Source organism: Lathyrus oleraceus, chromosome 5, assembly GCF_024323335.1.
Source record: "Lathyrus oleraceus cultivar Zhongwan6 chromosome 5, CAAS_Psat_ZW6_1.0, whole genome shotgun sequence".
In the NCBI taxonomy this organism is placed as follows: Eukaryota; Viridiplantae; Streptophyta; class Magnoliopsida; order Fabales; family Fabaceae; genus Lathyrus; species Lathyrus oleraceus.
This window is the reverse complement of record NC_066583.1, coordinates 104,630,893-104,702,981: the sequence shown is the minus strand read 5'-3', so window position 1 is coordinate 104,702,981 and position 72,089 is coordinate 104,630,893. Positions and strand designations below refer to the sequence as shown.

Sequence of the window (72,089 nt, the reverse complement as noted above, 5' to 3'; positions counted from 1 at the left end):
AAAAAGAAAAATAAATAAATAAAGGAATGCACCTTCTAAGTTTGGTGATCCTCACCCGGTCACTTAACTCAACGGTTGTAGAACCTTCAAAAAAAAAGTTTTTGACTCGTTGTTAGTTGGTTCAGCGGTTTCTGGTGTTGAACTTGGTAGGGCGAATTACGGTCCGATCCCCCGCAACTACAAGTGAGTAAGCAAAGGGTTATGCCACTTAAGTACCAGAACCCCGTGCAGAAAAGGATCAGAGTCACTAACCGGTCGCCTTGCTATGAGTGTGTGGAGATAACGGGCTTAATGTGATTGCGCCTGAATGAAAAAGGGCAAAAGAAGGATGAATAAGTTAGGCTTTAGTAGAATAATATGATTCGAGTTGATTTGTGTATTCAGGAGGTTTATGTCTGCATAACTGTGGATTAGTGTTCTTACAATATCCTTAGTGTGCAAGATTAGTACCTATTAATGCAAACTTAACCGAAGAAGACTTGTAGCCTGGAATGAGTAGCTACTGATGTGTGTGTGCTTTCTTTGTTTTATTTCAATTTTGCTCGGAGTGCAAAAGTTCAAGTCCGGGAGAATTTGATAAGTGCATATTTATGCACAATTCTCCTACTTTTTACTTAGGCATTTCTTTATTTTATTTTGTTTATTTTTATATTTTATTATGTTTTCATATTTTATTTTATTTTTAGTTTAATTTAATTTTCGCACTTATTTTTCAGCTTTAGCAGTCTGCGCGGAAACGATCATAACTGGAGTTCCGGGAATCCGTTTGAGGCGTTCTAAAAATCGCCGGAAAGCTACGACTTTCGTGTTGGAGTCGAAGTCAGATTCGGAGCTCAAAATTCCAGAATTTCGTTTCAAGTTACAGCATTAGAATTTTATTTTAGTGTTGGGTCATTTGTAGTGGGCTGGGTCGACCCAGTTGAGTTGTAAAACGGGTCTTTGTTTTCCCCTAGGTCTAGCAGCCGTACACAATGAGGAATGGAACGGAAAAATCATTATTCAGGGCACGAATTTGAGAGCTTGCAAGGAATGACTATGGAGAACTAATTTCCCAAGAATCAATTCACTGTAATCGGATGCCACTTTGAGGTTCTTTTATAATTTTCCATTAATCTGTTCCTTTGAATTATATCTATAATCACAATTACTTGCTTAATTTAATTGTTTTTACATGATAGAATTCTTTAATTTGATTGTTGTCTGCTTTTGAATCAATTTCGTGATTAGTGTAGCTTTTGCATTATCGCGTTCGATCATATTGCGTTTGCTTAATTCGCAATAGTTTTAATCCGTTTGCTTTACTCGGAATTCAGGGGCATACTTCGTATAATTGTTATTGCGCTTGTCAGTAGCTTTTGTAATCGAATAGGATCAGACTCGTTTAGGGAATTGGAATCTTATAGGGATCAATGATAAGTCGGAAGATGATATAGTGGGTTGATTCATTTCAGCTTATTCAAATAATCACTTTTTATAATCACTTATTTTCTGAATTTTTGTAATTGAACACCAAATCAACCTCCCCCCATTCGATTACGTTTAATTATTACAAACAAGAATCCTTGAGACGATATCCGAGTTCAATTTGTCGCTAAACTACATTTTTGAAAAACTACTCGTTTTGATCCGCGCGCGACAGCGGATCAAATTGGCGCCGTTGCCGGGGATTCTTGTTTCTTTTAATCGTTTTTAGAGTCATAGGTTTAGTGTCTAAGCATATAGGTCCTAGTTTCCTCGCAGTTTCGTCCAACTTACGTATTGGTCTTTTTTGCGGTTTGGGATAAAAAAAATCTGTTTTTAAACAAATTGTCTCAGATTATTCCGATTTTTTGTCGATTCATTAGGAAAAAATCAGTAATCAAAATCTGAAAAACCGAAATTCCTTATTTTTCTATTTTTTATGATTTATTTTCGGTTTTGATAGTTTTAAAAAAATCTGAAAAAATTCTCAAAATTCTTAATTGACGTCATTAGATTAATTTCGGTGTTAGGTTATTTTTGTAAATTTATTTTAATCGTTTTCCTTCATTGTGTTTGTTTTTTACTATGGCTGACCAAAGAACTTTAAGACAGTTAGTTGTCCCTGATGTGAATTACAATGACATGTGTATTGAATATCCTGAAGCTCACACTCCTTTTGAATTGAAATCTGGTTTAATACACTTGTTTCCAAGGTTTAGTGGTCTTGCAGATGAGGATCCGCATGAGCATCTGAAGGAAGTTGAGGTTGTGTGCTCTGCACCTTCTGGACCTTCACTAGAAGATATTGTCAAACAAATGGCTGCAAATAATCTCCAGTTTCAACAACAAGTAGATTCTACTTTAAAGACTTTGCAAACACAGATTGGGCAGCTTGCCACCTTGGTGAATGTCATGCAGCAAGCTCAAGGATCAAACCAACAACCCTTGGAAGAACATTCTGTTTTTCAAATAGATTTGATTTCTGAAATTGTTGATGATACTTGTAGTGATTTATTTGCATCTGATTTTCCATCATTGTCTGATTTTGATGATGTTTATTCTTGTGATATTTGTACTGAAACTAAAATTTGCTCTGTTTGTGCTGAAATTGAGGCTGCCTTGCAAGTTGATATTCTTACTGCAGATGAGGTTGCAAATAAAGTTGTTCATGTAGATAAAGCTCTTGACATCCCGGCTGCCCCAAACACTCCTTCTATTGAGCAGCCACCTTCCCTCGAGTTGAAGCAACTTCCTGAAAATATGAAATATGCTTATTTAGAGATGAATGAAAAACTACCGGCTATAATTTCTTCTAACCTTGATTTCGATCAAGAAAATAAGCTTTTGCAGGTTTTAAGGAAGCATAAAAAGGCATTTGGTTGGACATTGGCTGACATTCCGGATCCGATCACCTTCACGTGTCCATTTGACACTTTTACTTTTAGAAGATTCTTTGATCCTGGAATAAGAGGCGAAGATACTAATAAAAATTTCAAGTTCAATGGACATTACCCAAAGCTATTCCATGATAGCCCCACTTTGGAAGAAGAAAATATAGAATATATCTCTTTGGGAAAGGCTGCTTATGTGATCACCTATCCTCCTTGACTACTCGGGTGTGTTCTTTCCTCTCTCTTCTTTCTCTTATTTTATGTTTGTTTCTTTCATTGAGGACAATGCATATTTTAAGTGTGGGAAGGGAATACTTTATTTTCTTTGTTTTTGTTCTTTATTTTGTTTTGTTTTTGTTTTCCTTCTAAAAAAAATTGCATTTTTGTTGAAAGTTTTAGGCTATAGAATAGTTTGAGATTAGTTTGCGGAGACTTGGGAAAAATTCACAAGATCGATATTGTTTTAACACCGTAAGTCTCCTGCATATGGAAATTGAGTTGAATTTTTATTATGTTTTAGCCTTATATTCTCATCCTCTGACAGCTTTTGAGTAGTTTATTTCAGCAGTCAGTGTAACACCCCGATAAAAATAAGATAATTATTTAATTTAAGTTAATATTATATTTATTAATTTAATTAAGTAATTGGAATTATTGGATTATTATTATTATTATTGGAATGATAATTATTGGAAAATATATATAAGTTGGAAATAAGAAAAAGAGTCCCATTTGGTAAAGAAAGGGTTTCACGTGAAAAGCAGAGAAGCGGCTGAAAGGAGGAAAAAGGCAAAGAGACAGAGCAAGAGGAAGAAGGTTGGAGAAGAGAAAAGCTTGAAGCTTAAAGATTCGCCGGATTAACTCAGGTAAGGGGGGTTTATCGTCGTTTAATGGGTATTATGGGTTGACATGTAATGGGTAGTGATAAACCGTTGAATTGACCCTAATTGGGATGTTGAATGCTGAAAAATTGTGATGAATAACTGTGTTAAAGCTGTAATTGAATCTGTAATTGGATGGGTAGTGATTTTCCGAAAGTGTAGCTTTTTACGGAATTGGAATCGGAGGTCCGGAAGTCCTCCAACGGCGGAAAATGCGGAGATTTCTGCATTCTGCTTCGTGTTAGCGCAGGAACAGCTTTCTGTCTTGCGTTAACCGGTTAACCCAGGGTGTTAACCGGTTAACACTGTTAGGAATTGTGAAGTATTGCTGTTTTGCTTGCGTTAACCGGTTAACCCAGGGCGTTAACCGGTTAACACTGTTGTGAGTTCTGAGAAATTGCTGTTCTGTCTGCGTTAACCGGTTAACCCAGGGCGTTAACCGGTTAACACTGTTGAGTTTTGCCAGAAAGCGTCTTCTGTGTTGCGTTAACCGGTTAACCCAGGGCGTTAACCGGTTAACACTGTTGGAAAAGTGAAAAATTAATATTTGAATAATGTGTGCATAATTGGTGTTTGGCCTATATTGGCGTATGATGTAATAGGGATTAATTCCCGCTGTTTTGAGCAGTATAGGTATTAGTGGAGTGTGCTAATACTGTGATTAATTATTTGACATGATATGAGGTTTGGATACATGTGCTGATGATGTGTGAAAATATGCATAATATTGTGAATGTATATATTATGCATGTGTTGTTGAATGGACTGTTTTATGGCTTAGAGTGTGAGCATAGGTCCATTGTGGATTGTTGTCAATGATGTTGCATTGCTAGGTGAATTAGCATGCATATTGTAGTCTTTATGGTGGTAGCTAATTCCCATGGTGAGGAATTAGTGAGTAAATCATTGTAGATTATTGTTGATGATTTTGCATTGCTAGGTGATTTAGCATGCATATTGTAGTCTTTATGGTGGTAGCTAATTCCCATAGTGAGGAATTAGTGAGTTGGTGGTAGCTAATTCCCATAGTGAGGAATTAGTGAGTTGGTGGTAGCTAATTCCCGTGGTGAGGAATTAGTGAGTGAGTCACTAGGTCTCAAATGAGTGGGACTAGTGGGCTTGGTAGCCGTATCTGGATTTGATCGGTGAGGTGAACTATATGTTCACGAATAGTCGGTACCGCATGCATGGAGTCTCATTGCATAATGTATGTATTGGGTATAATATGAATGGATGTGTTCCAATATTATACGTGTGTTTTGATGTTTATGTTGAGCATGATTATGATGTTTGAGTGGAGGTTGTCGTTACCGAATGTGTGATATGATTAGGGTGATTAATGTGTTATTTACTTAGCATTACATGATATTTTATAATGCTTATTATATCGATTGAGGAACTCACCCTTACAATTATGTTTTCAGGTAACGAGCAGTGATTGAGTAGAAGCTAGTGCTTGGAGTCTAGTGTAGTCTCCTTAGTGGGTCATGCTCTGATAGATCTAACATCGGGACGGGATGTTTTACCTTGTTGAATAATTTTACATGTAATGTGTTACATGTTTTGCATGATTGATTTGATTTATATCCGCTGCGTATTATGCAAATGCTTTATGTTTTGAATTAATAAAAGAGCGTGACAGTTATTCTGGTGAATGGTGTGAAGTGATTGTGTGACACCCTTAATTGCATAATTACTCTGATTGATATATGTTGTTATTTTAATTAAATATTTGGGGTATTTTAGAAGGGTGTTACAGTCAGCACCATCTCACACACACTCTACGTAGGGAAGCCGATGAATATAAGTGAGTGTTCCGGAAAAAAAAAGAGAAAAAAATAAATAAAGGAATGCACCTTCTAAGTTGGTGATCCTCACCCGGTCACTTAACTCAACGGTTGTAGAACCTTCAAAAAAAAAGTTTTTGACTCGTTGTTAGTTGGTTCAGCGGTTTCTGGTGTTGAACTTGGTAGGGCGAATTACGGTCCGATCCCCCGCAACTACAAGTGAGTAAGCAAAGGGTTATGCCACTTAAGTACCAGAACCCCGTGCAGAAAAGGATCAGAGTCACTAACCGGTCGCCTTGCTATGAGTGTGTGGAGATAACGGGCTTAATGTGATTGCGCCTGAATGAAAAAGGGCAAAAGAAGGATGAATAAGTTAGGCTTTAGTATAATAATATGATTCGAGTTGATTTGTGTATTCAGGAGGTTTATGTCTGCATAACTGTGGATTAGTGTTCTTACAATATCCTTAGTGTGCAAGATTAGTACCTATCAATGCAAACTTAACCGAAGAAGACTTGTAGCCTGGAATGAGTAGCTATTGATGTGTGTCTGCTTTCTTTGTTTTATTTCAATTTTGCTCGGAGTGCAAAAGTTCAAGTCCGGGGGAATTTGATAAGTGCATATTTATGCACAATTCTCCTACTTTTTACTTAGGCATTTCTTTATTTTATTTTGTTTATTTTTATATTTTATTATGTTTTCATATTTTATTTTATTTTTAGTTTAATTTAATTTTCGCACTTATTTTTCAGCTTTAGCAGTCTGCGCGGAAACGATCATAACTGGAGTTCCGGGAATCCGTTTGAGGCGTTCTAAAAATCGCCGGAAAGCTACGACTTTCGTGTTGGAGTCGAAGTCAGATTCGGAGCTCAAAATTCCAGAATTTCGTTTCAAGTTACAGCATTAGAATTTTATTTTAGTGTTGGGTCATTTGTAGTGGGCTGGGTCGACCCAGTTGAGTTGTAAAACGGGTCTTTGTTTTCCCCTAGGTCTAGCAGCCGTACACAATGAGGAATGGAACGGAAAAATCATTATTCAGGGCACGAATTTGAGAGCTTGCAAGGAATGACTATGGAGAACTAATTTCCCAAGAATCAATTCACTGTAATCGGATGCCACTTTGAGGTTCTTTTATAATTTTCCATTAATCTGTTCCTTTGAATTATATCTATAATCACAATTACTTGCTTAATTTAATTGTTTTTACATGATAGAATTCTTTAATTTGATTGTTGTCTGCTTTTGAATCAATTTCGTGATTAGTGTAGCTTTTGCATTATCGCGTTCGATCATATTGCGTTTGCTTAATTCGCAATAGTTTTAATCCGTTTGCTTTACTCGGAATTCAGGGGCATACTTCGTATAATTGTTATTACGCTTGTCAGTAGCTTTTGTAATCGAATAGGATCAGACTCGTTTAGGGAATTGGAATCTTATAGGGATCAATGATAAGTCGGAAGATGATATAGTGGGTTGATTCATTTCAGCTTATTTAAATAATCACTTTTTATAATCACTTATTTTCTGAATTTTTGTAATTGAACACCAAATCAACCTCCCCCCATTCGATTACGTTTAATTATTACAAACAAGAATCCTTGAGACGATATCCGAGTTCAATTTGTCGCTAAACTACATTTTTGAAAAACTACTCGTTTTGATCCGCACGCGACAGCGGATCAAATTGGCGCCGTTGCCGGGGATTCTTGTTTCTTTTAATCGTTTTTAGAGTCATAGGTTTAGTGTCTAAGCATATAGGTCCTAGTTTCCTCGCAGTTTCGTCCAACTTACGTATTGGTCTTTTTTGCGGTTTGGGATAAAAAAAATCTGTTTTTAAACAAATTGTCTCAGATTATTCCGATTTTTTGTCGATTCATTAGGAAAAAATCAGTAATCAAAATCTGAAAAACCGAAATTCCTTATTTTTCTATTTTTTATGATTTATTTTCGGTTTTGATAGTTTTAAAAAAATCTGAAAAAATTCTCAAAATTCTTAATTGACGTCATTAGATTAATTTCGGTGTTAGGTTATTTTTGTAAATTTATTTTAATCGTTTTCCTTCATTGTGTTTGTTTTTTACTATGGCTGACCAAAGAACTTTAAGACAGTTAGTTGTCCCTGATGTGACTTACAATGACATGTGTATTGAATATCCTGAAGCTCACACTCCTTTTGAATTGAAATCTGGTTTAATACACTTGTTTCCAAGGTTTAGTGGTCTTGCAGATGAGGATCCGCATGAGCATCTGAAGGAAGTTGAGGTTGTGTGCTCTGCACCTTCTGGACCTTCACTAGAAGATATTGTCAAACAAATGGCTGCAAATAATCTCCAGTTTCAACAACAAGTAGATTCTACTTTAAAGACTTTGCAAACACAGATTGGGCAGCTTGCCACCTTGGTGAATGTCATGCAGCAAGCTCAAGGATCAAACCAACAACCCTTGGAAGAACATTCTGTTTTTCAAATAGATTTGATTTCTGAAATTGTTGATGATACTTGTAGTGATTTATTTGCATCTGATTTTCCATCATTGTCTGATTTTGATGATGTTTATTCTTGTGATATTTGTACTGAAACTAAAATTTGCTCTGTTTGTGCTGAAATTGAGGCTGCCTTGCAAGTTGATATTCTTACTGCAGATGAGGTTGCAAATAAAGTTGTTCATGTAGATAAAGCTCTTGACATCCCGGCTGCCCCAAACACTCCTTCTATTGAGCAGCCACCTTCCCTCGAGTTGAAGCAACTTCCTGAAAATATGAAATATGCTTATTTAGAGATGAATGAAAAACTACCGGCTATAATTTCTTCTAACCTTGATTTCGATCAAGAAAATAAGCTTTTGCAGGTTTTAAGGAAGCATAAAAAGGCATTTGGTTGGACATTGGCTGACATTCCGGATCCGATCACCTTCACGTGTCCATTTGACACTTTTACTTTTAGAAGATTCTTTGATCCTGGAATAAGAGGCGAAGATACTAATAAAAATTTCAAGTTCAATGGACATTACCCAAAGCTATTCCATGATAGCCCCACTTTGGAAGAAGAAAATATATAATATATCTCTTTGGGAAAGGCTGCTTATGTGATCACCTATCCTCCTTGACTACTCGGGTGTGTTCTTTCCTCTCTCTTCTTTCTCTTATTTTATGTTTGTTTCTTTCATTGAGGACAATGCATATTTTAAGTGTGGGAAGGGAATACTTTATTTTCTTTGTTTTTGTTCTTTATTTTGTTTTGTTTTTGTTTTCCTTCTAAAAAAAATTGCATTTTTGTTGAAAGTTTTAGGCTATAGAATAGTTTGAGATTAGTTTGCGGAGACTTGGGAAAAATTCACAAGATCGATATTGTTTTAACACCGTAAGTCTCCTGCATATGGAAATTGAGTTGAATTTTTATTATGTTTTAGCCTTATATTCTCATCCTCTGACAGCTTTTGAGTAGTTTATTTCAGCAGTCAGTGTAACACCCCGATAAAAATAAGATAATTATTTAATTTAAGTTAATATTATATTTATTAATTTAATTAAGTAATTGGAATTATTGGATTATTATTATTATTATTGGAATGATAATTATTGGAAAATATATATAAGTTGGAAATAAGAAAAAGAGTCCCATTTGGTAAAGAAAGGGTTTCACGTGAAAAGCAGAGAAGCGGCTGAAAGGAGGAAAAAGGCAAAGAGACAGAGCAAGAGGAAGAAGGTTGGAGAAGAGAAAAGCTTGAAGCTTAAAGATTCGCCGGATTAACTCAGGTAAGGGGGGTTTATCGTCGTTTAATGGGTATTATGGGTTGACATGTAATGGGTAGTGATAAACCGTTGAATTGACCCTAATTGGGATGTTGAATGCTGAAAAATTGTGATGAATAACTGTGTTAAAGCTGTAATTGAATCTGTAATTGGATGGGTAGTGATTTTCCGAAAGTGTAGCTTTTTACGGAATTGGAATCGGAGGTCCGGAAGTCCTCCAACGGCGGAAAATGCGGAGAATTCTGCATTCTGCTTCGTGTTAGCGCAGGAACAGCTTTCTGTCTTGCGTTAACCGGTTAACCCAGGGTGTTAACCGGTTAACACTGTTAGGAATTGTGAAGTATTGCTGTTTTGCTTGCGTTAACCGGTTAACCCAGGGCGTTAACCGGTTAACACTGTTGTGAGTTCTGAGAAATTGCTATTCTGTCTGCGTTAACCGGTTAACCCAGGGCGTTAACCGGTTAACACTGTTGAGTTTTGCCAGAAAGCGTCTTCTGTGTTGCGTTAACCGGTTAACCCAGGGTGTTAACCGGTTAACACTGTTGGAAAAGTGAAAAATTAATATTTGAATAATGTGTGCATAATTGGTGTTTGGCCTATATTGGCGTATGATGTAATAGGGATTAATTCCCGCTGTTTTGAGCAGTATAGGTATTAGTGGAGTGTGCTAATACTGTGATTAATTATTTGACATGATATGAGGTTTGGATACATGTGCTGATGATGTGTGAAAATATGCATAATATTGTGAATGTATATATTATGCATGTGTTGTTGAATGGACTGTTTTATGGCTTAGAGTGTGAGCATAGGTCCATTGTGGATTGTTGTCAATGATGTTGCATTGCTAGGTGAATTAGCATGCATATTGTAGTCTTTATGGTGGTAGCTAATTCCCATGGTGAGGAATTAGTGAGTAAATCATTGTAGATTATTGTTGATGATTTTGCATTGCTAGGTGATTTAGCATGCATATTGTAGTCTTTATGGTGGTAGCTAATTCCCATAGTGAGGAATTAGTGAGTTGGTGGTAGCTAATTCCCATAGTGAGGAATTAGTGAGTTGGTGGTAGCTAATTCCCGTGGTGAGGAATTAGTGAGTGAGTCACTAGGTCTCAAATGAGTGGGACTAGTGGGCTTGGTAGCCGTATCTGGATTTGATCGGTGAGGTGAACTATATGTTCACGAATAGTCGGTACCGCATGCATGGAGTCTCATTGCATAATGTATGTATTGGGTATAATATGAATGGATGTGTTCCAATATTATACGTGTGTTTTGATGTTTATGTTGAGCATGATTATGATGTTTGAGTGGAGGTTGTCGTTACCGAATGTGTGATATGATTAGGGTGATTAATGTGTTATTTACTTAGCATTACATGATATTTTATAATGCTTATTATATCGATTGAGGAACTCACCCTTACAATTATGTTTTCAGGTAACGAGCAGTGATTGAGTAGAAGCTAGTGCTTGGAGTCTAGTGTAGTCTCCTTAGTGGGTCATGCTCTGATAGATCTAACATCGGGACGGGATGTTTTACCTTGTTGAATAATTTTACATGTAATGTGTTACATGTTTTGCATGATTGATTTGATTTATATCCGCTGCGTATTATGCAAATGCTTTATGTTTTGAATTAATAAAAGAGCGTGACAGTTATTCTGGTGAATGGTGTGAAGTGATTGTGTGACACCCTTAATTGCATAATTACTCTGATTGATATATGTTGTTATTTTAATTAAATATTTGGGGTATTTTAGAAGGGTGTTACAGTCAGCACCATCTCACACACACTCTACGTAGGGAAGCCGATGAATATAAGTGAGTGTTCCGGAAAAAAAAAGAGAAAAAAATAAATAAAGGAATGCACCTTCTAAGTTTGGTGATCCTCACCCGGTCACTTAACTCAACGGTTGTAGAACCTTCAAAAAAAAAGTTTTTGACTCGTTGTTAGTTGGTTCAGCGGTTTCTGGTGTTGAACTTGGTAGGGCGAATTACGGTCCGATCCCCCGCAACTACAAGTGAGTAAGCAAAGGGTTATGCCACTTAAGTACCAGAACCCCGTGCAGAAAAGGATCAGAGTCACTAACCGGTCGCCTTGCTATGAGTGTGTGGAGATAACGGGCTTAATGTGATTGCGCCTGAATGAAAAAGGGCAAAAGAAGGATGAATAAGTTAGGCTTTAGTATAATAATATGATTCGAGTTGATTTGTGTATTCAGGAGGTTTATGTCTGCATAACTGTGGATTAGTGTTCTTACAATATCCTTAGTGTGCAAGATTAGTACCTATCAATGCAAACTTAACCGAAGAAGACTTGTAGCCTGGAATGAGTAGCTATTGATGTGTGTCTGCTTTCTTTGTTTTATTTCAATTTTGCTCGGAGTGCAAAAGTTCAAGTCCGGGGGAATTTGATAAGTGCATATTTATGCACAATTCTCCTACTTTTTACTTAGGCATTTCTTTATTTTATTTTGTTTATTTTTATATTTTATTATGTTTTCATATTTTATTTTATTTTTAGTTTAATTTAATTTTCGCACTTATTTTTCAGCTTTAGCAGTCTGCGCGGAAACGATCATAACTGGAGTTCCGGGAATCCGTTTGAGGCGTTCTAAAAATCGCCGGAAAGCTACGACTTTCGTGTTGGAGTCGAAGTCAGATTCGGAGCTCAAAATTCCAGAATTTCGTTTCAAGTTACAGCATTAGAATTTTATTTTAGTGTTGGGTCATTTGTAGTGGGCTGGGTCGACCCAGTTGAGTTGTAAAACGGGTCTTTGTTTTCCCCTAGGTCTAGCAGTCGTACACAATGAGGAATGGAACGGAAAAATCATTATTCAGGGCACGAATTTGAGAGCTTGCAAGGAATGACTATGGAGAATTAATTTCCCAAGAATCAATTCACTGTAATCGGATGCCACTTTGAGGTTCTTTTATAATTTTCCATTAATCTGTTCCTTTGAATTATATCTATAATCACAATTACTTGCTTAATTTAATTGTTTTTACATGATAGAATTCTTTAATTTGATTGTTGTCTGCTTTTGAATCAATTTCGTGATTAGTGTAGCTTTTGCATTATCGCGTTCGATCATATTGCGTTTGCTTAATTCGCAATAGTTTTAATCCGTTTGCTTTACTCGGAATTCAGGGGCATACTTCGTATAATTGTTATTGCGCTTGTCAGTAGCTTTTGTAATCGAATAGGATCAGACTCGTTTAGGGAATTGGAATTTTATAGGGATCAATGATAAGTCGGAAGATGATATAGTGGGTTGATTCATTTCAGCTTATTCAAATAATCACTTTTTATAATCACTTATTTTCTGAATTTTTGTAATTGAACACCAAATCAACCTCCCCCCATTCGATTACGTTTAATTATTACAAACAAGAATCCTTGAGACGATATCCGAGTTCAATTTGTCGCTAAACTACATTTTTGAAAAACTACTCGTTTTGATCCGCGCGCGACAGCGGATCACCAGACCAACATTCTTCTGGCGTGATTCCTTCTAGCTTATTCGTCGGACATTTGTTCAGGATATATGTCATAGTCGACACAACTTATCCCCATAATTCTTTGGGTAGATGCTTGCCTTTCAACATACTTCTAATCATATTCATAATGGTTCTACTCTTCCTTTATGCGACTCCATTCTGCTATGGAGTGTAGGGTGACACCACCTCATGCACAATCCATTCTTTCACACATAATGCATCGAAGTATTTCAATACATATTCTCCACCACCATCAGTTCTCAAAATCTTAATCTTTTGACCGTGCTGTCTTTCGACCATAGATTTAAACTTGGCAAATACCTCGATCACTTCACTTTTCTTCTTGATCAGGTAAGACCACAATTTTCGACTGAAATCATCTATGAATGTAACAAAGTATTTGTTACCTCCAATCGAATCCACCTGGAGAGGACCACATACATTAGATTATATGACTTCAAGAATTTCCTTCGACCTACTTCCTGCATCCTTACTGAAGTTGTTCTTGTGCTGCTTTGCCTACACACATTCTTCACACACTTCATTTGGAATATCGATTTCTGTTAATCTTGAAACCATATTTCTTCTCTTCAAATATCTGATGTCTTCGAAATTGAGATGACCAAATCTATAATGCCATATCCATTTATCCACGTTGGCTGTTGTTGCAAGACACTTATGCTCCACTATATTTAGTTCAATCTTGAAGGTTCTATTATGAGACATTGGAGCCTTCAAGATCAACCTTCCATTTGAGTCGAGAACTCTCATCATCTTGTCTTTGATCGATAGCCTGTATTTCTTTTCGACTAACTGTCCTATGCTGAGCAAATTGCTCTTCATGCCTGGTATGTACAACACATTTGAAATTACTGACCTCTTGCCATCTTTCCTCATAATCGGAATATCACTAACACCTTTAGCTGCTAGAGTGTTGTCATTTGCAAATTTCACCATGTTCTTCATTGAAGGCTTTATGTTGACAAACCAATCTTTCTTTCCAGACATGCGTGATGAGCATCCTGAGTCCAAGTACCACTGGTCCTTGAATCTCTCTTCATCTCTTGTTGTAACCATCGGCAACGTCTCTTCTTCTTCATGTTTCGCCAGCTTTGCATAAGTTTCTTGATTCTTCTGCTTTTCTGGACAATCACTAGAATAGTGAACATACATTTGAGAATTGTAACACTGAATGTGACTCTTGTTTGGCTTTTGACCACCACCTCTTCCTCTACCTGCAACATCACCTCTTTGTTTGCCTTGATTCCAGGGTTTTCTCTGATTCAACCAGTTTTCTTCATGTTGATTTTGACTAGTGAAACTGTTGTAACCTTCTATGCCTTTGTTGCTATTCCAGCTTCCTTTGCCTTTTCTTTCTTTTGCTGATTGAGCCTGCAAAACCATATCACTCTTCGACTTTCCTGTAGCTCTTTCAGCAATTCTTTGTTCATGAGATTCAAGCGTCCCTTGAAACTCTTCCTTTGTCAGTTTTGAAAAATCTTTCGACTCTTCTATGGCTACTACCACATGGTTGAATTTTGGAGCCAACGACCTCAAGATCTTTCCAACAACAGATCTTGATGTCAACACTTCTCCACATACCTTGATTTGATTCACTAGTTTCGTAACCTTGGTAAAGAAATAAGTTACGCTTGCATTGTCTTCCACCTGAAGCAATTCATACGTCATTTTGTGAGTTTGTAACCTCACCTCTTTCACCTTCTCTACACCTCCAAACGATCTCTTCAGAATTTCTCATGCTTCTTTCGTTGACTTTGCATCACTAACCTTTTTAAAGTAATTTGCATCAACACATTGATGGATTATTGTTAGATGCCCAAAAGTGCTTATTTGAGCTATCATATGTGGGCATCTTTCACTCTTTTTCCTTGCTAAAACTGTCAAAACCACATTTGTTTTACATGGAATGCATTACATTGATAAACAAGCTTGGTGCCTTTGATTTGCGTGTTATTGTGCAGGAAAGACATGAACTAATTGAAAATAAAGACACAAGAAAATTGGCAAAGGAACCAAAGAATACAAGCATTTCATCAGCCTGCTCGCTAGGCGAGGCTGTGGCGAAGCATTGGTTCGCTAGGCGAGTTCCTGGCGAAAAGTTCCAGTAAATTGTCAAATTAATTCGCTAGGCGAGCTGAAGGCGAAGGTGGTAGCGAGTTCATTCTGTTTTGGTGAAAAACGCAGCTAGCACTCACTCACTAGGCGAAGCTCTAGCGAGTCCCCAGCGAGCATTCCAGTAGCAAAACCTCTCAACCTCGCTGGGGCGAAGGTTGAAGCGTGTCCTTCGCTAGGCGAAGGTATGTTCGCTAGGCGAACATGACAATTCAGCAGGCCCTGTTTTCTCTAAATGCAGGGGCCTTGTGTGCCCATTTTAGACCCTCGCTAGGCGAGCCATTCAGCTCGCCTAGCGAACTTGACAGCCCTGCAGTGGTCTATAAGTAGCAGGTGCCACTTTTGAGCATCATACCTCATTTTTACCAACTTTTTCCACTTTTGTACTTTCTTCTAGATATTTTTGCAGCATTGTTCTTGGGATCTTTATGCCCTAGTTTTCATTTCTCTTCATCTTAGAACCATCTTCTACAAAAAGAAGGTGGATTCCCATCCAACTTCGATTATCCGACTTGGATGTTGATCAACCTTCTTTCCTTACTTGCCGACCAAGCTACCATGAAAATGAGTAGCTAAGTCATCCATTTGTCAAGGTTAGATGTAGGTGATTACAAGCTTTGTGTGTAAATGTAAGGATCCTCATATGTAAACTCTTTAACGGTAAATATATGATGAAAACTTTGTTTCTATTTAAAACTCTTTGTGTTGGTTTATGATCGAGAGATGTTTACCGACTCTTGACCTAGGTTTTCATCCAAACTTGTTTGTTAGCTAGAGATAGTAACGAATGATTTTGTTCACCATAAGGTTGAACCAAAAAGTTGTCATTTTGATAGATTGTGTTCGAGAGAAATAATGGATCAAAATGGCAAAACTCACAATATGTGTTCGAGAGAAACATATTGAGAGGACTTTGTGAAATGATTTATCATCTAAAGGAGTTTATAAGATTGTTGACCGAGCAAATACATGCAAAGTGATCATTGAAACCTAACTTTGACAATATTTCTCATTTAATCAAACCATAACTTTTACCGCAATTTATTACTTTTTATGCAAGATAACTTGATTAAAACCAAAACCCTATTGTTACATTGAGCTAAGATTAATACAACCATCGAACGGCGGTGATATCTTACAATCCCTGTGGATACGATAACAAAAACCCGACACGAAATATACTTCCAACAAAATGGCGCCGTTGCCGGGGATTGTAAATTGATATTGCGAGCATCGCAATGGTTGTTTAAGTTTTAGCTTGTGAATTTTTGACTTGTGCTTGTAATTTGTTTGGTTTAGTGTGCAGCTTACGTTTTATGCGAGGGCAAATCCCTGTGGACGAACTTCTTTTTGATCCTGAGATCGAGAGAACCGCAAGGAGGCTCAATAGCAAAACGAGACGTAGGAGGCAATAGGCTAGACAACGCCAAGAGCAAGGAGAAAGTTCTTCAACCACAAATCCACCACCATTCATACCAAACATGGAGCCACAACCACCACCACCTATTTCTACTCCATGTATCAATAGTCCAAGGAACACCGCTCAGTTTGCCAACCACACAGGAAGGCAAGCTGAGATGAAGACGGGAACTCTGAATTTATTATATGGGAGTCCATTCACCGGAATGGACCATGAAGACCCATTTGCTTTTCTCACAAAATTTTATGAGATAGCATTGGCTGCCGGAGTGGATCAGGCTCAGGAGCTTCCGTTGTTCAGACGATTATTTCCCCACGCTTTTCTCGGTAAAGCAAAGGATTGGTATCTGGATCAAACACCTGCCGTAATGACAGACTGGAACGTGTTAGAAGAGAAATTCATTGAAAGATTTTTCTCCCATAACCGATTCATGGAATCAAAGACGGCCATCTCGGTGTTTTCTCAAGGAACCAGTGAATCTTTGAATGAAGCGTGGGAAAGATTCAAGTCCATGCTTAGGAAATGTAAAGGGCATGGATTTGATGAATTAACTCAAATCCATATCTTCAGAAATGGACTTCAACCAAACTGCAAAACGTTGTTGGATGCCACCTCGGGTGACTCGTTGATGTCAAAAAATGCCGAAGAAGCCACAAACATTATCAATCGTATGGCCCTAAATGATCTTCAGAGTCAAAGTCGTGGAAATTCTTTGAAGAAGGCGGGAGTGCTTGAGTTAGGGACGAATGATGCCATCCTTGCCCAAAACAAGCTCATCTCACAACAAGTGGAACTCTTAACGCAACAAATCAAAGAGTTAAGAGAACCGTCAAAAGCTAAACAAATAGCTTGTTGTGAACTTTGTAAAGGTGAACATGACACCGGATTTTGTCCACCTCCCGGTTTTGACGAAGTAAACTACATGGCCAATCAACGGGACTATCAACCGAGACAACAACAACCTTATCAACCGCACCCTCAACAACAACAACAACAACAATTCCAAGGGAACCAAGGGTTCCAACCGAGAAGCAACTATTATCATAACCAAGGTTATGGAGGTGGTTCTTCTAGCCGTCAAAACCCTCCCCAAAATCCGTATCAATCTCAACAACCGCCGGTCGTCAATTCTAAATTGGAAGAGACATTGACGCAATTCATGCAAATGTCAATGGCCAATCAAAAGAGTAATGACGCGGCCATAAAAAATCTTGAAACTCAAGTTGGGCAACTTGCCAAGCAACTCGCTGAACAACAAACCGGTCCTTCTTTTTCGGCTAATACGCAAACAAATCCTAAGGAGCATTGTAAGGCGATTATGACGAGAAGTGGGAGGGAGTTGGGTAGTGAGAATGAAAAAAGAGTTGAGAGTGAACAAAGAGAGAAAGAGAAAGAAATTGAGGAGGAAATAGTGAAGGAAAATGTTGATGGTGAAATAGGAGTGTGGAGTGATGAGGAAGAAGTTGAAAAGAATAGAAATAATGGTGAAGTTGAAAAAGAAAAAGGTGTGGAGATTGAGGAAAATAAAAGTGATGAGGTAATAAGGGAGGTAGTGAAGAAGCCTAGATGGAAAAGTGCTAGAATTGCAAAGGGAAAGGAGGTAGTGAGCGCTACTCCTATCCAAAACCTTCCTTATCCTCATGCTCCTTCCAAAAGGGAAAATGAACGGCATTACGCCCGGTTCATGGATATTTTTAAACAGTTGCAAATCAACATTCCGTTTGCTGAAGCCTTGGAACAAATGCCAAAGTATGCCAAATTCATGAAGGACATACTAACCAAAAAGCGGAGGTATACGGAACCGGAGACCATCGTCCTTGATGCGAGCTGTAGTGCCATTATTCAAAGGACGCTTCCTAAGAAAGAGGTTGATCCGGGAAGAGTTACATTGCCGGTTAAAATTGGTGATGTTTATGTCGGGAAGGGACTTATTGACTTGGGGTCGAGCATTAGTCTTATACCTTTGTCGATTATCAAGAGGCTTGGCAACATCGAGATTAAGTCCATCCGAATGACATTGCAATTGGCGGATAAGTCGACGACCCATCCTCATGGCGTAGCCCAAGATGTGTTGGTGAAGGTCGACAAATTCTTTTTCCCGGTGGATTTTATTGTAATTGATATGGAGGAAGATGATGATGCTCCGCTCATATTGGGCCGACCATTCATGAAGACCGCAAGAATGATGATAGATGTTGATGACGGTTTAATGAAGGTGCGGGTTCAAAATGAGGAAGTCACATTTGATCTATTCGAGGCGATGAAGCATTCCAAGGATAGAAATGATAGCTTTCGCATCGATGTGATCGAAGACGCTATTATGGAGGTTTCAAAGCATATTCATGAGATATCTCCTATGGAGTTAGCTCTTGACGACTCATTGGAGGTTTTCACTGTTGAAGAGGAGCTAGCTCTTGAGGAATGCTTAAAGGAACTTGATAGTTTGGAAGACCTACAACCGTGGGAAGTAGAGGAAGAAAACTTGAAGAAGGAGGTCATTGACGAGAAAGCGCCAATTGAATTAAAAGAGTTACCTTCGACTTTGAAATATGTGTTTCTAGATGAGACCGAGGCAAAGTCGGTCATCATAAGCAACCTCTTGACAAAAGAAGAAGAAGCCCGTCTAATCATTGTGCTAAAAACCAATCAAGAAGCTATGGGTTGGACTCTTTCCGATCTAAAAGAAATTAGTCCATCCTATTGTATGCACAAGATTTTGATGGAGGAGGATTTTAAGCCGGTGGCTCAACCACAACGCCGCTTAAATCCTACGATGAAGGAGGCTGTAAGAAAGGAAGTGGTGAAGCTATTGGATGCGGGAATGATTTACCCGATCTCGGATAGTCCGTGGGTTAGTCTCGTGCACGTGGTTCCGAAGAAGGGTGGAATGACCGTAATCCGAAATGACGAAGACGAATTGATCCCGACTAAAGTTGCCACGGGGTGGAGAATGTGTATAGATTATAGACGGTTGAATACCGCGACTCGTAAGGACCATTTCCCACTCCCATTTATGGATCAAATGCTTGAAAGACTATCGGGCCAACAATACTATTGTTTTTTGGACGGCTACTCCGGGTACAACCAAATTGCGGTCGACCCGGTTGATCATGAGAAGACGGCTTTCACGTGTCCGTTTGGAGTGTTCGCATACAGAAAAATGCCCTTTGGGCTGTGCAATGCACCGGCGACCTTCCGACGATGTGTCCAAGCCATTTTTGCCGATCTGATAGAGAAAACAATGGAAGTCTTCATGGATGACTTCTCGGTATTTGGTGGGACGTTTAGTCTATGCTTGGCAAATTTGAAGACGGTGTTGGAAAGGTGTGTGAAGACCAATTTGGTGCTAAATTGGGAAAAGTGTCACTTCATGGTGACCGAGGGGATCGTGCTAGGCCACAAAGTCTCTAGAAGGGGGCTTGAAGTGGATAGAGCTAAGGTTGAAGTAATTGAAAAATTACCCCCTCCGGTGAATGTGAAGGGCATCCGTAGCTTTTTGGGGCACGCGGGGTTCTACCGGCGCTTCATCAAGGACTTCTCAAAGGTGGCTAAGCCTTTGAGCAATTTGCTCGCCAAGGACCAGGTATTTCTCTTCACCGAAGATTGTTTGCAAGCTTTTGAGGTTTTGAAAGAAAAATTGGTAACCGCTCCAATAATAGTCGCTCCCGATTGGAATGAAAACTTTGAACTAATGTGTGACGCGAGTGACTATGCTGTTGGAGCGGTACTTGGCCAAAGAAAAGACAAAACGTTTCATGCGATACATTATGCGAGTAAGGTTCTTAACGAGGCTCAAATAAATTATGCCACAACGGAAAAAGAACTACTCGCAATAGTGTATGCGCTAGAAAAGTTTAGGTCTTATCTTATAGGGTCTAAAGTCGTTGTGTACACCGACCACGCGGCGATTAAATATCTGCTAACCAAGCCGGATTCGAAGCAAAGGCTCATCCGTTGGATCCTCTTGTTACAAGAATTCGATGTGGAAATCAAAGACAAGAAGGGGTCGGAAAACTTGGTAGCGGATCATTTATCCCGATTAGTGAACGTGGAGGTTACCGCATCTGAAAAAGAAATCCGGGAAGAATTTCCTGATGAAAAATTGTTTAAGGTTCAAGTTAGGCCGTGGTTTGCAGACTTTGCAAACCACAAGGCTAGTGGTTTTGTGCCTGCCGACCTAACTTCGAACCAAAAGAGGAAGTTCCTTTCGGATGCGAAGTATTATGTTTGGGATGACCCATACTTGTTTAAGTTGGGTAGCGATAACCTGTTAAGGAGATGCGTAACTGGTGATGAAGCCCAGAGCATCCTTTGGCATTGTCACAACTCGCCTTATGGCAGACATTATAATGGGGTTAGAACGGCCACTAAAATTCTTCAATCGGGATTTTATTGGCCAACTATTTTCAAAGACGCACATATCCATGCGCAAAGTTGTGACAGCTGCCAACGAAGCGGTGGGATAGGTAAGAGAGATGAGATGCCTCTCCAAAATATCCAAGAAGTGGAAGTGTTTGATTGTTGGGGCATAGATTTCGTAGGACCTTTCCCACCCTCTTATGGGAATGAGTACATGCTTGTTGCTGTTGATTATGTCTCTAAGTGGGTTGAGGCGATTGCCTCACCTCGGGCGGACGCCAAAACGGTGATAAATTTTTTAAAGAAAAACATATTTTCCCTTTTTGGAACCCCCCGAGTGTTGATAAGTGACGGAGGGTCACACTTTTGCAATGCACCCTTGGAAACAATTCTAAAACATTATGGTGTATCGCATAGGGTGACAACTCCGTACCACCCTCAGGCTAACGGGCAAGCGGAGGTCTCTAATCGAGAGATTAAGAGAATCCTAGAAAAAACCGTGTCTAATTCTAAAAAAGAGTGGTCCCAAAAATTGGACGAAGCATTATGGGCCTACCGTACGGCCTTTAAAGCTCCAATTGGCCTAACTCCCTTTCAATTGGTATTTGGTAAAACTTGCCATTTGCCGGTTGAATTGGAGCACAAGGCCTTGTGGGCCCTAAAGTTTTTAAATTTTGAACATGAGTTGGCCGGTAACAAAAGGAAAGTACAACTACTTGAGTTGGAGGAGATGCGCAATGCCGCATACCACTCAAGTTGGTTGTACAAGGAAAAAGCAAAGAAGTATCACGACAAGAAGATCCGTAACAAAGAATTTGTGCCCGGACAATTGGTCCTATTGTTCAACTCCCGATTGAAGTTGTTTCCCGGGAAGTTGAAATCAAAATGGTCCGGGCCATTTCGGGTGAAAGAAGTAAAAGAGTACGGGGTCATTGTCATTGAAGACATGGACAAGAAAGATAGTTGGACCGTGAATGGCCAACGATTGAAAGTGTATCTCGGCGGTCATGTGGATCGCGAGAGTTGTGTTCAGCCGCTCGATGCTCCTCTGTGAGCATCGCACCGTCGAGCTTAGCCGACGTTAAACAAGCGCTAGTTGGGAGGCACCCCAACATTGTAAGTATTTACTGTTTTATGTTTTATGTTGTATTGAGTACACTGTGCTAAACCCATGCTGGATGACTTGCAAGTGCTGCATTTGCCAATGCACTTGCTGTCATGCTCGCTTGCAGCTCGCTAGGCGAGGCAGTAGCGAGCCTGCTCGCTAGCTGCTCGCTAGGCGAGGCAGCAGCGAGCGCTGCAGTACTGTTTACTATTTAAATCTCAGCAGGGCCATTTTGCCCCAAACCTTCAAAAAAATTTCTGAACGGCCCTGCTGAGGAATTTGTGCTACGCTTCTCAAACTCTCTCATTTGCATCTTTATCACCAACACTTGTTCGTTTCGGGCGATTGCAAACTCTTCTCACTTCACATTTCCGAATCCGTGTAACTAAGGTTTGCCCTACTACATTTGTCTTTTTGTTTTAACTCTTAATTTCCAAATGTGAATGGCAAATAGGATGAGTGTGGTATGGGAACATTGAGGTTGCATGTGGTACTTTGGAGTTTGCAAGTCTTGAAGATTTAGGTTTTCAAATTGGGGATTTAGTGTTACTTTAGGTTTTGCATGCAATTAGGCAATCCCCAATAGCATAGAACGATTAATTTTCATGAGAAATCATTAGGTTCTGATGTGGGAACCATTAGAGTACGGGTATTGGGGGAAACATCTTTGAAAATGCAGAAAACCCCAAAACCCGTAAGGTTCGCTAGCACTCGCTAGGCGAACCTGGGGCGAGCGTTCGCTGCCACTTCGCTAGGCGAAGCAGCAGCGAGCAAGGCAGTCTTTTGAATTATGCTTTGATGGCTAATCTGTTTGTTGGTGTGTGTTGTTTCTTTGTATATTTTGCAGATGGAGTCAAGATCTGGAGCAGGTAAGAAAAGAAAGGGAGCAACTACATCTCGAACAGTTCCTATTCAATTCGACCAAGACAAGTTTGTCGGCCCGAAGCAGGCCGCCAGATACATCGCTCTGGAGAAGCGAAAAATACTTCAAGAGAAGAGATTTCTGATCAACCCACAGGGCACTTACAGAACTTTCGCCGGGCTGATAGACGCCAAGAAGTGGGATAGGTTGATAAGTCCCTTAGAGCATTACGACATTGCAACAGTGCGGGAGTTTTATGCTAACGCACTGCCCGACGACGACGAGCCCTTTACTTGGGTTTCTAGAGTTGCCGGGCGTCCAATTCCATTTGACCGGGATGCTATCAACCGAATCCTTGGGGAACCGCTCCAGCTGGGAGCTGACCAGAGAGACCAATACCACACCGACCTAAGGCTTCACCGAGATGTCCCTGCCATTACCGCCGACCTGCTTTTACCTGGGAAATCTGTTGAGCCGAACCCATCTGGGGTTCCAGTGAGGTATCACCGGGAGGACATGACTCCCATGGCTCAGCTGATACTGCTCTTGGTTTTGACCAACATCCAGCCTAAATCACACACCTCTACTGTGCCGATCCCAGTGGCACATTTGGTTCATTCCATCCTCACAAATGTCGAGATAGATGTGGCGAGGATAATCGCCAATGAGCTGAAGACCGTGGTCGAGAGCGGGCTTAAGTCGGGGGCTCGTGTTAATTGTCCCCTGGCTTTCCCGTGTTTGATCATGAGCTTATGCGTTCAGGCAAGGGTGAGACTTCCGTCTCGTGGGCAGGTTAGGATCCCGGCACCTATCGATGATCGGTATGTGGCTAAGTATTGTAGACCTAAAACTACCGGTGGCGGTGCAACCTCAGGAAGTACTCGGGCTTCTGATGGTCCTAGTGCTTCTACTCCCGGGCTTGATCCCTACCTACGAGCGGTGTGTGACTACAGTTTTGAATGGATGGCGGCATCCCAGAGAGCTATGATTGATATGCACAACAGTATGCAGAGGTTGGAACTGCAAGGTAATGACCCCTCCGGTGCTCGAGCATTGTTGGCGCGTGAGCAGTTTATGCTTAACGCTAATTGGCCTGTGGACAGGCCAGTCTATGGTGAGGGGGTGGGCGCTGACGCTGATGATGATGATATTGATGATGAGGCTACCGGTTCTGAGGCCGGTAGCGAAGAGGAGTCCTGGGCCCTTAGTGGGTTAAGTTTTTGTGTGTTTTCAGTTTTTATGTTATTTCTATTTGTATTTTCGGATTTTGTATTTTGACCATGGTGTTGTACTATAGGGGTGTTTTGTCCCCCATGAACAAATTTATATTTTCAGTTAATGTTATTTAATTATGTTTTTAATTTTGTGTGTTTAATAAATTTTTGGTTGATTGAGTGGCAAACCCTTCTAGATTGGTTGCTCCTCAAGAAGTACCCAATGAAGGTGCATCCGAACTTGGATGGCAATGATAAGAATAAACAAGTGAATGAAGCTAAGATACATGGTTACCTTCGGCTAGAATTTTAGAATGCATTAGGAACTTTACTCTTTTTGGTAAATTGAATATTGTCTTTTTGCAACATAATCGAATGAATGCTTCATCTAGAACTTAAAACCACAAATTGTGAGGAAACCTCCATTGTTCACTTAAATGCTGGATTCTAATAAGTTTTGTTGATTCATGTGATTCATTCTTTGTCTTTTATTATTGTGAAATTGTGGAAGCAATTAGAAATGATCAAGGCACTTGTTTTCTTTCGAGCACAACTACATCCTAAAGCAACTTACCTGTGAGCAGAGAGAGTATTTGTTACCCCCCTTTGAGCTTAAACAGTTGAATCTCGGCTTGAAATAAAGCGAGATCTCAAAAATCTTTTTTGTTACAACCCGGAAAACCATGATTAATGTTCGTTTGCCGTAAAAAGTTAAGAGCATTCACTTAGGGTGTGGAAGAAATAAGTTGGGGAGAACGAAAAAGAATTGGTAAGTACCACAACTCTTGAAAAAGAAAAGAAAAACCGAGCAAGCATAGAAAAATATATGTATAGAAAATATAGAAAAGAAACATCTGTTTTGTTTATATGATGTGAAAGAAAAGAACAAAAATAAAAGAATGAAAATGAATGCTTGCTTGGAAGAAAAAAAAATAAAAATGGAGTTGTGAAATATGTGTTGTGAAGGTTACAAATAAGAAACAAATGAAACCAAGTCGAGTAGTGTGAATAATACTGTGAATGTCTCTTTTGCATCGGCACTTTCGTTTCAATGACCTTAGAAATGACCCTTGTTTGTTAACCTAACCAAGCTTCAACCGAAAAGCCCTTAGTGATCTTTATGCTTCCACAGTACCATTTTTTTTTAATTGTTAGACATTGTATGAATCTATTTGATTTCTTCATTATTTGTTAGATAGTGAGATTAGTCCCGCGGTTGCAAACGCGCAAAATCTTCATTCCTTATTCGAAGAGGAGAGATAGGATGATTCATTCAGAATAGTATTGTTGTAGATAGATAAATATTTTGCATTGCTATTTAAGTTTTAGTTCTTATGTATTATTTTATTCGAACCGTTGGGAACTTGTAGTTGCTGATTTCGCTTGTGTTTGAGCCGTTTATCCAATTTCGGAGAAACCAGTTTCTTAAAGCAAATCCTCTTGTCCTTCAAGAGGCATACTTTGCTTGAGGACAAGCAAGAATCTAGTTGGGGAGAGTTGTTAGATGCCCAAAAGTGCTTATTTGAGCTATCATATGTGGGCATCTTTCACTCTTTTTCCTTGCTAAAACTGTCAAAACCACATTTGTTTTACATGGAATGCATTACATTGATAAACAAGCTTGGTGCCTTTGATTTATGTGTTATTGTGCAGGAAAGACATGAACTAATTGAAAATAAAGACACAAGAAAATTGGCAAAGGAACCAAAGAATACAAGCATTTCATCAGCCTGCTCGCTAGGCGAGGCTGTGGCGAAGCATTGGTTCGCTAGGCGAGTTCCTGGCGAAAAGTTCTAGTAAATTGTCAAATTAATTCGCTAGGCGAGCTGAAGGCGAAGGTGGTAGCGAGTTCATTCTGTTTTGGTGAAAAACGCAGCTAGCACTCACTCGCTAGGCGAAGCTCTAGCGAGTCCCCAGCGAGCATTCCAGTAGCAAAACCTCTCAACCTCGCTGGGGCGAAGGTTGAAGCGTGTCCTTCGCTAGGCGAACATGACAGTTCAGCAGGCCCTGTTTTCTCTAAATGCAGGGGCCTTGTGTGCCCATTTTAGACCCTCGCTAGGCGAGCCATTCAGCTCGCCTAGCGAACTTGACAGCCCTGCAGTGGTCTATAAGTAGCAGGTGCCACTTTTGAGCACCATACCTCATTTTTACCAACTTTTTCCACTTTTGTACTTTCTTCTAGATATTTTTGCAGCATTGTTCTTGGGATCTTTATGCCCTAGTTTTCATTTCTCTTCATCTTAGAACCATCTTCTACAAAAAGAAGGTGGATTCCCATCCAACTTCGATTATCCGACTTGGATGTTGATCAACCTTCTTTCCTTACTTGCCGACCAAGCTACCATGAAAATGAGTAGCTAAGTCATCCATTTGTCAAGGTTAGATGTAGGTGATTACAAGCTTTGTGTGTAAATGTAAGGATCCTCATATGTAAACTCTTTAACGGTAAATATATGATGAAAACTTTGTTTCTATTTAAAACTCTTTGTGTTGGTTTATGATCGAGAGATGTTTACCGACTCTTGACCTAGGTTTTCATCCAAACTTGTTTGTTAGCTAGAGATAGTAACGAATGATTTTGTTCACCATAAGGTTGAACCAAAAAGTTGTCATTTTGATAGATTGTGTTCGAGAGAAACAATGGATCAAAATGGCAAAACTCACAATATGTGTTCGAGAGAAACATATTGAGAGGACTTTGTGAAATGATTTATCATCTAAAGGAGTTTATAAGATTGTTGACCGAGCAAATACATGCAAAGTGATCATTGAAACCTAACTTTGACAATATTTCTCATTTAATCAAACCATAACTTTTACCGCAATTTATTACTTTTTATGCAAGATAACTTGATTAAAACCAAAACCCTATTGTTACATTGAGCTAAGATTAATACAACCATCGAACGGCGGTGATATCTTACAATCCCTGTGGATACGATAACAAAAACCCGACACGAAATATACTTCCAACAATTATAAAGAGAGCTTTATAATCTTTCTTCTTCAATTCTTTATGTGCAACATTTTCTTGATCTGTCGCGTCTTCTGCAAGCGTTGCTACTCATTCCTTCACAAGATCCCAAAGATCTTGATAACAGAACACAACCTTTATTTGCTTGCACCAATTCTCATAATTGTTGCTCTTGAGAATCAGAAGATATGCTAAAAAAAATGTCTATTTGGATGATTCATTGTCATGGTGATTTTTTTCTCACGAATCGATTAAACCGGAGCTCTTGATACCAGACGTTGAAAATCCACCAAAATCTATGAAGAATTTCAGTCAATCTTGATGAACAAGATTGTTATCACCCAAACAATAATAGTGAAAAGAGAAGAACAATGGAGAAAGAAAGAAAGTAAAGAACGATGAAAGAATAATTAAAATTCTGCAGAGTTTCTCTCTGACCACAAACTGTAGAAAACTTCTTATTCACTTTGCAACTGCAAAATACTGTGAATTACAATGTTATGAATACTCTATTCACTTCATCACAAAAATAAGAGTTACTCCTCTATTTATAGATTTAGTTTAACTTGAACCTCAAGGCAAAACCCAAAACTATAAAAGTCTAAAATAGGTAACACTAAATCATGGAGGAACTTATAAGAATAATTTGAAGTTGAAACCCAAAATTAAACAAAAGTGGTATAATTTTGTATACGCAAATCGTGATATATGCCACTTGCTTTCTAATTAATGCACCCTTTAAACATTCAACAACCAACCATCTTTTCTTAAAGTCATTAAAATATTGTCAGTTAATTAAAGTCCAAAGTTTTAAAACATTGTCGGTAGTACTTTGAAAAAAAATTATTTGTAAATTTTTTTAATGTGGTACTCACTTAAGAATGTGTATGGAGCAATTTTTTTTATATTTTTTATAAAATATGTAAAATTATATAACTATATAAAATGCATTTTCGATCTTGTATTTAAATATTGAGAAATGCTCTTATAACACTAAATCATACCCCTACACCATAATTTATACTATAAATATATATTCATATTTTTTTAATAGTTTTTTTTTATCTTACTTTGATATTTGTACAACACAAAAACAAGTGGTACATACGATATAATTTTCTACGGTGTAGTAAATCAGTGTAAACTTAGCAATACTCATCTTATATTACGTGCCACCTTTGTCAAAAGAATTGTTTGTCTTTTAAAAATCAATCTAGTATTTATTAATTTTTTCATTGATGTATTTTTTTTACTATATTTCATTCAACTACTCAACTAATTATATTAATATAGTTATTTTAATAAATAAAATTTATTTTATTATTTAAATTAATACTTATAATTATGATGCAAGTCTGAGATAATTCAAGTCGCATAAATCAACAATTTTTTTTAAAAAAATAATCTTATCAAATTATAAAATGTATATGAAATTAACAGAGTATTACTTCAATGATTATTCAAGTAAAAAAACTTTAAAATAGAATTATTAAATAAAATTAATTTTTAATAATATATTAATACTTTATTCTCTAAATTATTAATAATTTAGTTATTATAATTTATTGTATTTATCATGAGACAAAAATACTAGGCAAAATTTTATCTCTGCATACGTATTTAATTATATTTATGTATATTCAATTATATTTAAATCTATTACAAAAATATTCAATTGTCTTTATTAATATTTATTTAAGTGAAAAGTATATAAAAATACCAATAATAAATAATTTATTAATTATTATTTATAATGTTACCAAAGCTTGAATTAAACAGATATGGAAGTTGCTTCTGAACCAGAAAAATACTCAATACTAATAAAGTTGGTTAGTTGGACTATACTATTTTACCAAAACAGCAAATAGTAATTCCCAAATGGGAGAAGATTTTAAAAATAAATACCCTGATTTTTTTCATTATCCTAATTTGACCAGACCTTGTATTAATAATAATTAACAATAAATAAATAACAGCTCAAAATTCTCAAACACTACTTATTTGGCGCGTTTATCTCGCTTTTGTCCAATTCTGTTAAACTTGTCATATAGAGTATTATTAAACGCCGTCGTTCCCTCCACATTCAACGCTTTCTGGAAAATCAATAATTTCCAAGAAAATAACTCATTCCAATTTTCCTCCCACCAATCAACCAAACATCATTTATTTCTTTCCCTTTCATTCATATTTATTTAATTTCTTCCCACTTTCCATTCAAGATCCATTCTATTATCAAATTCCATCTTCTAGGGTTTCGATTTCCCTTTCCGTTTGAATGGACCTTCCACTGTACCGGAAGGGTCTCAATCTCAGTTTCTATCGAAGAAACAAAAAACGGCTTCTCCTAATTGCCGTTTTAGGAGCTTCCGGTTACGGTGCTTACAAAGCCTATCATTTACCCTATGTTGTTCGGAAGAGGAACCGTCTCATGAAGCTCATTAGAGCCTTCGTTTCTCTCGCTGAGCTCGTTTCTAATTCCGCAGAAACTGTTTCAATTGTTTCTAACGATCTGAACCGTTTTCTCGCTTCTGAATCCGATGAAATTCCGAATAGTTTGAAGCAATTATCGAAAATCGCCACGTCGAACGAGTTTTCGATAATGGTTTCTAGGCTTTCGCAGTCTTTGACGCAGGGGGTTTTGATTGGGTATAGTAATTGTAATAAAGCATCGGAAATTAGCGTGGATGTTTCGAGTTTGTCGGATAGGGTGATGGAGAGGCTCTTCTCTAAGGCTGGAACTGGTTTTGTTTCGGTTGTGGTTGGGAGTTTTGCTAGGAATTTGGTTTTGGGTTTTTACTCTAATGAGAGTGTTGATTCGGGTTCTCGACGAACGGATGGTGTTCCGGGATGGGTGAGTGTGCTTTGTGATGAGAAGTGTGGGAAGCTGATAGGGGATTGTGTGCAGACTTTTGTGAGTACTGCTGTTGCTATTTTTCTTGATAAAACAATGGATGTTAATACCTATGATGAAGTGTTTGCTGGTTTGACTAATCCGAAACACCATGAGAAGGTGAAGGGGGTTTTGGTTTCCCTGTGTAATGGCGCTGTTGAGACTCTTGTTAGAACATCTCATCAGGTTTTGACAAATCCAAATGTTAAATCCAATTCAAGTTCGCCGAGGGAAAATGGGTGTTTGAAACCGGAGGCCTATGTTCAGAAAATCAGAATTGGAAGCTCTGTTAGTGGAGTTGGGGATTCTGGGTGGCTTGAACAGATTAAATCAACTATGTCTGTGCCAGCTAACCAGAGGTTTGTGCTTGATGTCACAGGAAGAGTGACATTCGAAACAGCGAGGTCATTTGTGGAGTTCTTGATATGGAGAATATCGGATGGTTTTAAAAGGAGTGTTAATAAGGTTCATGATGATGTTTTAGACAAAGGAATGCAGGTCGTTAGATACGTAGGAGCTAAATCGTCGGTTATTCTAACCTTATGTCTTGCTTTATATCTACATGTTTTGGGTGGTAGTAGGATTCTATTACATGCTTAGCATGATCATCATCCTACACTCTTACTTGTAATGCAGTTGGAATATAATTTGCAGCTAGATATGATCTTTACACTATTGATGTCTCAAATTAATTGTGATTAAAGTCATAAATCATACACTCATAATTCAGTGAATGAAATAACTTGGGCCGGGGTAATCTGTAAATTACTCTGCCTCTTTTAGTCTTTTTACATGTCCAAAAAAATGAATGGATTATCTTTTTTGCTTAAATTTCTGTTTCTTTAGGACCAGATGTAATTAAGCATAACATGGCCGGAAGCAGCAATACTCTTAGACTGCTTTCTCGAAAAGAAATATCAGTATATCACTGTTAATCTAGGTTGTGGATTCCCTATTGTCTAAGAATCTCACTGTTGCCACGTTCAAGACATAGCTCCATTGGATAGATTTAAATTCAATTTGATAAAGTTGCAGTTTGAGCCATATGATTTTGATCACGTTGCTAAATTTGAGATCATGTAGCAGATTTAACTTTGTGCAGCTGCCAACTGGAACTTATGGCTGAGAATGGCTGAGAATGCATCCTAAAATTTGAGAATCTTGGTGTAGTTAGGTGAGTTTAACTTGTCCTATGGCTATGTAATGAGCATAAATCTGTTTCACTCTGTTGAGAATCCCTAATATTTATGCACTGAGAAATTTTCATTTGTCAATAATTAAGGTACTCTATGATAAGATATCACAACCATATACTACATTTTATACATCATCGTTAATATATATTATTCTTAATAAGTATATTACTGTTTCATGCATTCTTTATTCTGCAATGGCATGTTGTAATATTTTTGTATTTCTATTTATTAGACTTATGTTTTTTAATAATTAGTAATTTCCCTATTTTGACCTTTAATCTGACTCAATAGGTAGATCATACTCTATTTAGTCTGCATTGTCTACATCCCAGGTCCATTTAGCCTAAGTGCGGAGGGTTGTGTTGGAAACCCTGCTTTAATTGCAATCAGCCCCTAGCCGTCTTAATTGTAACAAATTTGAGTTGCCTTAATTGTAGCATCCAACACCATTTTGCTACGGTTTAGTCCCACGCTTTCTTGAGACTTGCTAGTCTGCAGCTTATAAGTTGATTTTGCGGGGTTGATTTAGGCAAAAGCCCAATTTCTAAGATATATATGGAAAACAGGTTGACAATTCATCATCTTGAGTTGTTTTCTGTCTGATCACTTATGTTTAAGCAGTGATACACTTAATGAGTAACTAACCTTTTAAATCTGAGTGCTTTCCCTGTATCACCAATGTATTCTCAACTGCAGAAAAGCGGAATAGATACATTTTTAAAATCTATTTATGCGAATGATTCCAGTACAGGGGAATGCAGTTTAAAAGTTTGAATTTGGTTTATTATGCTCACTCTTTTCAGTTGACGGACATCTCTTTTTTTAATCACCTTGTTGAAGTAGTGATGTACTTCACGAGTAATGAAATCTTAGAATCAAACACTTTTTCAAATAAAGCCTTAGCATTTCTCACTGCTATACACTTAAAAAGGGATCAGATGCCTTCTATTAATGGCAATGATTCCAGTACCATGTCAATAGAGCTTGAAGTTTTCGTTAATGCGCAAACTCTGTTCAATTGAATAAATGCTGCCTTTTCTCTGCATCTCTGGAACTTGCAGGTGCCATTATTCGTCGATTGTCATACTAACTGGTGCATTATAATGTGGTTTTTTGCTTTGAAGTTGTCTGAGGCTCCGAGCTATGGTTGTGTTCAAGTTTTCTGTTTCCTACCAATGAGCTCTAATTAGAGTTAACAATTAAAAGGCTAGAGTTTGTCTTTTCAGTCTTATAATTTGCTTGCTGATAGTTTTGATAGTTTAGTTTGTAGCAGTTGTGGCCCCCCTGCTAGTTGGTTGGTTCACTTGGTTGCATGTTTTCTTTGTTACACAAATACGTTCTGGATTTTAAAGTCATTCGATTTCTAGAATCTAAAATAAACTAGCATGAAAAAAGTGAAAGTAAATGAAAAGGGTTTGTGGGTTATATAGTGTCCAAACACTTAATACGTTGTGGATTTAAAATCTGAAGAGTAATTTTTAAAATTCAACGAGTTTGTAAGAAGATTGAGAAGTAGACAAATAATTTACCTAATTTTAATGGGCATAGGTCTTGAAAACATAAACAAATTAGAGCATGAACATCACTACATTTGTTAGCGTATGTTCACCTAATTGCACAAAATACCCTGCTAAACGTCGCATGATATTTTGGCTTTTTCAGCATTCACACAATAGCCAACATTCACTTGTAAACCAATTATTTCCGTTAGTGGTATCCGGAAAAAAATACTCATAATAGATAGGATAAATACACACAAAAATGAATACAAACATGAATTCAAATAATTATCTACTAAAATAAAAAATTTTATAAGGACAAACAATGATTCAAATTTGAGGTTGTGATGACAATTCTTCAATGCATATATGTATAGTTGAAGAATTGGAGCCAAATAAGTGAAAGTGGAACAAATATGAGGAAGAATGACCAAAGAATGAGGGGGAAAATAGTTAAGTATATAAATTATGAAATTAGTGAAAATTTGAGTGAAAAGGGAGTAAAAAAGAGTGAGGCTTCAGAAATAATCGCATCCACCATCGCGCATGCGAAAGGGTATTAAAAGCTGCATCGCGCGTGCGATGCAGGTTATCACGCACGTGATGCTTTCATTTCAAAGCCTTTTTCCGACGTGTTTTGATCCATTCTGACGCCTTTAAAAGGAGATTTTTTGCACTTTCACAAGGGTTATCAATAATTGGAGATTGAAGCACGAATTAGAGCAGGTGATTTTTGGAGCATTTGATGCCATTAAAGGTCATCTCTTCAAGGGACTTCTTATGTTATCATTGTTCGTTATGTATCCTCTGATATGACATATTCTAATATGGTGTGCTACTTGTGCTACTTCTTGAAGATCACGTCTTCTAGGTTGTTTTAGCGAAACTTTGTTAAAGGGGAAGATTGTTGTTCATTTTTATTGGCTGCATTAGGTCAAACAACATATGTACATGGTGTATTTTGTGTAGAGGCAACATGTGGAACAAGATGTTCCATAATCTAGTCTCAGTCTGCACTGTGCGCGTTGGTGTTTGATTCCTGAAAGATTTGTTGTTGTATCGTATCTTTTAGCAAACATTATTCAGTATGATTTGCTAAAAAGATTTTATTAATCCATAAGTTTGAAGAAAATTTAATTAGATATGGATTAATTAAAAAGATTTGGAGTTGGAAGATTTGATTGAATTTGTATTGAAGCAAATATTTAATTGAATATGTTTTAAAGATAAATTTGGTTCAGTTTTATCTAAGATTGTAGTGAAGATTTAATATTCCATGAAGATATTTAATGAGATTTATTTTAATTACAAGATATGAATTTGCATTTTATGAGAAGATCTTCAATCCAAGATTTAGAAATGTGATTCAATTTTCAGCAAGAGTTTTATTCTGAATCTTTTATTTAAGAAGTTTGAATAGTGATTTATATCAAGTAAAGATTTTATTTGTATTGTTCAAGATTTAGAATTTTGTCACGAGGAAATATGTGAGACCTGATATTTCATCATGTGTGCAACATTCGGCCCTTGTCAGTAGGCCAATGTTGTAGCTATTTGAAGCGTGATTTTCTGATTGGATCTCAATCAGATTTGTTGTTATCTTTTAGTAATACATTTATGTGGATTTGTTTGATTGGATTGGACGCAATCAAATCAATTTAAATGGATATTTAAATTTGAATTTGAATAAAAAAACAAATCATGTCTTTTGGCGAATTTTGTGGAAAACTCAAAACAGAATCTCCTATATTTCTAGACGAGATCAAAAGTGCTTTTGTTCATTGGAAAAATCTCAGAAGAATCTGTTGTTTAAGAAGATTCAAACCTCTCTTGAAAGGGTATGCATGTATAGAAGATTCATGTGTTAGTGTTTATACTTTGAGTCTTTGTTTTTATTGTTGTTTGTGCACCACTCTAGCGCTTTGATTCATATCATAAAGCATGTAGTTTAGTTTTTTAAGTTGAGTTGTAATTCAACATTAATATTTTATTTATTGGGTTGGTCATTTAGGATAAGTGATTGAGATAAATTATTTATTAAGTTTGTCACTTGGTATTAGTGATTAAAAGAAAGTGAGAAGGATTCTCATATTTATGGGAAGACCTAAATAGAAAGTCACTAGGATTAGGAAGAGACATTGAACATCATGGGGTTGATGTTCCTATAAGACTAATTGTACTAATTCAAGATAATAAATTTCATTTCTTGGGTAGCGTGACCCCATACGTAGGTGTGGTTTCACATAACTGAATTAACAATTCTATTGTGTTATTTATTTGCTTTCTGCATTTTTCATCTTGCTTGCAAACTGGTTTTTTCTGGTATATAATGTCCCAGACATTGTGTCTAACATCTTCCCCTAGAATTTGTCATCTATCATAAACAAGTTGTACATGTTATCTGAGTCATATGGTCCAACACATGTCTCGGCCTGAATAGAATTATAGGCTCCAATCGATTGGTGAATCAAATCTCTCAGGATTTTACACGTTCATCATCAATGTTGTGATTTTTTTTTGCTTAGAGGGTAAGTTTAGCTTGGATATGATCTTAAAATATGTGCACCAAGCTTCTGCAACCAATTGCCACAATACCAACCGATTGAGCTTTCGTTATTCAACCTCCTTAGTGCATCTAAGGCCTTGTTTTATGTTTGGTTGCCTTTTTTCACCCATGTTAAGCTTGTTTGCACCTCTTTTAAAAAAAAGACTTAGACGTTAATCTTTTTAGTTAGTGAAAAAATATTTTATTAAGATGAGCAAAATTAAATTCACTGTTTTTAAGGATTAATCAGATTTGTCCGATTAATTTACCCTTAAATAGTTTATACCTCTTTTATCAAGAATTCTAGATAAACATTTTCCTTAAAGGGAAACACCTATCATATTATGGTGTGTCCATCTCTAGGCATCATTGGATGCGAGATTTGGTAAAAAATGAGGTGAATCCGTCCATTATAGACTTATTCACTTAACTGATCACTAAGAATCATAAACCACAAAATGTTTTCTTTGATCACTGTGATTGATTTTTCCCATCATCGTTCATCCTTGGATCACAGGCTTTATAAAAATTATATACTTAGAAGTATACTCTTGCTTTGCACAACTCCATTGATAATCGATTAGAACTTTGAGTTGCAAAGCATTCCTGCAAAACACTAAGGTTTCACATTTGGTGCCCACAACTTTTTGGACCCAGGTGCATTAGTTCTAGAAGATCTAAGATTGTTACCTTTAAATATTTTCAATTTATCAAAATAAAAAGGATCTAAATGGCTAACTCTTTTATAGTGTGTGCATTTGTAAACTAGACAATTCTTTTTCTTTTGATATATGCATTTACCATGATTTCTACCTTTTTAAATCCTAATCCATTTGGAATGTGAGAAAAACACAAGGGAGTTGAATTGTGTTGACATTTTCTTTCTCTTTTAAACTCTTGGTCAGATTCTAAAGACAAGGTATAAAATCTGAATCAATCAGAGGTATGCAATAGATAAATTATGCAAGAAATAAGAGAGATACACAAAGTTAGTCTAGTTCCTCTCACAACTTGAGAGTAATCCAGTCCCCTTGTACTTACAAGAGATTTTCACTGTAATCACATAAGATTACAATTTGCTCAAGCACACAAGCAAGAGAATTTCAATGCTCAAACACAAAGTAAGAGACTTCTACGCTCAAACACACAAGCAACATACTTTCAATGCTCAAACACTTAGTAAGAAACTTCTGAATTTAGGAATTAGCCTGTGATTGTAGGTTGTTGTTTTCGTAAAACATAGTAGAATAGGGGTTAGAATGATGAATTAGGTTGAATTTGCAGAGATTGTGATGATATGTAATTGAGTTAAGGTTGTAGGTTGATGGAGGCTCAACTCAATTGATTCAGAGCTTCGATGTGAAACCCTGATCAATGGTGGATTTGGATTTAGATTTAAAGTGATTTTTTGGAGGTTGGGGATGAGGATTGGCCAGAGTTTTAGTAGATAGTTGAAGCTTGTTATTGAAGTTATGGATTAAGGCTTATATAGATGAAAGTGATAAAAATTTAGGAGGGAATGACAATTACAAACAGTTAGGACAGATTGGTTTGTGGTCTTTAGATGGTGATCCTAGGCTTGGGTTTACCAAGGGTGGAAGACCGTTGTTGAATTAGTTAGGTTTGTGTGTTAGTTGGAGTGAAGAAATGTGAGATAATCATGTTTGTTTTTAACTGAAATCAGTGTAAAAATGGAATGAAAGTGTGTTTGTTTGAGTTTAGAAAAAAGTTAGTTAGAATGGCTATCGAAATGGCGCCAAAAACTTGATCGCGTGACTTGGTATGTCTATTAAAATGGCTAATTGTAAGTGCACAGTCGTATCGCATAGTTTTAAAAAGATATCAAACCCAAATGACCAAAAATCAAATTATCGTTATCTAAAGTTACTATGTAAAGCTAAGGCTAATGATTGCTTTGTTTTTCTTAGATTGATTAAGAGAGACGGGGAAATAAAATTTAATCGGAAATAATAATATAATTAAAATATTCAATAAAGAGGCATCAGTATGTAAATTATATCATTCTTCGAGGATTCAGTAAACAATTAACATTAAAATAAGGTAAATCACTTTTCAGTAGAAAATATCAAATTAAAAGACTTTGCCTCACACTCTCGTGTTCTTGGCCCGGGCTATACTCTTAAACCAAAATGTTTTGCTCTCGCTCACCCACCTAAATTAAAAGTAATTTTTGGAAATTGATAAATCCTAATTAATCCTAAAGCGCTCTCTTTATGTTTAGGATTAATGCCTAGAAAGCACTATCCAATTAAAATCTTACACTCTCACTCTGTTGATTTATAACCTTATTGACTTTTAACTCTCGTGCAAAAACCTTTTTAAATTAGAATTGGAAACCAGAGCCAGAAAAATAACTCATAAAAATTATCATTAATTATTACTGAATCCTGTCGGAACGACGATCCTTACATACCGATGTCGGCACGCTTGATCCAAGCAACTTGTAAACGTAAAACAAAGGTGCAATAGCCTCCTGATGTGGAAGAACTATCACTTTTTAGAGTGTTTCTGCTTAAAACTAAAAATCAAATTACACTATGAAAACTTGGATGGATTTTTCTTCTGATTCAGCCTTTTTATATTGGTGAAGTAGGGTTGAACTTCCCTAATATCGTGTGGAAGTGGTGGAGAGGAAATAGGGAGGGTTTTTGACCATGTTCTGTGCAGTTGCTGAAAAATAGCACTGCATGTCCGTGGCGAACGCCACAGGGCCATGGCAAACACCATGGTACTTAAACTCTGAAGTGACGTGGCAAGGGGCATGGTGAACGCCACAGGCCCATGGCGAACGCCACAAGCCCAGAACTTGTATTTTCAACATTTTTTCTTTGTTTCTTCTCTTTTCTTAACTTCTTTCTCACACATGAGTTTTGCATCAACAAATACCTGAAACATGGAACTAACACCGGCATAATACTATAAAACATACACAAAATCATACTAAAATGCATGCGAATCGAGTAAAATAAATGGTATGGTTTCACATTATCAAATGGTTTAGAGGGAAATTTGAAATCAGGGGTAGTTTAGTAATTAAGTTGCACACATGGCAGTGTTAGTTGTAACCAGCTAGGGAGCTTATTAGTTAGTTTGTTAAATTTAGTTAATAGCTTTTTGTAACTAATGGAGGTTACACTACAACAAACAAGACCTTAGACAGCGCTTTTTTTAGCCTTAGACAGCGCTTTAAAGCGCTGTCTAAACCTCCGCTGCTAAAGGTTTAGACAGCGCTTTTTTAAATCTTAAAAGCGCTGTCTAAGCCCCCGCCCTTAGACAGCGCTTTGGCCAAAAGCGCTTTATAAGACCCTCTTATTTTAAATTTTTTAGGTATACCTTAGACAACGCTTTTGAAAAGCGCTGTCTAAGCCCCACCCCCTTAGACAGCGCTTTGGCCAAAAGCGCTTTCTAAGACCCTCCTATTTTAATTTTTTTAGGTATACCTTAGACAGCGCTTTTCAAAAAGCGCTGTCTAAGCCCCCCCTTAGACAGCGCTTTTGCCTAAAGCGCTTTCTAATCCCCCCCTTAGACAGCGCTTTTTACAAAAGCGCTGTCTAAGGTATACAAAAATTTGTAGAGATGACAACAACTGCCTCCATCATCCTTCACATCCCATCTTGTCTCATCCCTGCCCCATAAAAGGACTGGGGAAATGCTAAATCTAACAGAGTGATATGAAATCCCTTGCTTTATAAACCAAAACTCAAGGAAGAAGACAAACACTGATTGTATAAATGATAAACTTACTTGACTGTTAACACTATTATAGAACTACCTACAACTTACAAGTGAAATGCAAGTGCCTAGCATATATAAATATAAATTATTATAAAAGATTGATGCTGACAAACAGTGGGATAAAGACCACACCTCAATTTCAAAATCGCCGGATCCAGCATCACCAGCTCCATCTTGCTGAGGTATATACCCTCCAACATCATATGGTGGAGGCATATTATTGCGTTTACGCTTTCCACCAGGCACTGTGAAGAAATCCTAGAATTTTTTTCAGACATCTATTAATATCCAAATGTCATGACTTTAAGTTCAGACTCAAAAGCAATAAGCCTTCCTCCTTCAGAAGGTGAAGTTGTCTATGTAAACCAAATCATGCAATACTGTTTTACTGAAAATCATGAATAACAACAGCATTCAAATCTAAATCCTTCTTAATGGTTTAGTCTACTGTTTTTGTCTCCTAAATATATTCATCCAGACTTGACTTTCTAGACAAAAATACCCCATTAAATGTGTTGGAACATGAAAGGAGCAAAACTTGCTAGCTTCATAAAACAGCTTAACCATAAGGTCTCATCACATCTTTAATAGAAGTGAACAATAAGTCTTCTGTAAAGCCGTAAATGACTTGCTTACTTGTGTCATAGGCTGATTAGAAGCTCCTCTCTCTGCCTCTTCCCGTCCTTCCACATAAGCTACAGTGTGCAATGCAATCCAACGTTACTACAAATCTGTTTTATTAAACGATGATAACCTGAACTTGAACGAAACTTACCAACATTGACATCAAGTGGAGGCCTCTGATTCATCCAAGGAGAAGGAGGTTGCTGTGAAGAATCATAAGTACAATATCAATGTCCACTTTAAAAAGAAGAACATGATCTAAACAAAAGATTTCAGTAAACGTACAATAGCCAGAGATTAAATCAACTGCACAAATTGAGAATGAGAGTTGAGAAACTAATACAATGGAAAACAGATTTGGATCATCTCCCACAAAATCCCTCTATAACACTATCATTTCTCTCTAACTCTCAATTATTTACTCTCCAAATGACCCCCTCCCTTTTTCCTGACCTTTTTACTCGTGTCACACTCATTTTTGGGATGCATGCATGAGAGGTTCCAGGCTTATGGAAAACATCTAATTTGGCATGTGAAATTTTTCGACAAATCAAACAATAGAAAGTAAACTTTACCATGAATGGACTTGGTCTTCCACCTTTAACATCAGCATTTCCACCGGTTTCATTTCCAGAAGAAGAGTAGTCACTTGGTCCAGTAGGAATGTTATAATTTGGGGTCTCCCCAGCTCCCGGTAAAGGGGTTTGAATTGGAGTTTGCAATGGCGTCTGTACATCCGTGAAAAGCCCACATCAACAATCCAATAACTTGAATTCACAATTCACTAAAAATAAAACACATTCAACTATGACCGTAGTTGTGAAACTCACAGGGGGGAAAAGTATTTCAGCAGTAGGAGTTTCATACTCCTCAGTTCCCTCATACGGCACATTCAGATCATGAACCGGAGTAATGGGACCACCAGGAGTCGGTCTATTAGCACCAGTAGACCTCTCAATAGGACCAAGCACGGCACCAGCTTGAATCATCTTCGTTTCCCAAATCTAAACAAATAATCAAAACCATAAAAACAAACAACTTAATCCCTAAACCCAAACACAAAACAATTCATCAGATCCAAAACCCTAAAATCAATCACCCAACAAAAAAAACAAAATCTCCTCTAAACTAAATCAAATCAGATTCATACATCAAAAACCATGTTAGTTAATCAAATAATTAATTAATTAATTAATTAATTAACTAATTAATTAAAAGAAAGAAGATAAAGAAATGATGAAATTTTACGGCTTGAAGCTCTCTGAGAACTTCATCTCCAGGACCACCACCGTTGGTGACGAACTCATCTCGAACCTTGATATGCACATTCTCAACATTAGTAAACTACCGCAAGATTATAAACATTCTCAACAAGATTATAAACATTCTCAACATTCTCAACAAGATTATACAGTAGAAACGAAGAAATGAAGAAATATTGAAGAACATACCGCAAGAAATGAAGAACAGTAGAAACGAAAAACGAAGTCAACACCCAAATGTCGAGACACGTACGATTCTTCAAACACGTTCAATGATTGAAACCGAAAAATGGAAGTGTATTCGTGTTCGCTGTTATGGTTTTCGCTGATAGGGTTTCAACGTTCGCAGGAGGGAAAACAAAAGAACAGAGAACGAAAATTGAAATGGAGTCTGAAATTTTATTTTAATTAGACCTTAGACAGCGCTTTTATGGAAAGCGCTTTCTAAGGTATGCCTTAGACAGCGCTTTCCAAAAGCGCTTTCTAAACCCCCCCTTAGACAGCGCTTTTGGTTTTAATTTTTTTTTAATTTAAAGACTTTAGACAGCGCTTTATCAAAAGCGCTGACTAAGGTCTATATTTAAAAGCGCTTTCTAAAAGCGCTGTCTAAGGGGGGGTCTTAGACGGCGCTTTTAGAAAGCGCTGTCTAAGACCCCCCCTTAGACAGCGCTTTCATTATTTTTTTGGAACATTTTCCGTGTTTTATTTTAATTTTAACCTTAGACAGCGCTTTCTTTTAAAAGCGCTGTCTAAGATGCGCTGTTAAAAGTCATTTTTGGCGTAGTGTTAGTTAGACAATTGTCGAGTTAGGTTGAGTTGGTTTGTAACTAACTTGAAGTGTAAGTTAGTTGATTGTAAATTGGTTACAGGGTTAGTTTTAGGGTTTGTAACTGACTTAGTCAGTCAATTAGAGTCAATTTAATTTTAGTTACTAGCGTGTTACATGTTAGTTAAGTTGATTTATCATGCTAGTAACTAGTGTTGATGATCTTGTTAGTGACTGAATTTTGATGGTTATACAATAGTTTGAATGGTCATGTATGCCTAGTATGGCGATGTATGTTAACTGTAATTGTACGAACCTATTTATATGTTGCAAGTTTTAATGATACATTACTTTTGAGTTATGGTATGCATACTAAATTTTGTTGTGAGCTATGATTGAATCACGTTGACATAACATGGTAGATGTTTGTAGGCTGGATGCATAAGTTTGGATCATTTAGCATGAGCATGGATGGTTTTGAATGAAATTTTTGGATATATGGAGTTATGGTATTTGAGATATGCCTGTATGCTTGGTTAGGTCTTTGTTTGTACACATGCTGACGTGTTTGAATGAGGTGCCATAACATGTATGTGTTATGAATTTGAATTGTTTTTGAGTTATGTATCTGCAAATGTCATGAGAATGCAACTTGTGTCACTACTTTATGTTGATGTGTATGATAAATCTATGTACATAACATCTTGCTTTGATGGTTAGGTTGTGTATGTTTAAGTTGTCTTTTTGTATTGATGCAATGTGAATGCTTGGTTTGTACGAACATGGATTGATGTGTGTATGGTAATGTATGTGCATATGAACTGAAATTGGATGTCAACTGTCTTGAGCATGTATATTGCATTACTTTGTTTTGGACTTGATATATCCTTGGCTTTCCTTGTGTGTGTTTGGATAGTGAATTGGCTGAAAAATTGATGCACGCTAGGTTGTTATGAACCTAATCCCATAATGATATATTGCATTGGTCTAAATTTCATCTCATGAGCATGCCTTTTTGGCACTATGATGATGATGGATTGCATCTTAACTATGCAGGTTGAGCAGTTGATGTAGCAGGTATAAATTTGGTGGGTTGGACATAAGGTTTATCATACATAGGCATTGTATCCATGGGGGTTGATGCATGAAGTCATGGCAATGTAAGCTTGGTCATGAATTTTGTCTTGGTCATGGCATGGACAAGGTCATGGGAGATTTGGCAAAGTTGAAAAGGAATATGGACATGGAAATGAAGAAATATAGGTTTATGGAGAAGTCTGACTTTGGTCAACTGTTTGACCAAAAGTCAATTGTTGGTCAAACTTAATTTTTGTTTGCATGTAACCTTCATTTTTGAATTTTTGTAGTGTGTTTTTGTACACTTGAATGTACTTTATCTTTGTATAGGTTGCCTTGTATGGATAACTTGATCCTTAAGTAATGAAAAAATTTCCTCCATTATTCAAATTTGAATTTGAAATCCTTTTGAATGCTTTGAACATAAATATCCAACATCCAATTGAAATCTTAATATATTCCAATTAAATAAATCATGAAAAAATTAATATGACTTGGTCAACAAAAACTCAACATTCCATGGTTGACTTTGTTGACTAAAAGTCAACCTTTGTATGAATGTATTCCATTTCTCCTTCTTTTCTTTTCCAAAGATGTACCTAAATGTATCGTTATCCATCTTGAATAAGAAATCCCAGATGAATTAAGTCACAAGTCAATCTCCAAAAATTGAATTTGACCAACCGGTCAACTGTCACACAATAGCCCCTTTTCCAAGCAATAATCCAAATGCTTGTTCCGTAAGTGCACACAACAAGAAACCCTACTCCATAGCAACCTCTGGGATATCTTATTCCATAAGTAACCAATAAATCCTCTGATCAACTTATCCATATCCAAGTGTTAGGACACCCAATGGAAATACAAACAATAAGAATCCTTTGAACCAATAATATCACATGTAGATGCAAGTACATGTGAATGATCCTAAAAGTGAATGATCGGGGTAAATGTATGCACATGAATCAAAATCCAAGAGCCAGATAAAATGAAAATAGGTAGAGAAAATTTTGGGGTATGACTTCTTTTCCCTTTCATCTTTTTGTAATTGTACGAACAGTGGCGCCCCTTAAGGGCGCCTTTTATGGTAATTGCCTTTATTGTTATTATCATTTGTAGTTATTTCTGTAAGATTTATCCTTTGTCCCTTTGTTGAGGGTGTCTATTATCATCACTCTCCTTGTAGTAATTTGATTTCCTTTAAGAATTGCAAGGGGACCCAATGTTTTTTCCACCCCAAGATATGGCAAGGATCCGACCTTTTAATTGCCTCTATGGGAGGAAAGGATCCCACTTAAGGGTTCAACATTTGATCCATCTATAGGAAGAAAGGATCCCACTTAGGGATCCAACATTCTTATTGTCATTGTAGGTGGCAAGGATCTGACATAGGGATCTAGCGTTTTAATCGCCTCTATGGGCTGCAAGGATCCTAGTTAGGGATCCAACATTCTGACCGCCTCTATGGATGGCAAGGATCCCACTTGAAGATCTAAAATTCTTATCACCATTATGTGCGGCAAGGATCTTATTTAGAGATCCAACTTATTGTCGCTACGGGCGGCAAGGATCCCATTTAGAGATCCAACTTATTGTCGCTATGGACGGAAAGGATCCCACTTAGTGATCCAACATTCTTATTGCAACTACAGGAAATAAGGATCTCACATAGGGATCTAACATTCTTATTTCCATTATGGGCGACAAGGATTCCACTTAGAGATCCAACATTCTTGTTGCCATTATGGACGACAAGGATCTCACTTAGGGATCCAACATTCTTATTGCCACTATGGGTGGCAAGGATCTCATATATGGATCTAGCGTTTTTGTCACTTCTATGGGTGGAAAGAACCCCACTTAGGGGTCCAACATCTTGATCGCCTCATAGAGAAATCATCTCTCGAGATTTTAGGTTTTCTACAAAGAAAGGAATATCCAACAAACATGAATTCTCTAAGATAATAAAATGATGTGCCTAATTAAAAACCATCGCCCTATGAAAAGCGCATATGGAAAAGAGTTCACCCCTGAGATAACTTGTTCTTACAATTGGTAGAGATGTAATACTCGCCTATAAAAATCAATGACACATAGCTAAAAAAATGGCAAAGAAAAACTAATAGACGACAACAACAAGGTTGGCTCCAAAGGGAATTCCTTCATGGCCTTCAATCTTTGATATCTTCAGTAGTTAGAGGGGGAGCCTCCTCGCCTTTGTATGTTCCTCCCGACGGCTTTATCCTCGAGCTCACTTTCTTATCTTTTACACCCATAGTGCGGACCATTTTCAGTTTGAGGCTCTCCACATCACATTTTCTGGAAATCTCCTGATCTCCTTGGATAACTCTCACTCACCCAATGGAGAATGGGTACTTCATGCATAAATATAAAATGGACAAGGTGGCGCCCAACTAGTTAAAAGTTGGTCGCCCTATAATTATGTTGTAATAAGAGGGGGCGTCAATAACCAAATACCTAACCTTTATTTCTTTGGCTTGGTCCTGCTCTCTAAATGTGGTATTCAGCGTGATGTATCATTTTACTTATACCTTCTCTTCAGAGAATCCAAACAACAAACTTTTGAAGGGTTTTAAGTCATCTAGGTTGAGGTGAAGTCTTTCAAATGCCTCCTAGTACATAATGTATGTGTAACTTCTTTAGTCTACGAGGACCCTTTTAATCTCTCATTTATCGCATTTGACGATAATAACCATGAGGGTCATCATTGTGAAGGTGGATTCCAGTTGAATCTTTCTCAGAGAAGGTGATTATGGCTTCTAGCGCGTGGCATCACCTTTTCCTTTGATATCGAGGATGTCTTCTATATTCCAGATTTAGTCAGCGTACCTTTTATGAGCATAACTAGTCTCTCACCCCCAACTAATCCTCTTGCTCTTAAGCGTGTGGTGCACAACTTTACTTCCCTCGCCTTGAGATGCTTCTTTTTCTTTGTTAGGGCCTTGGACTTCTAACGTCATCTCACCCTTACGAGTTAGACTTGTACGACCCTTACGAAGAGTCACCCTTTACATTTTTCTTGAGGTGTCCCTCCTGGATTAATATTTCAATTTCTTTATTGAGTTGGTAACAATATTCAGTGTGGTGTCCCTTAAGTCTATGGAACTTTCATTATCTTCCTGTTTTATGACTCATCACATCCGCCTTCGGAGTGGGCGATGTAGGGATGATGTGCACGTGAAGAACCTCGCGCCAGATTTGTTCACGACGTGTGTTCAGGGGTGTGAAGTTATCTACCGCCTTGTTGATCGGAAAAATAACAAATGTACAATTTTGCATTTTGTAGTAATAAATGGGAAAGTTCCTGAATGTCGATCTCAAGGACTGCAAGTTAATATTGAGTTCAAATCATCGTTCAATTAAACAAAAATTAATGTTGGGGTTTTTTAATTCAAAATTATAAAAATAAAGGTAAAGGAAATTAATAGTGTAAAATAAGGATTTGCAAGGAAAGAGGAACAATGCCAGGGAAGGTGTATAATTTGTCCCTGTAACAACTTTGAGTCACTATTGCATCAACAAATATCAATTACTACTAGTTCTCAAGGGTATTTTCTCCCAAGTCCTTGGTGAGAAATTTTTTAATCATTCAACCCTAATTTCTATGTCCATAGGAAATTATCGGTCAAATTAAGCCTTATTATATCAAGAATGCTCTGATTCTTACATGGTATCCCTAGTCCTAGGTGATATCTATTACAGAGTAATCTTATGAAAACATTACCAATGGGGGTCCAGCCTAATTGATAACCATACAACAATCTCGATTGGTTCGAAAGAGAGAGCATTAAACACATCAAAAGATTACCATAAAAATAATATTATCAATGCAATCGTAAACTCAAAGTCATTAAAGATCCAAATCAGGGACACCCCCTAGCATTAGGGGGTTTAACTACTCACATTGTTCAAAACAGATTCAAGCTAAAAAAATACACATTAAAAGTAATTGGATGACTTGGATTTTCAATTGCTTCCGCTCATGAAAATCTTCCGCTCTCTGAATTCCTTGATCTCTGTAATTCTCGATTGTTTGACAATTCTCTATGCTCTCCTTGTTCCAAAGTGTCCTCTTCTCTTGTAGAAAGTCTCCTAAAATAGTGAAAAATCCCTTGACAAAGGTTGGAAATCCCCAAATCGTCCTTGCAGCTCAAGCCCAGGTAAAAAGCCCAAAAATTGGAAGATTTTGCGCCTGGGCTGACACGGCCCGTGTCAGCTCTCTGCCTTGCCAATTCTCTCCTGACACGCCCCAAGTGACCTGACACGGGCCGTGTCAGTTGACACGGGTGGCCATGTCAGGCCATTGTCTTGAACATATTTTATTTTTGCTTTGTCTTCCTCCTGACACAACTCGTGTCAGGTGACACGGGTGACCATGTCAGACACCCTGTGTTGAGAAATCTTCTTTCCTCAAATGTTGGAACTTTCCACTTTCTCGCATTGAGTCTGTTGGATCTTCTACGTGGACCTGGAGGGCATAAATACAAACAACCAAAGCATAAAATCTTGAAAACACAAAATAAAACTAAAAATTGATAAAATGCTTAAATAACTTACTGAAATGAAAACTAACTCAAAAGGTACCATAATACGCATAAATTTTTCCAGAATCCTTGGTTTCTTTTCGAATAAGTAATGAAAACACAGTGAAAATGACAACTGATTACAACCCCAAACTTAGCTCATTGCTTGTCCTCAAGTAATGTTTTACACGACAAAGTGTGTCAATTCCCAAAATTTAATTCTTACCACAATACTACTGAGATCTTTCGCCAACGCCTTCATTCTCCCTTTCATAGTCCCTGCTTTTCCTAATGAGTTTTCCGCTGCACTTCCACCTTGACGTACTGCTTCACCTGTCAACTTATATCAGACTTTCACCAAGTCTCTCCAGGTTAAAGTGTTTACACTCACATTTCAGAATATGCAATATCAACTCTTTTTCAGTTTGTATTGCTCAGTTCTTTTTTTTTCTTTGATTTTCTCTTTTTTTTTTCAACTGAGTGTTTCTTATTCGGTGAGTGCTTTTCTCGTATCATCGAAGATTTTTTTTCGATGGTCGTTTTTCCTAATTTTCCGCACTCACCTTAATTTCAGATACTGATGGGGTTACCCCAAGCTTAGAATTTAACACAGCTTAAAGCCATAACATTGACTCTGAACAGGGTAAGGAAGTGTTTGGGTCGAAGGTTACATTCATGTGGTTATATAAACAAACAAAGGGCACATGCTCAAACGGGGTTAATAAGAGATAATATTAAAGGGATGGCTAGAAAGGCTTAGGGATATTATTTAAACAATGTGCCTCAGTGTGTGTATATATGCAGTGATATTCACGGAGAACCTACGTAAAGTCAGAGTAATAAAGACATACCTGAATATCACTCATGATGACAAATTTGTTTGGATTTTTATGCACTCACCATGTTAGGTAAATCTTGACAGCATCCACAGTATTTCTAGTATGGTGTGGCTTCTTACTCAACTTAGAATGCACAGGGAACCCACGTTAGTCGAGTTTGAGAAGTTGTGTTCGATCTTTTCTTCAGCAGTATCAAATTTTTAAGAAGATCTTTCACAATAAGCAATAGTAAGTGGAGTGATCATTTTATCCACTACCACTAATGGTCATCACCTAATCCAATAATAACACCAAGAACCTGAAATACATGCAGCAAATGATACCCAATAGTAAAAACAAACCAAATGTAAAACAATAAAAAAAAATTGGGAAATAATAAAATAAAACAAAAACATAAAACAAAAAGCATGATAAAACATCCCCCATACTTGAACTAAACATTGACCTCAATGTTTCAGAACAAGATAGGAAGAGGATGACTCACAGTGCCCTACTGAGGAGGCTGGGTCAGAAAATGCAACATCAACTGTCACATCATCAGGTCCATCTCATCCAGCACCGCCCCTTGTCGAGCATGCTTGATGCCTTGTCTTGATTGCTCGATTCTAAGGTCACCAAGCTCGGCTTGTACCTATGTCCACTGGTCATGATTCATGGATGATGACCCAGTGCCCTGATGGAATGGCCCTTGGGGTGGAGGTACAAACGACTCCTGCTGCTGCTCGTCTTCATTCATTTGCTCACCTGCAGCCTATTCACCTACAACCAGATTTTCAGCATCGTAACCTTCCTCTGTATTAGGGCCAACACTCACATACAATCAATTAGCACAATCAGTAATACTTACTCTGTCAGGATTAGGAAGTGAAATGATAAATATTTTACGAATCAGAACATAGTAGTAATCATGTGCAACCAAAATTACACCTTGCTGGATGAGAGCTGCCATATCTATTTTTGTCTTACCTGCCACCGGGGTGTCTTCAAGCAAAACCGCATGATACCAGAAATGTTCAGTAATCTGGGTAATCATTCCCCCAACAGAAATACCCCCGGAATCTGCCCGACCAACTCACCCCAAGTAATCAGCTGTAAAGGTAGCAATATTGATAGCCTGATTTTGTGTCATCCAGTACATGAAGAACAACTCCTGCTGAGTTTTCACGCCCGTGCTATCACCCCATCCAAACAAAGTGTACGCCAGACCTTTTTGGGCATAGCGGAAGCACGGGTTCTGGATGCCAAAGGCTTTTGCACCTTTTGAGGGGTAATCAGTCCTCCCAATAATGGCAGTCCAGAAATCTTTTGGAGAAAACCCATCAGGGACCGCACTCGATCCATACAGTGGGAGTCGAAGAATATCTGCCAACTCCTCAATAGAAAGCTCATGATAATTATTAAAAAGGCGGAATCGGAGATTACCATAGTAGTACCTCGCCGTGTTAATCCACCGCTTCTCCAATTGGAATTCTAGTGTGCTCAAAAACTCGAGCGTGATGCGCTCATATGTTGGCGCTTCGAGGCTCATGAATTCCAACATACCCAACACATGGAACATCCTATCAACTTCAATTTTTAGGCCTAAATCATGAAGGGTTTGCTCACACATATATCTGATGGGTGTGAGCTTCCACTTTCTATGAACTGAGTATCGTTGCTCCTGCTCCAGATTGTCGAAGACAATATTGTGTGGGTTCGGATTTCAGATGCTCCTTTTCCGTGACCTCGAGGTCTCAGCCATTTGTTGCTTCCCTTGCACAATCCTTCTTGGGGATATTTTCGTACCTGCAAAAATGATGAGAAATTCGAAATAGGAATTAGAGAAAATAGACACCGTGGTTGGGATGAGGGTAAAAAATGGAAAAGGATTCATGAAGGGAGTTTGTGATTTGGGTTTGTTGTGGTGGTGAAGGTGGAAGCTTTATGGTGTGGTTTTAATGGAAGGTGAGGGTTTTTTGAGAGAGAGAAGGTGGAGAATATGAGATTTGTGAGAGATAATGAGTGGAGAGTTAAGGAAATCAAAATTTTGGGAAGGATAAAGTGGGTGTAATGAATGGTTAGTGGGTATTAATGAGGGGTGGGGCCCACACAAAATCCAAAAATTTCAAAAAAAAATCAAATCCGCAGGCCTGACACGGGTCGTGTTAGGCTCCTGTCTCTTCAACTCTTATGGGCGTGGTCTTCAGTATTCCTGACACGGGCGGCCGTGTCAGGCTTCTACCAAGGTGCAATTTCCTCATATCTTTAGTGCTCTTGACACGGGTCGTGTCAGCTGACATGGGCGGCCGTGTCAGGCTGCTGTTATGCTCAATTTTTAGAGTTTTTCCATGGTCCTGACACGGGCGACCGTGTCAGGCTGCTGGTTGCTCATCAAAGATTTTCCTTTTTCTTATTCTCAGATATGGTCCTTCCTTCCGATACCACTTCCGTATTTATGTGAGTACCTTCGCCCTTTTATGCAAGGCACTGTGCAAACCTAAAATAACAAACAAACACAAATAATAATTAGAAATAAAAACAAGTGGGTTGCCTCCCACGAAGCGTTTCGTTCAACGTCGCATGGATCAACGGTTTACCATATTATCCGTGTGGATAAAGATTCTTTACCATGCAAGTTCCTCGTCCTTGAGGATAAGGCTTCTGCTTATTTCCTTGTGCGTTTGGACTGGAAATAGGAGTTGGAGTTGCTAATGGAGGTGGGGATACTTGAGAAGGCCTTCTTGTATCTTTTTTTGATGTTGGTGCATTACTTTTCCTTCTCACCTATGTCTTGATTAAGCCTACTTGATAGTGATGTTCTTTTTCTACCTCTTGCTCCTGGTCTTCAATAGCATTCAATGTTATTTCTTTATCGTAAACTTTTAAGGTTAACGTGCCCTAGTCCATGTCGAGATTGCATCGACTTGTCTGCATGAAAGGTCGACCCAAAATGATGGGTGTCTCTTCATCTTCAGGTATGTCTAGGATCACAAAATCAACAGGAAAATCCAAGTCCTCTATTGTCACTAGTACGTCTTCTGCTATACCATATGCATCCTTTCTCGAGTGATCTACAAACTTCAGATTTGTCTTTGTATCATTGACATTTTCAATACTCAACTTGTGATAGTTTGATAATGGCATCAGACTCACACTAGATATAAAGTCAATTAGTACCTTTTTGAAAGTTCTTTCTTTAATTGTGCATGATATTGTTACCATTCCAGGATCCTTCTATTTGTTTGGAATCTTCTGCTCCAGTGAATTTGCACTCCACTTTTCCTTCAAGGCTACCGGTTCTTCTGCTGTTGGTTTCTTTTCGGCCATTACCTCTTCCATGAATTTTTTGTACATGGGAATTCTCTTAAGTGATTCAAACAAAGACATATGACCCTCTATCTTTTTTAACATTGTCGTGAATTTCTCAAAGTCTGACCCGCTTGGATCCTTATTTTTCACTCTCTGAGGGTAGGGTAACTTAATCACTGGTTTAGTATCCTTTTTATTTTTCTCTTCAGTTGGCTTGCCAGGTGGTATGACTTTTTCATCTTTAGCGACCCTCTCCCTTTTCGTCGTGACAGTATTAACATTCTCATGATTTCTTGGATTTTGGAATGTTTCACTTGGTAAGGAACCTGGTGTTCGAGAGTTTGCTATTTGTTGTGCTATCTGACCCAACTGAACTTCAAGATTTTTATATAGGTGGTAGTGTTTTTATAATTGTTTCTCGTCTCTTCTTGGAATTGCACATTGTGAGTGGTCATGTTTTCAATGACAGTCTCCCAGTCTGTTTTCTTTGGAGCCTGCTGCTGCTGTTGTTGTTGATATTGAGTCTGATATTGACCTTGACCCTGTTGTGAAACATTCCCTCTCTGATCTTTCCAGGAGAAGTTTGGATGATTCTTCCAACCTGGATTATATGTGTTGGAGTAGGGGTTATTCTGCTTCAAAAATTTTATCTCTTCAATTTGTTGAGGGGTGGCGAAGCAATACACAGTGTGGTGCGGTCCATTACAGATATCACAAGTGATGGTCTGAGCAAGTTGAACTTGAGCTACCTGTTGGGTACCTATGTCCATAGCTTTCAATTTCTTTTCCACTTCAGCAGCTACTGTATCTTCCAACCGGGTTTTATTAGTTTCCAACTTCAGATCAATCACTCTATCAGGTTTACTAGTACACCTATCATACAATTCCAGATGCTCATTAGCAGCTATCGCTTCAATAATCTTTTTAATACCGATGGCTGTTGAGAAATTTGTTGAGCCACCAACTACTGTATCAATCAACTATTTTGTCTTTATTTTCATCCCGTTAACAAACATCTGCATCTGTTCAGTCTGATCCATATTATGAGTTGGGCAAGCTACTAAGTCCCTTTTGAATCTCTTATAGGCATCTCCAAAGACTCACCATCCTTATGTTTGAAGTTCAAGATTTCATACCTTTTTCTCAGAAATACCGATGCTGGAAAATAGTCATTTAAGAATGCAGTTTCCATCTCTTCCCATGATGTAATACTGTTTGCTGGGAGCTAATATAACCATTCTTCTGCCTCTTCAGCTAAAGCGAACGGGAACATTCGTAACTTCTTTGCTTCGTCAGTATGACCATCAATTTTCAAAGTAGTACTCATGGTTAGGAATCTCTGCAAGTGTTTGTTTGCATCCTTATTTACCTTTCCGGTGAAAGATTTTAGTTCAAGTTGATTGATTGTGCTAGGATGCAGCTGAAAATTAGTTACATTCACTGGTTGGTTGACAATGGTCAATCTACCACCCGACGCATTTGCACCTCCATAGTCATCTAAGAATCTTTCCGGAGGTGGAGAAGGTGGAAATGGAGAAATTTCAACCATAGTTTCTTTTTATGAATCTAAATGATTAGAGGGAACTTCTTCTTTGGAATTCAATATAGCGTTTATGCGTCTCCGGTGAAGGGTTCTCTCGATTTCTGCGTCAAAAAGAAATTAAGTTGAGGGCTCTCATCGCATACATAGATTAGTGAATGAAATTATATAAATGACAGAAAAATAATTTTATCGTAGAGCAACACAATTTTAATTGAACTAAAATTAAACTCTACATTTTGGCAGTCTCCGACAACGGTGCCAAAAACTTGATTGGAAAAATAACAAGTGTACTATTTTGCCCTTTATAGTAATAAAGGGGAAATTTCCCGAATGTCGATCTCAAGGACTATAAGTTAATATCGAGTTCAAATCATCGTTCAATTGAACAAAAACTAATGTTGGGGTTTTTAAATTCAAAATTATAAAAATAAAGGTAAAGGAAATTAATACTGTAAAATAAGGGTTTGCAAGGGAAGAGGAACAATGTCAGGGAAGGTGTACAATTTGTCCCTGTAACAACTCTGAGTCACTATTGCATAAACAAATATCAATTACTACCAATTCTCAAGAGTATTTTCTACCAAGTCCTTGGTGAGAAAATCTTTAATCATTCAACTCTAACTTCTGTAAGTTGAGTATGTGCCTAAGATGGGGGGGGGGGGGGGGGAATTAAGTTCTTTTGAATTTTTTTTCCGATTTTATGAAAACTTTGTTCTTTCTTTTCTGTTTAGGTTAAGCAATGAAAAGGTAAAGTTCAGAAAGTAAAGAACACGGAGAGATATCCTGGTTCCCCTCACAGATCGAGAGTACTCCAGTCCCCTTTCAATATGAAAGAGATTTTACTATTGTTAGGACTTTTACAAGACTCTTCCTAGTCTTTTTATATAGACACTAACAATCACACCAAGAACAATGCTCTTGGATTTTTACTAAGTTCAAAAAGAGAACAATCCTCCCTTTTAATGAACCTCTTGTTTCCAACAATCCTGGACAACAATGACAAAGCAACAATATGAGAGTTTTAGAAGTTTTTGACAAATGGAATAATCTATCAATCTGTTGATTGATCTTCTCCTTTAAAGTAATCAAACTTCTTTATGACAAACAAGTGCTCTAATGATGATATGGATGAAACTATATGAATGTGTATAAAAATTCTGTAAAAAGTTTCACCAGAAAATTTGATCAAGAACACTTGAAATAATTTTGAAAAGATGAATGAAGAAGATTGTTTGAAAATATTTGTGAGAAAGGAGGTGTGTTTAAAATCTGCAGAAATGTGTTATATATAACCCTTAGACACCTTTCTAAATGGTTATGATACATGAAAGAATGTCATGCTTCAAAAAAACACTTCAGAGAAAATTTTCATGAAAGAATGCAATGTTTTCTGCCACTGGTTCAGTGGTAATCGATTACCCAATATGGTGTAATCGGTTACACTTGAGCCAATGTTACAAAATTTGAAAAAATGCACTTTGTAATCGATTACCAAAAGGGTGTAATCGATTACATGATGTAAAAATTGCCTTACAGGACAACACGCATAGCTGGTAATCGATTACCTTAATGTTGGTAACCGATTACCACACAGGCAGAAGGAAGAATGCATTTTGAAATTAAAATGATTGCCAAATGAGAGAGGTTTAAGAGACCTAAGCAGCCAACACATGTATGGATGATAAAATCTAGAGCACTTGACTTATCATAGAGAGAATGAGAACTTAATACCTTAACATTTTGATTGAATCAATAGAAATCTTCAAGACTTTGAAATGCTTTTAAAAGAGACGCTTGTGCTTGAGTCTTGAGACATTCTTTTTGCAATGCATACACAATTTCTATGTCCATAGGAAATTATCGGCGAATTTAAGCCTTATTATATCAAGAATGGTATGATTCATATAGGGTATCCCTAGTCCTAGGTGATATCTATTGCAGAGTAATCTTATGAAAACCTTACTAATGGCGGTCCAACCTAATTGATAACCATACAACAATCTTGATTGGTCCAAAAGATAAAGCATTAAACACATCAAAAGATTACCGTAAAAATAATATTATCAATGCAATCTTAAACTCAAAGTCATTACAGATCTAAATCAGGGACACCCCCTAGCATTGGGGGATTTAACTACTCATATTATTCAAAACAAATTCAAGATAAAAAAAATACACATTACAAGTTGATCAGTGCATTTTGATGCACATTCTTCTATAATTGAACTTGGGCATTTATCTAGTTTATTTTGCTTATTTTACTATTTTATTATATTTTTAGATTTAAGTTCATGGTTGCCTTTAATCTATTTTCGTTTGATATTTTCAGTTTTAGCGGTTATTTGATACTTGTCCACTGTTCAAATCATAATTTGAGCTACAAGATGCCGTTTTGCAAGTTCTGACATGCGTTGGAAAGCTAAGAGAAAGAACTACAACTTTTATGTTGAAGCCAAAAGCTTATTAGGAATGAAGAATGGTCTAATAATTCGTTGAAGTTTCGTACTTTAGGAAATATTTTCTTTTGGGCCATTTGTTGGGCCGAATTTAGGTTTTCCGACCCAGTTTGAATTATTAGTGAAACCCTTATTCTGTTTAAAAGGGCAACCGCAGTACTATAGAAAATACACATTATTCACGATAACTTTTTGCTTTTGTGCGATCATGAAGAGGAACTAATCTCATAGAGTCAATCTGCTGTAACCGAATTTCCAAGGCTTTGAGGTTTTTATTCTATCAATTTAATTTCGTTCTCTTTCAATTCTATTCTATGAAATTTCGTTTGCTTAATCTGTATTTTATGGAATGGTTTTGATTAAATTCGTATGATTGCATTCGTAACTATTAATCGTCGTTTTTGTCGCTTCGTCGTTAAATTGCGTTTGTAAATCGTGTTTGCTTAATTCACGATTGTATTTATCCGTTTGCTTAATTCGGAATATAGGAATATAAATCTGTCATATATCTATTGCGCTTGTCAATCGAATTTGAATCGAATAGAGATCGAAGCCGCTTAGGGAATTGGTTGGTAAAAAACAATGATTAGCCGGAAACCGAAAACAGTAGATTGACTTATTTTATAATCGCTTATTTTAATCACTTTTTTTGCTTTGTTTTCTAAATCGACCACTAAAACATAACCCCCCTTAAATCGATTTCATTAGGTTAAGAATAATACACGAATCCTTGCGATACGATACTCGAGGTGTCGCTTCCCGTTTACTATATTTTATTACTCGTTTTTTACCCGTGTGCGACAGCGGATCAAATTGGCGCCGTTGCCGGGGACTCTTGTAGATCTTAACCATCATTATAGTCTAATCATTATTATAGGTTTAGGTGTTATGTTTTAGCTTTTTTTTTGCCCTAACTTTTTTGCGTACGGGTCTTTTTGCAGTTTAGGAAAAAAATATTCTGTTTTTAAGAAAATCGTCTCAGATTATTCCAATTATTTGTCGATTTATTAGGAAAAAATCAAGGATCTAAAGCCTCTATTTAGGGACTAAATAGTGGACGTCACCCTAAAAAATCGAAATTCCCTATTTTTCTATTTTTTATGATTTATTTTCTGTTTTGGTAGTTTTCGAAAATTCCGCAAAAATTCTCAAAATTCTTAATTGACGTTATTAGATTAATTTTCGTGTTTTTGTATTTTTTATATTTTATTTTAGTCGTTTTTTTGTATTTCAATTGTTTTTACTTAATAGGAAAATTGTCGGTATTTTTCTATTTGTTGCTGCATTGCTGAATTAGTTGTGTTTTCTCATTGTTTGTTGATTTTTTTCTTTTCTATTGAGTTTAACATGGTTGACCAAAGAACCCTCAGAGAGCTTGTTGCCCCTGATGTTAATTATAATGCTTTATATATTGAATTTCCTGTTGCTGTTGTACCTTTCGAATTGAAATATGGTTTAATACACTTGTTGCCAAGATTTAATGGTTTTGCAGGTGAGGATCCGCATAGGCATCTAAAAGAATTTCATATTGTGTGTTCTACATCATTGAGGCCTCAAGGAATTACTGAAGATCATGTTAATCTTAGAGCATTTCCATTCTCACTACAAGGTGCTGCAAAAGATTGATTATATTATCTTGAGCCAAATTCTATTACAAGTTGGAATAATATGAAGAAAATCTTCTTAGAAAGATTTTTCCATACTTCAAGAGCTTCTTCAATCAGAAAAGAAATATGTGGTATTAGACAGATTGACATGGAATCATTGGTTGAATATTGGGAGAGATTCAAGCAGTTAGTGTCGAGTTGTCCTCACCACCAGATTTCTGAACAATTACTAATACAATACTTTTATGAGGGATTGCTACTAATGGAAAGAAACATTTTAGATGCTGCTAGTGGTGGAGCACTTGTTGATAAGACTCCAGTTGCTGTCAAATCCTTGATTGAGAAGATGTCACTTAACTCCCAACAGTTCACAACAAGGGATAATTTTGAGGTCCAAGCAAAAGGTGTGAATGAGATTCAGGTTTCTTCTTTCAATAAAGCTCTAGAAACCAGAATTGATGAACTTACCTCTTTAGTGAAACAATTGATGTTACCCCTTCCACCACCACCACCATATAACCCTCCACAAGTAACCACCTATTCACCTTTTGAACCTTCACTAGAGGAACTTGTCAAGCAAATGGTTGTAAACGGTCTCCAATTTCAGTAGCAAACAGATTATAGTATTCAGACTTTGCAAACACAAATTGGATAACTTGCCACTTCAATGAGTGTCATGCGACAAGCTCAAGGATCAAACCAACTACATGCCCAAACAGTAGTTAATCTAAAAGGCTCTAATGTGGGTGCAATTTCCTTGAGATCCGAAAAAGTTACAAAATCAGCCCTAGAAAAAAATAAAAACATTGTTAGTGTAACACCTGAAAATAAACATGAACCTTCTATTGTTGTTGAGGTTGAAAAAAAGTATGTATCACCAATCCCTTTCCCACAAGGAGTACTGAAAAATAAGAAGATTGATGAGGAAAAGCATTTTGTTTTTCAAATAGAGTTGGTTTCTGAAGTTGTTGATGAAGCTTATTCTGAGTTATTTTCAACTGATTTTCCAAATTTATCTGGTTTTGATGATATTTACTCATGTGACGATTGTACCAACACTAACTTTTGTGCTGATTGTGCTGAGATTGATGCTGCCTTGCAAGGTGACAGTGTAAATGAATTTGTTTATGTAGCTGAAGCTCTTGACATTCCGGCTGCCCCAAACATACCATCCATTGAACAACCACATTCTATAGAGCCTAAACCACTTCCCAAGAATTCATATTATTCATCAAAGCTTCAACTTAAGCAGAAACATAGGAAGGGAATTGGATGGACCTTGGCTGACACTCATGATATTAGCCCATCCATATGTATACATAGGATCTCACTTAAAGATGAAACAAAAGTAGTGAGACAACCCCGTAATCCTTTAATTATTGATGTTATGAAAAAGGAGATCACTTTCACGCGCCCATTCAACACTTTTACTTATCAAAGATTCTTCTTTGATCATGGAATACAAGGCAAATCCACTAATCAAAATTTCAAGGTCAATGGACACTACCCAAAGCTACTACATGAGAACCCGACTTTGGAAGAAGAGACTGTAGAAAAACTCTCTTTGGGAAAGGCTGCTTATGCAATTACTTATCCGCCTTGACTCCTCGGGTGTGTTCTTTCCTTTCTCCCACTCTTATTTTATATTTATGGTATTTCATTGAGGACAATGTATGTTTTAAGTGTGGGGGAGGGAACCATTTATTTGTTTTGTTTTGTTTATTTTGTTTTTCAGTTTTTCTCTGGTTTTGGTTTTTAGTTGCTGCACGCTTTTTCCTTTGGTTTTTGAGTTACAATTATGAGTATTTTTCTTAGTTCTCTTGACTAAAGTCTTGTGGTGTGATGTGAAAAATTTGTTGTGCATTTTTAGTATGATATGTAGGACTAAACTCTAAATTATACATCATTTGTGGTAGATAAATTAACCTTGTGAGATTTTGAGCCTTATATGGATAACATACAAAAATCCATCTCTTTCTTTCTTGTGTGATTCACTCATGTCTGTTAGTCTCTAGAACTTGAATTGACTCTTGTTGATGCTGTTGTTTACTTGTGCACACTGATATGATAAAGACAATTTTGTTTTTGTTTTTTTTGTGTTTTTTTTAGCCAGTTATCCAAAAAGCCAACCCTGAAATCATTTCATCCCTTGTTTGAAACCCTCTTGAGCCTATTCTCCCTTTTTTGCTTAAAACTCATTATAAGTCGAGAAGTGAAAAACAATGTTATCACCTTATTCAAAGGGTTGAAAGAGTCTTGTTTGGAGTTGTGTGGGGTTGAATAATTATGTTTGTAATATTTCAGAAGTTGGCAGAAAAAGAAAAAAAATAGAAAAGAAAAAAAAAGGAATGAAAAAATAGAAGGATAAGAGGAAGAAAAAAATAGAAGGCTAAGAGGAAGAAAAAAAGGAATTATGTTTGTAATATTTCAATACATGTCGATACATACTCCTTCAAAAAAATGAATAAAAAGAGGAAGAAGAAGAGAAAACAATTGCTATAGAGTTGTTCAAGTGAATTAAATATTTTGTAAATTCAACTCCAGCAGTTTCTTTCAAGTCTCTTTTATCTCTTTAAATTTTAGCCTAGTACCCCTTAGGATTTATCTCACCCTTACCTTGGCCACGTTACAACCAAATAAAAGTCCTTTTGATTTTTGTGTGCATGTATTTCAACTGTGGATGTTAGAGTCCTTTCAAGCTTATGGTAGTACTAATTTTCCTGTTGTGCTTTGAGTGTAAACAATTAATCTAAACACTTGAGAGTTGAGTGAATTATATCCTGTGAGGATCTTACTGTTGTTGATGTACTTTTTGGTAATCTATTTTTCTATCTGCTTTGAAAGTCACAAAAAGTTGCTTACTAACACCATATTCTTGAAGCTTAGACTTAGAGTTATGCTTATACCTTGTATCTTGAAAACTTTTGGAAGTGCATGCTCTGTTTTCTTTCCTTTTGTTTTGAAATTGTAATTTTGCTCGGAGTGTAAAAGTTCAAGTGTGGGGGAATTTGATCAGTGCATTTTGATGCACATTCTTCTATAATTGTACTTGGGCATTTATCTAGTTTATTTTGCTTATTTTACTATTTTATTATGTTTTTAGATTTAAGTTCATGGTTGCCTTTAATCTATTTTCGTTTGATATTTTCAGTTTTAGCGGTTATTTGATACCTGTCCACTGTTCAGATCATAATTTGAGCTACAGGATGCCGTTTTGCAAGTTCTGACATGCGTTGGAAAGCAAAGAGAAAGAGCTACAACTTTTATGTTGAAGCCAAAAGCTTATTAGGAATGAAGAATGGTATAATAATTCGTGAAGTTTCGTACTTTAGGAAATATTTTCTTTTGGGCCATTTGTTGGGCCGAATTTAGGTTTTCTGACCCAGTTTGAATCATTAGTGAAACCCTTATTCTGTTTAAAAGGGCAGCCGCGGTACTGTAGCAAATACACATTATTCACAATAATTTTTTGCTTTTGTGCGATCATGAAGAGGAACTAATCTCCTAAAGTCAATCTGCTGTAACCGAATTTCCAAGGCTTTGAGATTTTATTCTATCAATTTAATTTCATTCTCTTTCAATTCTATTCTATGAAATTTTATTTGCTTAATCTGTATTTTGTGGAATGGTTTTGATTAAATTCGTATGATTGCATTCCTAACTATTAATCGCCGTTTTCGTCGCTTTGTCGTTAAATTGCGTTTGTAAATCGTGTTTGCTTAATTCACGATTATATTTATCCCTTTGCTTAATTAGGAATATAGGAATATAAATTTGTCATATATCTATTGCGCTTGTCAATCAAATTTGAATCGAATAGAGATCGAAGCCGCTTAGGGAATTGGTAGGTAAAAACCAATGATTAGCCGGAAACCGAAAATAGTAGATTGGCTTATTTTATAATCGCTTATTTTAATCACTTTTTTTGCTTTGTTTCCTAAATCGACCACTAAAACATAAACCCCCCTTAAATCGATTTCATTAGGTTAAGAATAATCCAAGAATCCTAGCGATACGATACTCGAGGTGTCGCTTCCCGTTCACTATATTTTATTACTCGTTTTTAACTCGTGTGCGACAGCGGATCACAAGTACTTAGATGACTTGGATCTTCAATTGTTCCCGCTCATGAAAATCTCCCACTCTCAGAATTTCTTGATCTCTGTAATTCTCGATTGTCTGACAATTCTCTGTGATCTCCTCATTCCAAAGTGTCCTCTTCTCTTCCATTGACAAAGGTTGAAAATCCCCAAAATGTCCTGGCAGCTCAAGCCTGGGTAAAAAGCCCAAAAATTGGGAGATTTTGCGCCTGGACTGACACGGCCTGTGTCAGCTGACACAGGTGGTCGTGTCAGCTCCCTGCCTTACCAATTCTCTCTTGACACGCCACAGGTGACCTGACATAGACCGTGTCAGGCCCCTGTCTTGAACATTTCTTATTTTTGCTTTGTCTTCCTCCTGACACGGCCTGTGTCAGGCCCCGTGTGTAGAGAAATCTTCTTTCCTCGAATGCCGGAAATTTCCATTTTCTCGCATTGAGTCCGTTGGATCTTCTACGTGGACCTGAAGGACATAAACACAGACAACCAAAGCATAAAATCCCGAAAACACAAAATAAAACTAAAAATTAATAAAATACTTAAATAACTTACTGAAATGAAAACTGACTCAAAAGGTACATTAATGCGCATAAAGTGTTCCAAAATCTTTGATTTCTTGTCGAAGAAGTAATGAAAACATGGTGAAATGACTCTTTTATGGGAGAGGTACATTTATTCTTCCTTTTGTGGTGTGAACCCTCGGTGTTGAGAACACACTCCTTGACATCACATGCCTTCTTTTTGGTGTTGTTCTCTTCACCCTTTATATGAAAATTTTCTCTAGTAACTAAAGCTAGCGGAAATATACCCGAACGTATCGCACGCTCGAACATACAACAGAGTCGCCATCGAACTTTATTTATCCCCAAAGGGAAGGGAAAACATCGATAAAACCCAGGGAAAAAGAGATATACTGGATAAGGAAGTCGGTTATGCAAGGGGAATGTATTAGCACCCCAAACATCCATGGTAATCCATGGGAACCATTTTAATTGTTCTCGCTCGAATAGGTGTTATCTAAAGATTACTCGCAAAAGAATAGGGAAAGGAAAAGAAATAGATAGAGTGCTCGGTGAGGATTAGGGCCATCATGCCTACGTATCCTCATAGTACAATAAGGAATTCAGAGCTCCCTAGTTCAAAGAACTAGTGGTGGGAGATGAAAAGAAGTTGTGATAAAGGTATGGTCTGAACCAAAGAATAATGTTTTAAACTCCAAGAAGGGTGAAAAGATGAACCCAAGAGTAAGGTGGTATGAACCAACAAGTGAGGGTCTGCAACACTGTATTGGATTAACCGAAAAAGAAAGGATTGTTTGTATACGACTGCAAAGTAAGTAAGGATATATTCGTCTAAGCAACGAGAGGACTTATAAGACAAACAAATCGACTTTTGGTTCACAAGGAGGTACAAGATGGAACACAAAGGTATAGTGTATTTGGCTCAAAGAATAGGTATATCACGTGGAGTGAAGGAAGGTAGTATATGAATGCTTCAATGAAAATGAATGGAAGGAATACCCTAAGGCAGGAATAATAAATAAATATGCTCACGGAGGATTCGAACCTTCGTGCCTACGTATTCTCATCGTGCAATGAGAAAATCAGAGCAATCGTAGTTCAACCTACTACGATTGAAAGCAAAGAGAGATTCGATAGGATTGCCCAGAGGCGAGGTAGATGCTTAATAAGCAAGGACGTGGCACTAACTGATGATGGTAATCATCCACAAGGACAAGTGAGATATGATTGGCCTGTACACGAGAGGGTTTATAAGGCAAGAGATTCATCTAAGCATGATAGATCTTATAAGACGAACAATGATTATAAAATGATTGGCCTATACACGAGAGGATTTACAAGGCAAGATATTCACCTAAGCACGAGAGGTATTATAAGACGAACACTGATCGAGGCTTTTCCAAAGCACAAGAGGAATGATAAGGCTAACAAAGATCAAGGAGTGGGCCTAAGCACAAGAGGACTGACGAGGCTCACAATGAATAGGGGTTTGCCAGAGCACAAGAGGACTGACAAGGCAAACAATGATTGGGTTGATTGATTAGCATTCAAAGACTTGATTACAAGGGAATTGATCCAAAGGATAACGTTGTTTGTCAAAGGGAGTATGATTAACGGTCCACTGAGGAAGAAATGATTGATGTGGAGTGTTGAATGATTGATCGATAAAATAGGATAGATTGATAAACAAGACAGGAACAACTAGGGTAGATTGATAAATAAGGTAGATTGATAGATAAGGTAGATTGATAGATAAGGTAGCTCACGAAGAATCTAGATTCTTTTGCCTACGTCCCTCATTGTGCAATGAGGAAATCAGAGCTTTTGTAGTTTAGCCCACTACGGCTGAAAGCAAGGTGATGGAGGGCAAAATAATGATTGAATAGAAGTGAATAGAATGGAGAAATGAATGAAGTAAGAGAGTGAAGTGATAAGAGACTTGATAGTCGATTGATAAGAATCACATGAGAGTCTATGGATAAGGGAGAACACTTTGAATATTTGGGACATACGCCCCATACGTAAAGTCGCTCTAGACGAGGATAGGAGAGACTCCGTCTCGTCATTCCCTATTGTAACAACCCAATTTTAGTATTTATTTCTTATATTATTATTATTATTATATTTTATTTTATTTATTTAGAATGTCAATTAATTAATTGGTTGTTAAATAGTAATAATTGATTGTATTAATTGATTTGGTGTGTTAATTAATTATTTAGTTGATATGAGATATAATTGAATAATTAATTATATTAATTAACTTGGTGTATATTGAGTTTGTTTAATTTATTTGAATTAAATTAGAGATATTTAAATATTAGGTCTTATTGGGCCTATTAATTAAATTAGAGGTATCATTATTGAACCCCAAATAGAATACTAGTATATAAGAGGTGAGGAGAGTGAGAATTAGAATTCATTTGATCATTTGACAACAATAGAGAAAGAGAAGAGGAAAAGTAAGAAGTAGAGGGGAAGTACAAGAGAGGAGCTAGGGTTTCCAAAAAATTGAAGAGGTAAGGGGGGAATCCTTATTATTATGGGTTAGTATGATTGGATCAATGAGTAGATGTATGTTTACGTTAAAATCCCTAATTTTGTATGGTTGTTTGGAATTGTTAGATTTTGATGAGTATGCTCGATTGTGGTGATTGATTGTGTTAAAACTGCAAATTAACGTTATATATTTAGAGTATTGTGTGAGTTATAATGTTCTGAACGAGTGGCTTTTTACGGAATCGAAATCGGAGGTCCGGAAGTCCTCCAACGATGAAAATCGCAGAAAATTCTGCATGTTGTCCGTCACAATCGCGGTCTTTTTTTATGTTTTTCGGTCGGAATCGTTTTGGTCATAACTTTTGATCCGTAAGTCCAAATCGAGTTCCGTTTGAAGCGTTGGATAGCTGAAACAGAAGACTATAACTTTGTTTCAGGAATAAAATAATTTTGGAGATTATTTCATGGACGTTTTTGGGGTTGAAGAAGATAAAAATTATGTTGGAAAATTTAGAAAACAACAACTTTTTAGTAACGCCTTCGTGCACGGTTTTATTCATAACTTTCAACTCGTGAATCATTTTGGGTTGGGGTTTAAAGCATTAGAAAGGTGACTCTAATACATATTATGTGAATGGTGTATTTGTTATGAATGTTAAGATGGTAGAGATGATCTTAATTGCATATTATGTGAATGGTGTATTTGTTATGAATGTTAAGATGGTAGAGATGATCTTAATTGCATATTATGTGAATGGTGTATTTGTTATGAATGTTAAGAGGGTAGAGATGATCTTAATTGCATATTATGTGAATGGTGTATTTGTTATGAATGTTAAGATGGTAGAGATGATCTTAATTGCATATTATGTGAATGGTGTATTTGTTATGAATGTTAAGAGGGTAGAGATGATCTTAATTGCATATTATGTGAATGATGTATTTGTTATGAATGTTAAGATGGTAGAGATGATCTTAATTGCATATTATGTGAATGGTGTATTTGTTATGAATGTTAAGATGGTAGAGATGATCTTAATTGCATATTATGTGAATGGTGTATTTGTTATGAATGTGTATATGTACCATTGGTGGATAATTCATAGAGTTGAATTATGGTGATATGTGGAATGTTAAGATGGTAGAGATGATCTTAATTGCATATGTATTGGTATTTGTACATTCATTCATGACATGGTCGGCTTCATGGTGGAAGCGGTGAAACTGTGGGTTCACATGGTAGAACACGTTGATCCTTAATTGGAAATAGGCGTGGTAGATGTAGCACACGTTGATCCTTAATTGGAAATAGGCATGGTAGATGTTGCACACGTTGATCCTTAATTGGAAATAGGCGTGGTAGATGTTGCACCGTTGATCCTTAATTGGAAATAGGCGTGGTAGATGTTGCACACGTTGATCCTTAATTGGAAATAGGCGTGGTAGATGTAACACACGTTGATCCTTAATTGGAAATAGGCATGGTAAATGTAGCACACATTGATCCTTAATTGGAGATAGGCGTGGTAGTGGCTTTGATCTTGTCTGGATCGGAAGCGTGGCTTGGATTCTAGATATTGAATCGGAAAGCGGTGAAACGTTGGGTTCACATTTTGGTACCACATGCATAGCGTCACATGTCTTGCATTGAGTCACATTAGAGTTATGTGATAATTGAGTGTATGCATTATTGTGATTGTGATGTGTGTATGAGATATGGTAATTGAATTTGATGATGTTTTGATACATAACTTGACAACATATGTGATTATGTGATAATTGTAGTTATGTGTATATTTGAGAATATAATATTGGAGTTTAATTATGTACTGCTTGAGTTTGATGGATGTTTGAAACATGTGAAATAGATGTTGATGAATATTATTTGCATGGTTATAAGAAGTGTGATGAATTCCTTTAATTGTTGATTTAATCATTGTGCCTTATTATACTTCTTCGTAATGATTTGAATTCTCACACTTTCTGTTTGAATGTTGCCTTTACATGGGCCTCGTGCAGATACTCAGGAGTAGTATCGCTGAAGTAAGTGGACGGTAGTTCGCTCGAGATTAGCCGGAGAGTTTCCGTATTTTAGTTGGAAGACTAGGTAATAAGTCAATGCTCTGGTCATGTAACACTGGGTAGATTAGTAGTATTGAACTCGTATCCTATTTGGATATGTATTATGTTATTACTTATGAACATGTTTATTTGAAATTGCTGTTGAGAGGCCATAGTGCCAAATATTCTAAATATGGTTTTATGTTATCTTGAAGAGATTATTGAGAGATGATCATGGTATGGAACATGGATCATTTTATGAATTGCATGAGTATTCATTATGTTCCGCTGCGAACGCATATTCTTGAATATTCATGAGAAGTGAATTGTGTTATTTTAAATGACCAGGTGTATTGTATATTGATGAGGAATGATGTTTGGTTTTTGAAAGCTTTTAGTTTTTGAAAACGTCGATGTGACGCCCTTTGGTTTATATGCGTGCTTATTTACTCTGATTATATGTTAAGTATTTGGGGTAGGAAAAGGGGTGTTACATTAGTGGTATCAGAGCATGGTCGACCAGTTGGTCAATAGTCGTTAGGGTTTTCAATCCCGTTGTATTTGATTTATGTATCTGACACGATCGATATCGTTTGTCTGGTTTCTCTGATACATAAGTGGTATCAGAGCAGGTCGGTCCGTCCGGCCAGGTTGTTTAATTATGTTTGTTCCCCTAGTATGCGACATGTGTGTGAGAACATTGTCGATGCTTATTTTATTCTCCATTGCAGGTTGGGAATAAAATAAGTGGGGGAGAAGCGTCTACTTCTCTTGGATGTTCCAATTGTATCGAGTTTGGACATTATGTTGTTGCCTGCAAGAGTGCAGTGTTGGCTAGTTAACATGTTTTGAGAATGTTGTGTTTTTCCTGAACCCGAAGAGAGGTCGGATTCGAGGATGGTGTTGGTTAGAAGTTAATCGGGTGTATATCAACTGTTTTGAGAAGACTGTTATTTTTCCTGAGGTTGGTGCTAAGGACGATTTGTTTGTGTCTGCTGAGCAAGTTGATGAATCGGTGCAAGATGGTGCCGAGTTGTTTATGTTGTTGGCAACTTTGGATATTCATGAGAAAAGGACGATTGAAGAATTGCCAATAGTTTGTTGTTGTGTTCATCGATGATACATTGATTTATTCCAAGAGTAAAGAGGATCACGCCGAGCATTTGAAGGTTGTGTTATCGGTGTTGAAAGAGAGGAAGTTGTTTGCTAAACTCTCCAAATGTGAGTTTTGGTTGAGTGAAGTAAGTTTCCTTGGACATGTGATTTCGAGTGGTGGTATTTCTGTGGATCCTACGAAGATTGAAGATGTATCTCAGTGGAAGCTCCTAAGTCTGTTGTTGAGATTCGAAGTTTCCTTGGTTTGGCTGGTTATTATAGGAAGTTCATTGAAGGATTTTCTAAGTTGTCGTTACCGTTGACGCAGTTGACTCGGAAAGGTCAAGCTTTCATTTGGACTTCGCAGTGTGAAGCGATTTTTCAAGAGCTTAAGAGAAGATTGACTATGGCTCCTATTTTGATTTTACCGGATCCGTTAGAAACGTTCGTTGTGTATTGTGATGCTTCTTTGTTGGGTTTAGGAGGTGTTTTGATGCAAAAAGGGCAAGTGGTAGCGTATGCTTCAAGGCAACTTAAATTTCATGAGAGGAATTATCCGACGCATGATTTAGAGTTGGCAGTCGTTGTGTTCGTGTTGAAGCTTTGGAGACATTATTTGTTTGGATCGCGATTTGATGTGTTTAGTGATCACAAGAGTTTGAAGTACTTGTTCGATCAGAAAGAATTGAATATGAGGCAAAGGAGATGGTTGGAATTCTTGAAAGATTATGATTTTGGTTTGAATTATCATCCTGGAAAGGCGAATGTTATAGTCGATGCATTGAGTAGGAAGTCATTGCACATGTCTATGTTGATGATTCGAGAGTTTGAATTGTTGGAGCAATTTAGAGATTTGAGTTTGGTTTGTGAAGCGACGCCGTCATGTGTTAAGCTTGGGGATGTTGAAGCTTACGTGTGGCATTATTGACGAGATTAGAGAAGGTCAGAAGTCAGATTTGAAATTAGTCGATGTTATGACATTGATTAATCAAGGAAAAGGTGGTGACTTTCGGGTGGATGAGAATGGTATCATGAGGTGTCGTGATCGAGTTTGTGTTCCGGATGTTGCGGATTTGAGAAAGAGGATTCTTGAGGAAGGGCATAGAAGTGGTCTGAGTATTCATCCTGGTGCTACTAAGATGTATTAAGACTTGAGGAAGATGTTTTGGTGGCAAGGTATGAAGAAGGATGTAGCGAAATTTGTGTATGCATGTTTGACTTGTCAAAAGTCAAAGGTTGAACATCAAAAGTCGTCTGGTTTGATGCAACCGTTATCTATTCCCGAGTGGAAGTGGGATATGTAAGAACAAAAATTGTTCTACAACAGATTCCTTGATTTTGATGATAACAAAGGATGAAACCAAAAATGGCACCCTAACGAAAAGTTTCTAAGTGTGCAGGGTTCTAAAGAAAGAAGTAAGAAATATGATGATGTCATCAGATAGAGTATCAGATCAGAAGCATATTATCAAATGATCAGAAGCTCTGAAGTAGAAACAAGCTCAAGAAAGTCTAACTCTGAACTAAACAACAAGTATCAGAAGCATCTGAACAAGAAGTAAGTCCTAGAACCTCTGACTCTGAACAACGCTATCTGAAGAATCTATTTAGATCAACATCAGAAGCAAGATTCCAAGGTTCTCCAGAAATACAAATACTCTGATTATGGATTTGCTAATCATGAAAGAGTAACGTTGAAGACAAGTAAAGTTTTTCAAATGGATTTCCTAATTGAGAAAGAGACGTTAATCTCCAATCTCAATAAAGAAAATACTACTTGTGGTAAGTAGTCATTTCAAGAAAAAAAGTCATCCTGCATTAGCTAATTATGTGATGGCGTAACTTCATCTCAATATCCACCAGTTTCAACTACTACTTCAACTGATCTATATAAAGGATTGCAAATCAACTTTCAGCAACACACGAGAGAACAATCAGCAAGCCAACAAGCCAAAATTATACTGAAACACCAAGTCAAGAAAAACACTCCTTCTCTCTAAGATCTTCACGAAGCTTTTGCTTATAACGTGAAAAACTCTTGTTCTTAATATTGTAATACTTGCTTTCTTAGAAGCACGCTAGATTACATAAATCTTTCTTTTATTGTTTGTTGATTTCCTCAAGTGACTTAGTGTAGTCTGTAAACTTGAGAGGACTAAGAGATTTTTCTCTTAGGCGTTGTTTGTAATCTTTCAAGATTAGTGGATTAAGTCCTTGTTGAAGGCGAAATCACCTTGGCCGGGTGGACTGGAGTAGCTTTGTGTTATAAGCGAACCAGTATAAAATCCTTGTGTGATTTTCATTTTGAAAAGCGCTTATTTTTCCAAACAATTCAAACCCCCCCCCCTTTCTTGTTTTTCTCACCTTCAGGATAGTATCTCTATGGATTTTGTTTCGGGTTTGCCGAGAGCATCGAGTAATTGTGAGGCGATTTGGGTCATTGTGGACAGGTTGACGAAATATGCTCATTTTATTCCGATGAGGATGGATTATTCGATGGAGAGACTTGCTAAGTTGTACATCGAGAGGATTGTGTGTTTGCATGGTATTCCGTCGAGCATTGTTTCGGATAGAGATCCGAGGTTCACTTCGAGATTTTGGGAAGGTTTGCAAGGTGCTTTGGGTACGAAGTTGCGTTTGAGTTCGGCATATCATCCGCAAACTGATGGTCAAACGGAGAGGACTATTCAGTCACTTGAAGATCTTTTGAGGTCTTGCGTTTTGGAACAAGGAGGAAATTGGGATAGTTTCTTGCCTTTGATCGAGTGTACGTATAACAACAGTTTCCATTCGAGTATTGGAATGGCACTTTTTGAGGCTCTTTATGGTAGAAGGTGTAGAACTCCTTTGTGTTGGTACGAATCGGGAGAGAGTGTTGTGGTTGGACCCGAGTTGATTCAAGAGACTACGGATAAGATTAAGATGATTCAAGAGAAGATGAAGGCTTCTCAGAGTCGTCAAAAGAGTTATCATGATAAGAGGAGGAAAGCTCTTGAGTTTGAGAAAGATGAGCATGTGTTTCTTCGAGTTACGCCAATAACGGGTGTTGGTAGAGCTTTGAAGTCGCGTAAGTTGACGCCGCGTTTCATTGGTCCTTATCAGATTTCCGAGAGGATGGGTGAAGTGACATATCGGATTGCATTATCACCATCACTTTCTAATCTTCATGATGTGTTACATGTGTCTCAATTGAGGAGGTACATTGCGGATCCATCGCATGTTGTTCCATTAGATGATGTTCAAGTGAGGGATAATTTGACGGTTGATACATCACCTATGCGAATTGAAGATCGAGAAGTGAAGAAGCTTCGTGGTAAGGAGATTGCTTTGGTGAAAGTGATATAGGGCGGAGTCGCCAATGGCAATATTACTTGGGAACTCGAGGATAAGATGAAGGAATCGTATCCGGAGTTTTTCGTTTCAGGTAAATTTTCGAGGACGAAAATCTTTTAATTGGGGGAGAGTTGTAACAACCCAATTTTAGTATTTATTTCTTATATTATTATTATTATTATATTTTATTTTATTTATTTAGAATGTTAATTAATTAATTGGTTGTTAAGTAGTAATAATTGATTGTATTCATTGATTTGGTGTGTTAATTAATTATTTAGTTGATATGAGATATAATTGAATAATTAATTATATTAATTAACTTGGTGTATATTGAGTTGGTTTAATTTATTTGAATTAAATTAGAGATATTTAAATATTAGGTCTTATTGGGCCTATTAATTAAATTAGAGGTATCATGATTGAACCCCAAATAGAATACTAGTATATAAGAGGTGAGGAGAGTGAGAATTAAGATTCATTTGATCATTTGACAACAATAGAGAAAGAGAAGAGGAAAAGTAAGGAGAAGAGGGGAAGTACAAGAGAGGAACTAGGGTTTCCAAAAAATTGAAGAGGTAAGGGGGGAATCCTTATTATTATGGGTTAGTATGATTGGATCAATGGGTAGATGTATGTTTAGGTTAAAATCCCTAATTTTGTATGGTTGTTTGGAATTGTTAGATTTTGATGAGTATGCTCGATTGTGGTGATTGATTGTGTTAAAACTGCAAATTAACGTTATATATTTAGAGTATTGTGTGAGTTATAATGTTCTGAACGAGTGGCTTTTTACGGAATCGAAATCGGAGGTCCGGAAGTCCTCCAACGATGAAAATCGCAGAAAATTCTGCATGTTGTCCGTCACGATCACGGTCTTTTTTTATGTTTTTCGGTCGGAATCGTTTTGGTCATAACTTTTGATCCGTAAGTCCAAATCGAGTGCCGTTTGAAGCGTTGGATAGCTGAAACAGAAGGCTATAACTTTGTTTCAGGAATAAAATAATTTTGGAGATTATTTCATGGACGTTTTTGGGGTTGAAGAAGATAAAAATTATGTTGGAAAATTTAGAAAACAACAACTTTTTAGTAACGCCTTCGTGCACGGTTTTATTCATAACTTTCAACTCGTGAATCATTTTGGGTTGGGGTTTAAAGCATTAGAAAGGTGACTCTAATACATATTATGTGAATGGTGTATTTGTTATGAATGTTAAGATGGTAAAGATGATCTTAATTGCATATTATGTGAATGGTGTATTTGTTATGAATGTTAAGATGGTAGAGATGATCTTAATTGCATATTATGTGAATGGTGTATTTGTTATGAATGTTAAGAGGGTAGAGATGATCTTAATTGCATATTATGTGAATGGTGTATTTGTTATGAATGTTAAGATGGTAGAGATGATCTTAATTGCATATTATGTGAATGGTGTATTTATTATGAATGTTAAGAGGGTAGAGATGATCTTAATTGCATATTATGTGAATGATGTATTTGTTATGAATGTTAAGATGGTAGAGATGATCTTAATTGCATATTATGTGAATGGTGTATTTGTTATGAATGTTAAGATGGTAGAGATGATCTTAATTGCATATTATGTGAATGGTGTATTTGTTATGAATGTGTATATGTACCATTGGTGGATAATTCATAGAGTTGAATTATGGTGATATGTGGAATGTTAAGATGGTAGAGATGATATTAATTGCATATGTATTGGTATTTGTACATTCAT

General features: G+C 37.1%; 2 protein-coding genes across 2 annotated transcripts; one reads left to right on the top strand and one right to left on the bottom strand.

Moving 5' to 3' along the window:
• Positions 1-28,871: 28,871 nt before the first annotated feature.
• LOC127087997 (protein PHLOEM PROTEIN 2-LIKE A10) lies at positions 28,872-30,520 on the top strand. Its single transcript, XM_051028909.1, has one exon. It carries the CDS (start codon positions 29,119-29,121, stop codon positions 30,331-30,333), a length of 1,215 nt encoding a protein of 404 aa, XP_050884866.1. The 5' UTR covers positions 28,872-29,118; the 3' UTR covers positions 30,334-30,520.
• An 8,227-nt stretch (positions 30,521-38,747) lies between these two features.
• LOC127079027 (uncharacterized) lies at positions 38,748-48,790 on the bottom strand. Its single transcript, XM_051019443.1, has 7 exons — positions 48,689-48,790; positions 40,602-40,697; positions 40,184-40,357; positions 39,929-40,081; positions 39,505-39,556; positions 39,366-39,424; positions 38,748-38,987 (listed from the first exon to the last, which is right to left on the bottom strand). The coding sequence occupies exons 1-7, from the start codon at positions 48,788-48,790 to the stop codon at positions 38,763-38,765; spliced, it is 861 nt and encodes a 286-aa protein (XP_050875400.1). The 3' UTR covers positions 38,748-38,762.
• Positions 48,791-72,089: the final 23,299 nt, after the last annotated feature.

Bases quoted from the DNA above. Each gene is read 5' to 3' on its own strand.
- LOC127079027 (XM_051019443.1), bottom strand. From the start codon at position 48,790: ATGGCAGCTCTCATCCAGCAAGGTGTAATTTTGGTTGCACATGATTAC. The intron at 40,358-40,601 runs GTAAAATTTCAT...TTATTTGTTTAG, and splicing joins TTCTCAGAGAGCTTCAAGCC to ATTTGGGAAACGAAGATGAT. The intron at 39,425-39,504 runs GTAAGTTTCGTT...TGCACACTGTAG, and splicing joins TCCACTTGATGTCAATGTTG to CTTATGTGGAAGGACGGGAA.
- LOC127087997 (XM_051028909.1), top strand. From the start codon at position 29,119: ATGGACCTTCCACTGTACCGGAAGGGTCTCAATCTCAGTTTCTATCGA.